The 60,948-nt window shown below is 42.0% G+C and overlaps 1 long non-coding RNA gene across 5 annotated transcripts; it reads left to right on the forward strand.

The window, feature by feature from the left end:
* Positions 1–30,278: 30,278 nt before the first annotated feature.
* LOC126204444 (uncharacterized) lies at positions 30,279–59,935 on the forward strand. Of its 5 annotated transcripts, XR_007540510.1 has the most exons (5): positions 31,119–31,354; positions 31,469–31,812; positions 40,683–40,853; positions 46,466–46,697; positions 58,175–59,935. It is a non-coding gene; the product is annotated as an uncharacterized LOC126204444 (long non-coding RNA). The 5 variants fall into 5 exon arrangements; XR_007540508.1 differs by lacking the exons at positions 31,119–31,354; positions 58,175–59,935 and adding an exon at positions 30,279–30,381 and having other exon boundaries at positions 46,466–46,834; XR_007540509.1 differs by lacking the exons at positions 31,119–31,354; positions 58,175–59,935 and adding an exon at positions 30,286–30,374 and having other exon boundaries at positions 46,466–46,836.
* Positions 59,936–60,948: the final 1,013 nt, after the last annotated feature.

Consider the following 60,948-nt stretch of genomic DNA (forward strand, 5'->3'; position numbering starts at 1 on the left):
GTACTGGAGAGCAAGGAATTCTATTTCAGAGATGTGATGTGTGGAGTAGGGACTGTTCACTAGTAGTACCCTGCATAGAGAACAGAGGTGGTTCTGGGATGCCTGTTCCATGGAAATGTGTTTTTGTGTAAAAATATGTAAAGACATGCAGAAACACTCACAGATAAGCGAAAATATGCACAAAAGTATAGAAATACACACAAATACATAAAAGTGCACGAAAGTGCATGAAACCATGTAAAAACACAAAAAAAGTATAGAAATATGGGTGGAAAGGAACAATGAGGTGTGTGTGTGTGTGTGTGTGTGTGTGTGTGTGTGTGGGCGCGCGCGCGCGCCCGCACGGGCCCTGGCATGCGTGTGAACCTGTACTGGTAAGGGAAAAGGAGGGGAGGGGTTAGGTCAAGGGCGAAGTTCTTGTGGCACAGGTAGATGTGGAAACTAAAATGCTAAAGTACATCAGGTTAAGGGATGAAATGGAATCCATAGGTATAAATATGATTACAGCTATTGGAGGGAAGTGTCAGATGCTGCACCAACAATCAGTATGGTCATGAAGCCTGCGTGGTGCATGGAAGATTATTGACATAGTGTGGCTTGGAGGAGATGCAAAAGTGGTAAATACATACAGGAACGAGGAGAAAGAATGTACACTGAGAAGGGTAATGCTATAGAGAGGAGAAAGAAAGGAAAACATCACCGAGTCATGGGATGGAAGAAATGCCATTCAACAATATCTAACAATGGTAACTAAAGTCAGAAATATCAACAATGTAGGAAAAGTTAGATTGCTACTTGCCATAAAGAAGACACATTACATTGCAGATAGACAAAACTAAAAGACACTTACATAAAGCTTTCAGCCAAGCCTTCTTTGGCAAAAGAGAAACACACACCATACATACACAAAAGCAAGCACAACATTTTGGTGCTTCAGACAAGTATTAGTTTACATATTTATCACTTATAAAATAATAATAACATAGGGTTATAATACATAAGGTGTTACTTTTTTAGATATGTACTATATTAAGTATTCATCATTAAAAAAAAACACAATGATAGCATTTACTTTCCCAGGTCTCTTGTAGATTTTATATAAGGGACACACTTCCCCCTCCAGATTTTATTTACAAATTTCATGCTCATAAAATGCATAGTTTTTTCATACAGTTTTAGTCTGTGGAAAGGCAACATGTAACTTGCCCTACATCTAGTCTTGTATCGATGTAAGAAGCAGTTGCCCTCAAAAAGGTCTGAGTTGCTCTTTTTGAAAATGAGAATCTTGTACACATACATGCTTGGAACAGACATTATATCTAGCTGTTCAAATAAGGTTTTTGGCTCGGATGATTTTTATTTTCTCTAGTCTTCTCTAGTCTACAGGCTTTGAGAAGATTATTTTTTCAGACTTTCAGAAAATTACGCTATACCTAACCCCTGAAAGAAAATATGCTAACATACAGTATTTACAGCTAAATCTGTGATATTACATAAGATACCCATGACATATGCAAGACTTTTCAGTCAACTAAGTACGCTGTCTGTATGACAACTGCACAAAATATTTTTATTTACTAACACATCAAGGAATTTGAAACAGCTTGTAGTGTCCAAATTTTTTGTCCACATAGCTTATTTCACTTATACACTGTGCCAATTCTTTTGTTGAGAAATGAATGGTCTCTGTTTTTGCAAAGTTTGATTCAGCTTATTATTTTTGCCCCATGTGTCCACTTCCCCAAGTGTCTGCTCAATATGGTGGATTAAGTCTTCATCAGTTTTACAGCTGACTATCACTGTTGAGTCATGTGCATAAAGGAATGTTGTCTGAACCTGGCATGGCACAGCATTGATCAGTAAAACTTGCTCAAAACAGAATTACCTGGGACTAAAATAATTTTTCAAATTGGACATGTGTCTGGATTACACAGAACTCACTGGGCTACGCAGAATTTTTCAGGTATCATGCACAAAAGTACATTAAAAAATTTTAATTATGCATACAATCTATTTATGTATCTTCACACCAGCACAGTAGATGTTCATTTACTGTATATTGGACAATAGAACGCTGGAGTATTACACTAACTGATATTTTTATTCAAACTTTAAATTCTTTTATTATTGCATGTAGATACATATTATTCCAATATTTATTTGCTTTATATTTCACTTTTTTCACCACATATCAAGGAGGGAAACTTGTTTTAATTTCCTTTTCAAAATTGTTTTTTCTCAGCAATTTTTTGTACCATACATTAGTTCCAACAAGTTTGGAGAATTTGTGTGTGCTGCCAATTGCATAACATCGTTTAGGCATGCAATGGCTTCTTCGGGCGTATTAGTTTCTCTAGGGATGTCATTTTGCTCCTATTCTTCTTCTTTTGTTTCTTCTTCATCATCCTCTATGTTGCAGACTTCTATTAAATCTGTTGCTTAAGTGAAAGAGGAATGAGTTGACAGAAAGTCATCACTTAGAATGTAATCATCTGCACTACATGATATGTTTCGCATTTTCATTAATTCAGCAATTGCTACTGCATTTTCTTGAAATTCAATGGCCACAGAAGCTTCTTGTTTTTGACACCCAAACCCCACTTTGTTGAAGCACTTAGTGACAGTTTTGGGTTTTATTTGCTTTACTGCTAAGCCAATCCAATCTACAGCCTCAGGGACAGAAACTGATGGTTCAAGAGCAAATGCACTTTTGGCTTCTTCAACACTAAGAATAAGAAACTGTATCAGTAATCACCTATAATGACACTCAAATGTGTAAATAATGCCCTGGTTCATGGGTAGTGTGAGGCTGGTCAAAGCTGGAGGGAAACAAACCAATTTCACATTTGATAACATTCATTGTGGGTGGCAGGCTGCATTGTCCAAGAAAAGGAGAACTTGGCAATTTCCTTTTTTCATTTTGGCATTGAAGAAGCCCAGCCAGTCTTCCATAAGACCACTCACCATCCACGCCTTTTTATTGCTTCGCCATGTGACTGGACACTTACTGACATCTTTATTTTTGAAACAATGCAGTTTTGCAGCCTTTCCAATCACCAGTGGCTTCTCCATTTCACCTGTTTCCACACAGCAGTACAGTGAGAATTTCCTTGCACATTTTTTCGCCGGTACGCTTTTCACCTGGAATAGCTGGCAATTTTGAAAGCAGCGTGCAATAAAACAGTCCCATTTCATTGGCATTGAACACGTGTTTTGGGTCATAATTCACAATTAAATTGAACTGTATTGTCTTCCATTCTGTTGCTAAACTGTCCTGCACATCCTTAGCTTCCCCACATGCTTCATTCCACATGATGTTGCACCTAGCTTTGAAACTGTCCAGCCATCCTGTGGATACCTTAAATTCCATAATTCCAAGCTATTTAGAGGCTTTCAGAGTTTCACTCTGCAACATGGGTCCAGATAAAGGTAAGTTTTTTGCCCGCGCACTTATGAACCATCCCCACTATATTTCATTAATTTCTTCATTTCCGGTCTTCTTCGCCTTTCTTTTCATCTGCCCATTCTCTTTCATCCATTCATCCCAAATCTTATCCTTGTTTCTTAGTCTCATAAATTTGTGTTGTACCGCATTTGAAATGCGACATAATTTCGTGAACAGAGAGTTTGTCTTTCTTACTCACCTTGATTACATTAATCTTTTCATCAAGTGTTAACGACACATAGGCTACCATGAGTTTGACATCATGTATTTCTTAAAGTGCTATTAGTCAACTGAAACTGGGAGAATATAAAGAACTTGTTGGGTGAAACCATTGTTTAACGGAACAATACACAACTCTTTCATTGCAGCAGAGTGTTGGTAGATGTGCAACAATCTTCCTGTATGTGCCATCGTGCGTCAATAATGAGGAAAAAGAGAAAGCCAAAAAACAGAATGCTGATGAATGAACCGTTTCTGTTGATGTACTGTACCGACACTGAGCGTAACTTATTCGTTATTGCACAGAGTGGCGCCGTGCTGCGCTGGACCTCTTTTCTTGGTCTTGAAGCTTTGAAAGTAATGTCCTTGTAGAGTCATGAATAACTAATGAACTGTAATACAGTAGTACTGTGTAGGCTCTTTTCTACATCATACAATGAATTATTAAGTACATTTTAAAATTTGCTTTCCGTTTCCACATTAGGCACATTCCGCTTTATACAAATAATCAGTCTATAAAAGTGCGCTGAATGCATCGGGGCTGAAATACTTGTATGGTTTCAGCAGATTTCCAAATTATACACATGCCAATTTGAGCAAAATAAGTACACATTCTTTGCACTTTTTTTTATTTTTTTATTTTATTTTTATTTTTTTTTACAACCACAGCTAGCTAGATTTTGAACAAGCAGGACATTATTTACTGTATTTAAAGTAAAAAAAAGATGCCTGAGACAAACATTCTATTGTTGAGACAACTTTAGTGTGGGTTGTGCTGCAGTCTTTCCTGAAACCAACTGATTGCGTAAAATAATGCTGTGGGAAAAACAAATTTCTTTCTGATAACATGCAGCTCTTTCAAATATTTTTGAAAATATTGGTATCAATGAGAATGGCCTGTAGTTTCCCATTTCATCTTGTTTGCATTTTTTATGAATTGGCTGTACTTCAGCATATTTTAGGCAATCTGGAAAACATCTCTCTTCAAAAGGCTAACTGAATATGAGGAAGAGTGGATGTGCAATACTATGACAGACTATTTTTATTATTCTAGTGGGAACACCATTCCAGTCCAATGATTTCAGTTTTTAGAGACATTATAATTTTAATAACATCAGAGACTGAAATATGAGAAAACTTAAAATCTGAGCAATTTCCACCTAGCATACTAGAATTTGTACAGGGGGTGAGCAATCACCACTTTTATTACAACAGGATTCATGTATGGCACTGCGATCTGTAACAAATCTACTATTTGTCATTAGTTAGAGGGGTATTTTCTCCCCATTTCATTGCCAGCTTGCTTCATTATATCAGACCAAACAGCTTATATTGTCTGCTTGTATTGTCTGTGATACACTTTGCTGCTTTAACTACTTTGTCAATTTTTTGTATTTGCCTATCTATCTAAGAAATTCACAATTTCAATTAAATTTTTCCTCCATATGCAGTTTACTCTTCTTAATGCTAGACACTTTAATTTCTTTTGTTACCCATGAACCCAGCCTGTACTATTACAAAAGGCAAGCATTCATTGAATGTACTCATGAATTGAGTTGAGAAGTTACTGTAGCTGTCATTTGTTGAAGTGTGTTTGTTGGCTGACCAGACGGTGAGGCTTAGTTTTTCAATAAATCCCACCATATTTTCTTGACTAAAGTTTCTATATCTTTCGATTGTGTGACCTGAATTAATTTTTTTTAATGGTGCAGATAATGCTGCATGCTCTGATACCCCTAAATCTAGAATAAATTTATCTTTGACACTGTAATTTTAACTACTTACAATGTTATTAATACATGCTGAAGTAGTTGCTGTAACTCTTGTGCATCAGTCAAAATGTACATTTAGCCCATTTGTAGCTATCAGGATCTTTAAATGTGAAGGGAATGTGTCATCAGCTCTTAAGTCTATATTGAAGTCAGCACACATAACTAGTACCTTACACCATTTTTCAGTTTTTAATTTATGTAATAATATTTGAAATTTATCTAAGAATACAGTGCATATATGCTATCCAATGATTGTGCTACAAACTGATGGTTAACAGGATATACTCTTTAAGTTCTATGCCAGAACTTTCAAATGTAAGTTCTTCATCTAGATGACTAAAATTCTGTCTCATTTCATAGTTTACTGAGGAATGAAGTAGTATGGAAGAGCCTCCATAGTCATTATTTCTACAAAAGCTGATGGCCAGTTTGCAGCCTGTATTCAAATGCAAACAATACCAGGTAAAGAATCTTTAAAACTAGTTTGATTACATACTAAATGAACTTCCACCCAAGATACTTTGATGCCAGATGTCAGCCACCCATTGTCTTAGTTTCCACTGTAACTGTCCCTCTCCTATCGTAAAGTTCAACGGGAATCATATTGCTGTAAGAATATCTCTAAGGTAGAACTAAACTGATTATCTCTCGTGTCTATTTCGTGAATTCCATTCCATTGTTCATTTTGCAAGGATAGAAGACTATTCTCTCATCCTACCTGATATGTCTCTCCTGACCTGAGACTCTGGGCTACCCTTTTAAACTCCTTCCATTGCCTAAACCTCACCAGTTCATTTCCTTCACCCCTCTTCCTTCCCCTTTAACCCTTCTGCCAGGAGGAGGAGTCACAGGGTCCAAAAGCTTGCAAATTTAAATAACTTTATGTGTGTGTGTTCTCCTGCTGCCACTTGGTGAGTAGATTTTTTTATCTATCTCATTACATTACATTTTCAAAAACTGATAATTTCCGTTAATGTGTGTTCGTAATTTGGAATTTTCCCGGATGTTATCAAAATTGCTAAAGAGATACCTGTCTCTAAGAAGGGAGATAAGCATCTGCCCCAAAACTACCAACCAATTTCAGCTGTCCAATTTTCTCCAAATATTTTGAGAATCTAATGTACAAGCAGCTAAATAACTATTTTGGAAAGCATGATCTCCTCTCCAACAGGCACTTTGGATTCCAACATGGCAAAAATATCACTACAGTTTTCAGCGAATTTGCTAACCAGGTGTTAACTGCATTTGAATGTAAGAACCTATTATCAGTTGTACTTAGCGATCTCAGCAAAGCCTTCGACTTACACCGTTCAGCACCCTACTTCCAAAAATGGCACACTATGGGATACACAACCCATCTTTAGCTGTAATCAAGCCATATGTATGCTACAGGAGATAGTTTGAATCAGTTATAAATAGATACTTCTCTTTGCGGAAGTTTGGATTGGAGTGAAACAGGATGTGGTCTTACGTCCTTTTCTGTTCATCATTGTAATTAAAAATCCACCTTATCATGTCAGAGCAGGCTTCATAGATGACATAACACTGCTCAGAACCCACCATGAGATAACTGCACCAGCTAACACAGGAAAATTAAGAATATGCAATGAATTGATTCTCTTCCAATGAACTCCTAAGTAATCCTGATAAATCACAGGAAATCATTTTGGCTTTGGCTACAGCTGTGGAAAGTAAATCAATAAAATTGATAGGCTTTCACACTTATTTGAAATGCTACTTGGAGGAACAAATTAGCCATGTCTAAAAGAGAATAGCAAGAGTATGCTATCTCATGTGGAAACTGAAAGGTGGACTTTCTAGTGAGTATCTGAAGGTTGCATATTTTGGCCTATTTCAATGACATATTTGCTATGGAATATTGCTGTGGGAACATTTCTGCTATGTCAGTTAAATTCTGGAAATCCAAAAAAAGTATTCAAAAAAATGGTGTGGGTTCCTGTAGTCATGTCCTAGTTTATGAACAATGGGCAACGTATGAGTGGCCAAGTAAGTGATCCCGACAGTCGGGATACCAGTTACTTTGGAATAAGGCAGGGCATCTCGGACATATTCTGAGTCGTGGTCACCTTTGTGCTCATACGGCAAAGGCTACCAAATCCACCGGTTAGTCCCTCAACCGTTAGGGGTAATACCCAATGGGACTCAGGGCAAGTAAGGATAGCAACCTGCTTCCCTGGTACTTTAAATATGATGCTGGCAACAATCAGAGCAAAATGCCTCGGACCTTTGGAGGTGACAGAGTCCCACCTCTAACTGACAAACCAGGGACTCTTAAGATACGACTTGGCAAACAAATGGTAATGAGATGGGGAGCTATTAATATCAATGGGGGCTACTCTGGGAAGAAGGTAGAGCTGGCAGAGGCTGCAAGTAAGATGGGGCTGGACGTTTTAGCTGTTAGTGACATTCGGGTAAGGGGTGAGAAAGAAGAGGAAGTGGGAGAATACAAGGTCTACCTGTCAGGAGTCAAAGCAGGAATAGCACAATGGGGTGTAGGGCTTTACATCAGGAAAGAAATCGATCCCAGCGTAGTTGCAATAAGGTATAAAAACGAACGACTGATGTGGATAGATTTGACAGTGTCTAGCAAGAAAATTAGGATTGTGTCATTATATTCGCATTGTGAAGGGACAGATCAAGATAAGGTGGATAGTTTTTATGAGGCACTCAGTGATGTAGTTGTTAGAGTAAAGGACAAGGACAGTGTTCTGCTCATGGGTGATTTTAACGCCAGGATTGGAAATTGAACAGAAGGGTATGAAAAGGTTATGGGTAAATTTGGAGAGGATATGGAGGCCAACAGGAACAGGAAACAACTCTTGGATTTCTGTGCCAGTATGGGCTTAGTAATCACAAACACCTTTTTTAAACACAAGAACATTCAGCGGTATACTTGGGAAGGCAGGGGAACCAGATCTGTCATTGACTATATAATAACAGATCAGGAATTCAGGAAGGCTGTGAGGGACAGACGTGTATTCAGGGGATTCTTTGATGACTACTGATCATTATTTAATCTGCAATGAAATTGGGATTGTGAGGCCGAAAGTGCAGGAGGTCAGGTCCATATGTAGGAGGATAAGAGTGGAGAAACTTCAGGATAAGGAAATCAGGCACAAGTACATAACAGCGATCTCAGAAAGGTACCAGTTAGTTGAATGTAGTCAATTACAGTCATTGGAAAAGGAATGGACAAGGTACAGGGACACAGTACTAGAAATGGCTGAAGAATGTCTTGGAACAGTAGTGTGTAAAAGTAGGAAGAAGCAAACAGCTTGGTGGAATGACACAGTCAAGGCAGCCTGTAAAAGGAAAAAGAAAGCGTATCAAAAATGGCTACATACTAAAACTCAGGTAGACAGAGAAAGTTATGTTGAAGAAAGAAACAAAGTCAAACAGATAATTGCAGCAGCCAAGAAGAAATCTTGGGAAGACTTTGGAAACAGGTTGGAGACTATGGGTCAAGCTGCTGGAAAATCATTCTGGAGTGTAATTAGCAGTCTTCGAAAGGGAGGTAAGAAGGAAATGACAAGTATTTTGGACAGGTCAGGAAAACTGCTGGTGAATCCTGTGGATGCCTTGGGCAGATGGAGGGAATATTTTGACGAGTTGCTCAATGTAGGTGAAAATACGATCAGTAAGTGTAGTAGCCACCAGAAAGATCGCGGGAGGCGCACATTGGCACGGCGCGTCACGGGCGGTAGTTGCCGCAAGTAGAGTCCCGTCCACCAGAGGGCACGCGAGAATTCGGACGCGACCTCTGCCGGCGTAACAACAAGAACAAGAACTCCAGCAGCACGGGCCGGGCCCAGTCAGTCAACATCAGGCATGCCTAGGACACAGTCCCGGTCTACGCTAAGTGAAGTGCGACGTAAACGTGAACAGTGTTACTACAGTAATGTTTCACATTTCGAGGTAGAATGGGATAGGAATGATGATGGAAATAGGATCACATTTGAGGAAGTGGAGAAAATGGTCAATAGATTGCAGTGCAATAAAGCAGCTGGGATGGATGAAATTAAGTCGGAACTCATCAAATACGGTGGAATGTCAGGTCTTAAATGGCTACACAGGATAATTGAAATGGCCTGGGAGTCGGGATAGGTTCCATCAGACTGGACAAAAGCAGTAATCACACCAATCTTTAAACATCGAAACAGAAAAGATTGTAACAACTACAGAGGTATCTCTTTAATCAGCGTTGTGGGTAAAATCTTCTCAGGTATTGTTGAAAGGAAAGTGCGAGTATTAGTTGAGAACCAATTGGATGAAAATCAGTGTGGGTTTAGGCCTCTTAGAGGTTGTCAGGACCAGATCTTTAGCTTATGGCAAATAATGGAGAAGTGTTATGAGTGGAACAGGGAATTGTATCTATGTTTTATATATCTAGAAAAGGCATATGACCGGGTTCCTAGGAGGAAGTTATTATCTATTCTACGTGATTATGGAATAGGAGGCAAACTTTTACAAGCAATTAAAGGTCTTTACATGGATAGTCAGGCAGCAGTTAGAGTTGATGGTAAATTGAGTTCATGGTTCAGAGTAGTTTCAGGGGTAAGACAAGGCTGCAACCTGTCTCCACTGTTGCTCATAGTATTTATGGATCATATGTTGAAAACAATAGACTGGCTGGGTGAGATTAAGATATGTGAACACAAAATAAGCAGTCTTGCATATGCGGATGACTTGGTTGTGATGGCAGATTCGATTGAAAGTTTGCAAAGTAATATTTCAGAGCTAGATCAGAAATGTAAGGACTATGGTATGAAGATTAGCACCTCCAAAACGAAAGTAATGTCAGTGGGAAAGAAATATAAACGGATTGAGTGCCAAATAGGAGGAACTAAGTTAGAACAGGTGGATGGTTTCAAGTACTTAGGATGCATATTCTCACAGGATGGCAACATAGTGAAAGAACTGGAAGCGAGGTGTAGCAAAGCTAATGCAGTGAGTGCTCAGCTACGATCTACTCTCTTCTGCAAGAAGGAAGTCAGTACCAAGACTAAGTTATCTGTGCACCGTTCAATCTTTCGACCAGCTTTGCGAAAGCTGGGTGGATTCAGAATACCTTATCAACAAGGTTGAGGTTACGGATATGAAAGTAGCTAGGATGATTGCAGGTACTAGTAGATGGGAACAATGGCAGGAGGGTGTCCACAATGAGAAAATCAAAGAAAAACTGGGAATGAACTCCATAGATGTAGCAGTCAGGGCGAACAGGCTTAGATGGTGGGGTCATGTTACACGCATGGGAGAAGCAAGGTTACCCAAGAGACTCATGGGTTCAGCAGTAGAGGGTAGGAGGAGTCGGGGCAGACCAAGGAGAAGGTACCTGGATTCGGTTAAGAACGATTTTGAAGTAATAGGTTTAACATCAGAAGAGGCACCAATGTTAGCACTGAATAGGAGATCGTGGAGGAATTTTATAGGGGGGCTATGCTCCAGACTGAACGCTGAAAGGCATAATCAGTCTTAAATGATGATGATGATGATGATGATGATGATGATGATGATGATGAGTTAAACCTAAGGAACACTGCCATCCCCTCTTTATCAAGTTCCAGATACTAACTGTTGTTAATTTATACATCTACAAAGCATTGCTTTATGTCAAAGTCAACTGAAATGAGTCCAATGCCAGAGAGACTGAACACCTACACACCACCAGAGGCAAACTAAACCTAGCTTCCAATATCTGCTCACATTTTGAGCTATATTATTTTCAAAACTATTTTATTGTTCCCAACATATATCTAGGATTCTCTGCCACATATGTAGCAGCTCACTGCAACAGGGCATTTTTCCAAATAGGCTGAAATAAGCTGTTGTAATTGTAATTGGGATTTTACTTATCCTGTAGATCATACATTGTGTGAAGAGAATTGAATGATCATATAGGACAAGTCAAAAATGAAGATTAGATGATACATGCTTAAAATGATTATGACAGTGCTATTATAAAGATACAAATGTTCATAGAATATGTATGTAATGCCACGAACAGAAAAGCATATACATAGATATCTTGTGAAAAGTTCAGAAATGCACAATATTTCTAAATAAGTTCACATTATTAAGGGAAAGAAATATACACGCAAAGGACATGAAAATTCTAAAGTATACATTAAAAATAAATTACAAATGGGGAAATCTACTTCTGTATTACAAAGTTTAGGTTTGCATACAAATGCATAGACAGAAAAAGTCATAATTTAAACAGAGTTACACTGTATATAAGAAGGTGACCTTTAAGGAGAAATTAGAATGTTGTGTCAAGAAATGCAGTAACAGAGTAAAAGCAGTGATTTAATCAAATTTGTTTTAGTCCTATTCTCATTTCCTTCAAATTATTAATTAATTGTCTTGATATCTGGTGGGAGATGTTTGTAAGTTTTTATGCCCATATATTTAACCCCATCAGCATATAATTTGGGCTGTGTGCTATAATTTTTAACTGAGATTTGTTTATAGTGTTGAGTATGTGTGGCAATCTACATTTATGTGTAGGTTTCCTAAATGCCAAGCTACAAAACAAACCAGTCCCGTTATATAAAGGCATGACATTGGCACAATTTTTAATTCTTTAAACAGTGGTCTGTAGTGTTCACTTCTGTGTTTTGATGCCATTACTGTGACCACTTGTTTCTGAAATTTGAAAATTGTATTGTTAAACCATTGCATAAAAAAGGGAATAGGTCTGATGCTAACTATTATCATCCAATCTCATTTCTGGTAGCTGTATAGAAATTCTTGAAAAAATCTCGTATTCAAGAGTAGCTTCACATATTTGTAAAAATGAGGTACTGATTAAATATCAATTTGTTTTTCAGAAAGGCTTTTCAACAGAAAATGATTTCAATGAACAAATACGAAATGCTCTGAGTAACCAAACATCACACGTTACAATATTTTGTGATCTCTCAAAGGTTTTTGAGGCTGTGAATCATGAAATTCTTCTAGAATTACTTAAGTTAAGTATTGTGGCATGAGTAAGACATTGCACAAATGGTTTAATTCATATTTAACAGGACGAATGCAGAAGGTTGAAATTAACAGAACAGATAGTCTACAAAAATCAGCAGAGTCCTTTGACTGGGGAGGTATCAAGTATTGGGTCCCATAGTGTTCAGTCTTTGATCCCTTATTGTTATTAATATATATGGTATTGTGGCACTGATGAAATCGACACCAAAATCGATGCATCCATCTCTGAACTAAGCTAATATTATCTTTGGCCTCTTCCGCCATGTCTAGTTCTTTGTGAGCCTTGCTTGTGTTTGGTTGAACAAATGAACACTAAATGGGGGTTGTTGTATAACTAACCCAAACATTTCCCTCACTGGTGACCCCGAGATGTAACATCTTCCATTTTCGCTGTTTTACTGTGTCCGCGACCTCCGCATCAGGTGTTTTCGCGTGTATTACATTGACACAGCATTCAAACAATGACTTTGGCCCAATGCCTAATGCCACATTTTGTGATCAACATGCATCGTGTTGCGGGCAATGCACACCCACCAGAACTGTAACACGATGCCTCTCACTCAATGATTACACTGATTTCGTTGGACGTTTTCAAGCCCGCAACAATAAGTGAGATTAGGAGTGCGCATTACTCCAGCTTCAAACACCCTTGTTCCCACCACATGTGCCCTCCCTCATTGACTGTGTAGTTACCTCTTACGGATCTCCATGCAGTGTGGGATCAATGCCGATTTCCGAAAATGCTTCATTGGACAACCTACCACCATCAGGACAATGATTTGCCACACCGCAATCCGTGCAGTACCACGCAGATACCTACCACGTGGCCGGAACTGCTTCGTTCACAGGTCAACCTACTCAGCATCCGGCCACGACTGCACCCGCCTCGGTTCAGCATCAGCACATGCCTTCCTACTTCGATACCTCAGCCTGCAACAGAAACAATAACTTGTTATCTGTGCCTGACCTACACCTCCATCCCACTGGTATGCCTCAGTGTTTTGTGTCAAGACATTCACCTTATCTGCACACCGTTTTGAGTGGAGTGACTATGAGCAGTGAACATTCACACATTCCGTCCCACATTCAACATCATTTCTCACACTGTGCTTCTGGAGAGCCTGCACCTCCACAGCCTCCCAGCAACACAGGTGGCCCCGGCTCTGATCATATGTCGAGTTTTCCCACCGACTAATACGTGTTCTCAAACTTTGAACTTTATCTCACCTGTCGCCCCCGCGCCGATCCAGTTGAGATTCCGCTACCACTCTTGGCACATCTCAGTGCCTCATCCGCGTCGGTCTTCTGCGACGCATCAATCTGAACACACCCGCAATGTGTTGAGCTTCCGCAACTGCAATCGACACATTATGGTGTCTCACCCGTGTTGGCCTTCCATGTCGTGATGGATCGCGCCCAATCACAACGTGTCTTCTTCGCACTGCCATCCGAACAGCTGTTGTTACCACATCCCCAGGAGGCACAGTCTCCTGGAATACTACAGCAACAACAGCTCATTTCAGGTAGTGCCGCGACGAACTCAACTCAACCTGTTCTTCCGAACATTCTACAACACTTACTGACGCTGCCACCATTTAATCCCGACAGAGCAACAACCTGGTTCAATATTGTGGAAAGTGTTCGACCATTACAAACTTGACGGACCAACTATGTTTCTGTGCCTCATCACCCACCTGCATGACCAGGAGGACTTGATTGCTGACCTGGTCGATGCCCCGGCATCATCTATCCGTTACACTCTAGCCAAAAAGACAGTTACATTTCGACTTGCACGCTCAACTGAGGCAGCAATACGGCAAGTGCTCCATGTCAAGAAACTAGGCATTGACAAACCTTCCCAGCTCTGGAGATGGCTACGTGCACTGGTCAGCACCGATCTACTCTCTGACACAGATCTCCTCGCCATCTGGTCAGATAAACTATATCCTCACATCCACTTTGCTCTGCCTCAGAGGTCTCCCGAACCTGTCAAGCAAAGAATGACAATTGCTGACAAACTACACGATGCATCACTTCTCTATTTCCCCAGCCACTGCCTACCTGACAAGTCTCAGGTTCAGGCTCTTCGTCGTGCGACCGGATGCGGCCGGGGCTGCACTGTGCCGACCTTTCCGCTCACTCCGGGAAGCAGTAAACAAGCAACTGGGACATCACTGGCTCCACCCACGGTCGCGCCTCCTTCTGCAACTGAGCCTGCTGTGGCCACTGAACCTCAGCCACCGCCACTGGCAACAAACGTTCTGCAGGAAATGCAACCGCACTACGCATACTGTTACTTCCACACATGGTTTGGTGAGGCGGCACGGAACTGCAGACCACCCTGCTACTTCCCAAACGCCAATCACAGGTAGGTCCAGGTGCCGCCTCCTGCGTACAATATGACAGGCACCCCCCCCCCCCCCCCCCCGCCAGTGCTCCATTCTGTCTGGGATCGGCAGGATAACTGCGGATGACTTTACATTAAAGACATTATGTCGGGATACCTTTTCCTTGTGGACACAGGCACCAATGTTTCGCTGCTGCCTACGTCCTTAGCATCGTCTAACATCTGCCCGCATAATACTTCACTGCAGGACGTGAATTCAACTAAACTACAATGCTCAGGTTCAACTTCCCACATTGTCTCACTCTCCGCAAACTGCAAACTCGAGTGGTCTTTTTTAGTGTGCGAAATTGACGAACCTATACTAGGCATTGACTTCTTGCGACACCACAAACTTTCACTGGACCTAGTGCAAAACACCATGTTTCATCACCCATCCAAGACTCACATCCCCTGTGCTTTGTCGAGCAACCATCCCATGACGCATCGGTCTGGGCTCATCTCATCCATACATGCTCGTCTCTGTCGACGACGTTACAAGAAACAATGCACAAGTGCCTTGTCGAGCTTGAACACGTCGCTCGCCTACGCAAGGAAAACTTCGAGCTCTCCCTCCAGCTCCACGAAACACAGCTCCAGCTCTCCGATGCAGCAAAGGAATTACAGACACTACAGCAAGGACAAAGCAAGGTCTGTAAGTGCGCCGAATCTGCTTGCAGTCCCAGCAATCGAGCCTCCGTGTGCTTACCTCCTACTACCCTTCGCAACTGTGCTATCAAGATGCCATAACATGTACTGACAGCTCCACAGGGCCACATCCTCCTAACATGGCAGCGTTTGACACTCAGCCGGACACAAGTGCGCATGTGCGACGAGCGTCACGTGTTGCCGAACTGACGGCTCCTACCCTGCCCCTCGCTGACAGCACCTCAAACTATGCAACTTCAGCTCCTTCTCGCCGCCGTGCGACTGCCACTGACAACACAAACATTGCACTCGCACCAAGCATTTCACCTATGACCATGCTGAAACAGGCCACGCCCTCGGACAATGGACTCAGTAACGGTTCACGAGCTCTACCGAGCTCACCCAACCACAGTGCCACTGCTTCGGGCCGGCGGCCATCTTGTCGCGTTGACTCCTGGGACTCTTTGCCGCCTCGGCACCCGTCGGATCCACCGAGTGGCTCCGAACACCACGACCTCACCTCGCCTGCCTCACATTGTAAACAAACCGCAGCCCACGCCACCTGCAACATATCCGTCATCACCAGTGGTACGGTTCACAAGCTTTGTCTCACGCCAGTAAATCACGTCGACTTCGTCCTGAGCGCCTCTCCGACCTTAAAAATTATATTTCTGAACTACTAAGCTCCAGCGTCATTGAACCCTCTGCCAGTAGCTGATCTATGCCGATACATGTGATGCCCAAGAAAGACGGGTCCTGGCACATGTGCGGAGATTACCGTCGACTAAATGCACGAACAATTATGGACACCTACCCCATACCCAACATTGCCGACATTACCAGTTCCCTCGCAGGTGCGACCACGTTCTCTGTCATTGATTGCAAATGGGCCTACCACCAGATCCCCATGGCACCTGAAGACATCGAGAAGACAGCAATCACCACCCCGATTGGGTGATTTCAGTTTTGATTCATGCCCTTCGGTCTGAAAAACGCAACCCAGACCTGGCAGCACTTCATCAATGAAGTGCTATTCGACCTAAAATTCTGCTTTGCATATGTTGATGACATTCTTGTGTTCACCTCATCCGTCGAGGATAACATTCGACATGTGCAAACTGTTACGAACACTCTCGCGACAGCAGGCATCGAGACCAACCAGGAAAAATATCAGCTACATCAACCCATTGTCACTTTTCTTGGATTTCGGGTCTCTGCCGACGGCATTTCACTGCCCCCTGAGAAAGTACAAACAATACTAAACCTACCCAGATCCTCGTCATTCAAAGAAATCCGGTGCCTTCTGGGGATGGTTAATTATTATCGTCGACATCTACCTCGGGCTGCGGAGATTCAGGCTCCACTGATGGATGCCTTGGCAGGCACCAACACTTCTGGATCTTGGCCCGTTCCATGGACCCCTGCTATGACCGACTCTTTCACTGCCCTCAAAAAATCTTCTTGCCAAGGCCTGCACCATCGCCCACCCTCATCCTAATGCGCAGCTTTTCATCACCACAGACCCGACCGATACTGCCATCGGCGCTGTCCTTAGCCAGACAATCGACGGCCAAACTTCGCTTCTGCAGTTCTTCTCGTGCAAGCTCACCATTGCACAACGGAAATATTCCGCGTTTGACAGGGAGTTGCTCGGGGTCTATGAAACGATAAAGCATTTTAAGACTAACATTGAGTGACGCCCTTTCTATGTTTTAATGGACCACAAACCCCTGGCTGTGGCCATTGCAAACCCACCAGCTGACACCCCTCCTCGCCGCTTCAGATACATGGACTTCATATCAGTTCACCACCGATGTCAGACACTTAAAGAGTGCTGACAATATAGTTGCTGATTTCCTTTCACAAGTCGACGCCGTCCATTTGCTGTTAGACCTCCAACCTGTCGACGAGGAAACACAAAACCTGATTTCAGACTCTACTTCTTCACTAAACTTCGTCCACACCACCTTCCCTGTATTACTGGTGAGATCTGGTGCGACGACATTATGAGCACATTATGGCCCCTCATCCAAACCACGCTCTGTCAAGCTGTCTCAACGCACTGCATAATTTAGCCCACCCTGGTGTTCGTGCGTCTGCCCGCCTCGTAGCGGAGCACTTTGTGTGGAGAAATGTCAACAAGGACTGCCAGCAATGGTCATGCTCCTGCGTCACGTGCCAAAGCTTCAAAGTACACAATCACACTTCACACCCCCCCCCCCCCCCTCGGTGCCTTTTCGATCCCTCCTGGGTGTTTCCAGCATATTCATATTGACATTGTCGGCCCTCTCCCCCCTCTAATGGCTTTTGTTATGTTCTCTCATCTATCGACTGAACAACTCGCTGGGTCGAGGCCGTCCCCCTCCCCAATATTATTGCAGAAACTGTTGCTCGAGCTTTCGTCGAGCCATGGGTATCGCGTTTTGGATGTCCAGCTATCATCATGACTGACAAGGGCAGACAATTTGAGTCAGCGCTGTTCAACGAGATTTGTAACATTTGCAGCATCCAGCGCATCTATACCACAGCATATCACCCACAAAGTAACGGGCTAGTTGAGCACTGGCACTGCAGTTTCAAGGTGGGTCTTCAATGTCACGACTCTCTATGGATGGAGGCCCTCCCCCTTGTGCTACTCGGCATTCGTGCGATCTATAAGGAAGACCACAAAGGCACAATAGCCGGGTTCGTATACAGCCAGAACATTGTTCTCCCTGGTGAACTTGTGAGCCCTTCCGCTTCTCTCCCTCAGTCTGACTTACCTTTCTTCGTGGACTGGGTCAGACGCCACTTCATCAACCTCCATATCCCTCCGCCCGCCAGCCACTCCCGCCCTAAGGTTCACGTCCCGAAATCTCTGGACAATTGCGAGCACGTCATGCTCTGAGATGACACTATCTGTGCTCCCCTCCAACCTCCATATACCGGTCCGTACCGAGTTCCCCGGCGCTCAGCCAACACCTATGACATCCAGATGAAAGATTCAGCTGTTACAGTCTCTCTCAACAGACTTAAGCCTGCTCATGTCGAGCCTTCTTCAACCCTCCTTCAGGCCACGACCACGCCACTCACTGTTGTGGCTCACGACCCTTCGACCAGTCCCTTCACATCGGACTTACACACTCGGTCGAGTGACTTCCAGCTCCAATCGTCGAGCTCTCCTCCGACCTCACCCTCTACTCCGGTCTCACGCACTCCGTCGAGTGACCACATGCTCCCCACATCGAGCTTACCTATGATCACGCCCTGGCCACTGGGCCCTTCGCCGGTCCCTTTGACCTCTCCACCGTCACCTGCCTTGCCTTGCCCTGTTGAGGTTTCTCACCCCCCCCCCCCCCATCATGAACGTGCCCTCGCTCAAGGGCACGACATCTCAATAATACTGCGTGATTATACACTGTTCATCGAGTGTTTCTCTTCATCCAGTGCTCATGACACAACCTCGACCATTCCCTGCCACCTGGTGAAATGTGTTTCCCTCCCGCCCGACGTCAAACTGGACATGCTTCGTGTGTTCGCCATGCCCACCGGAGACATCATCGTCGTCACTCCGTTCCACTCACAAACCACTGGCCTACCTGTCGCCGCACGACAAGCACGCCCAGTATGACGCCCGGCTCGCTTCAACAACTTCCAGATTCAGTGGCCGAACCTTCCTTTATGACATCTACCCACACAGCTCCCCAATGATGCTGTCGAGCTGACCGTGGTCCAGTTCCCTCGGACCACTCCTGCCGACGCCATAGTCACCCCCCCACCCCGGCCTCTCGGGGGGGGGGGGGGCCTATGTGGTGCCGATGAAATCGACACCAACATCGATGAATGCATCTTTGAACTAAGCTAAGATTATCTTTGGCCATTTCCGCCATGTTCAGTTCTTTGTGAGCCTTGCTTGTGTTTGGTTGAATAAATGAACTACTGCTAAATGGTGGTTGTTTGGTGTAACTAACCCAAACATTTCCCTCAGTATCAATGACTTGCCACTCTATATTCATAAAGATGTAAAGGTAGTTCTTTTTGCTGATGATACAAGTATACTAATCACATCTAACAAACAAGAATTAACTGAGAAAACTGTCGAAGTCTTTCAGAAAATTATTAAGAGACTTTTAACTTAAGTCTGTTACTAAGGCAGATTATTCAAAATTTCTGGGTGAATGCACTGATGAGAAATTGAATTGGAAGAAATACATTGACGATCTGCTGAAGCAGTTAGGTGCCGCTACTTACATTTTTAGGCTTACTGCAAATGTTGTTGATGAATGTATCAGTAAGTTAGCGTACTACGGCTATTTTCATTCAATGCTCTCATTTTGGGGTAATAAACCTGTGAGACAAGTATTCATTGCTCAAAAGCTTTTAATTGGAATCATAGCTGCAGCCTTGCAGACATTTGTTTAAGGAGCTCAGGATATAGGCCTACATATACTCACTTGCAAAATGTGTTATTAATAACCCAATTAAAAATAATAGCTAGCAAAAAGGATAATCTTCACTATTCTGAGTTGAATCTGACTTTGGTACAGAAAGGGTTGACACAAAAATCTTTGGTCATTTGGCACATAGCATTAAAAGTCTGACAGACAGCCAACCAACATTCAAAAACAAAAGAATTTCTTTATGGCAATTCCTGCTCAATAGATGAATTTTTGGATATGAAGTTGTAAAAAAGAAAGCTTGTAAAAAGAAAACTCATATTAAACTGACACGTCCCACATCATTGCGAAATGTGTTCACGATCTATGGAACAAGTATCATTGTAATGTAATTGAATACCTGATCACCCGTTTTACACGATGTTCGAATTATTTGAAATAAACATGGCTGACGTTAGTACTTAATGATGTTTCTAAGAAATATGGAATTAAATTGTAAAAAGTTCATTGTAAAAATTTTTAATTGTACATTTGATGTTCAAACCATTTGCGCTGCAAGTGGTGAATGATGTGTGAACTGAATACTGAACCTTCCATTCCCCACGGTCGTAGGTTTGAATCCCGTCTCAGGCATGGATGTGTGTGATGTCCTTTTTTTTTTCCTTTATTGTTGTTTTTAAACCTGCTACAGGTATGCCAACAGCAGCATAGTATGCCACTCTTTGGCCACAGAGAATACAAAAGAGACAAATGAAGACAATTATAGAATAAATATGGTGGATATATAAACGGAGACATACACTTTTAAAATACATGGAGCCGTTCACGGGCGTAGAGTCCAAGATAAAATTTGTTCAGACACGTGGACACACACAGAGACGAAAGGTGTCACACGCGAATGGAGGAGCACAAAACGAATAACTCTGGAACACTGGAGCACGAACGACGTCATACACAGAAACACGAGGTGATGATCTCCGGCGTGCAAATGTTCACTTAGTGTGTACGAGTCCGGGGACCTGCCAAGAGAGGAGGAGGGGGGTGGGAAAGGGAGAGGGGAGAGCAGAGATGCCAAGGGCAGGAGAGATAGGGGGGAGGAAGGAAGGGAGGAGGGGGGTAGGGGAAGCCCGGGGGAAGAGGGATGGAGGAAGGGGGATGGAGGGAAAAGGAGAGAGAAAGGGAGGGAGAGTGCCCAAAGGGAAAAACACAGGAAGGGGGAGGGGAGGATCAAAGTTGGTAGGAGGGGTAGATGGAGGGCAAGAGGACATCATCAGGGAGGGGGAGCTGGCGGAAGCCACCTCAGGAGAGGTTAAGGAGGGTGGAGAGAAGGAGAGCAGGTGGGATGTGGAAATACAGGCGTGGCAGCGGACGGGGGTGGGAGAGGATGTGAGAGACAAGCGGGTGAGGGGGATCTAGTTTACGGGAGGTATAGAAGATCCATATTCATTCGAGGAAAAGGTGGGGGAAGGGAATAAGGTCGTACAGGATCCGCATGGGGGAGGGGAGATGGATACGATAGGCGAGGCGGAGAGCATGGCGTTCAAGGAACTGAAGGGATTTGTAAAAGGTGGGGGGGGGGGGGCGAGCGGAGATCCAGGCAGGATGGGCGTAACAGAGGATAGGGCAGATGAGGGATTTATAGGTGTGGAGTATGGTGGACCTACGTACAGCCGGAAAGGAGCTTGAGGAGACGGAGTCGGAAGCGTGCCTTGGCTTGGATTGTCCGGAGATCGGGAGTCCAGGAGAGGCGACAGTCGAGGGTGATGCCAAGGTATTTAAGGGTGGGGGTGAGGGCAATAGGACGGCCATAGATGGTTAGAGAGAAATCAAGGAGGTGGAAGGAAGGGGTGGTTTTGCCTACAATGATCGCCTGGGTTTTGGAGGGATTGACCTTAAGCAACCACTGGTTGCACCAAGCGGTGAACCGGTCAAGATAGGATTGGAGAAGGTGTTGGGAACGCTGCAGGTTGGGGCAAGGGCAAGGAAGGCGGTGTCATCGGCAAACTGGAGAAGGTGGACGGAGAGGGGGGGGGGGGTGACAGCGGCGGCATGTCCGCCATATACAGAAGGTACAGAAGGGGGGAGAGGATGGAGCCTTGGGGCACACCGGCGGACGGAAAAAAGGTGTAGGAATCCACGTTATGGATGAACGTAGGAAGGATGTTGGGAGAGAAAGGAGCCGACCAGATGGACGTAGTTAATGGGAAGGGCGAAGGTTTGGAGCTTGAAGAGGAGACCGGAATGCCATACGCGGTCATAGGCACGTTCGAGGTCCAGGGAGAGGCGGAGCGACGGGAATTAAGCTGTTCGGAAACAAGATGAGTGAGGTGAAGGAGAAGATCATCAGAAGAGAAGGATGGCCGAAAGCCACACTGGGTAACGGGAAGGAGGTGGTGCTGGCGGAGATGCTGGTGGATGCGGTGGGTGAGGATAGATTCCAGGAGCTTGCTGAAGACCGAGGTAAGGCTGATGGGACAGTAGGAGGAGACAGCGGACGGCGGTTTGCCAGGTTGAAGGAACATTAAGATACGGGAGGTTTTCCACAGGTCAGGGTAGTAACCGGTGGACAGGACTACATTGTAGAGCCTGGCCAGGACGGAGAGGAAAGAGACAGGAGCTTCACGAAGGTGGCGGTAGGTGACATGATCGTGACCAGGAGCGGTGTTGCGTTTCATGCGGAATGTAGCAATAAGATCCTGTGTAGTGATAGGGGCATTGAGTCCTGTGTGTGCAATGTTGTCCAAGTACTGGAAACCAGGTGCCAGGGGAGGGACAGAGGTGTCAGTTCGATCGCGGACGTCTGGGAAGAGGGAGTAATCGAACTGGCGATCATCAGGAATGGTAAAGACATCGGAGAGGTAGGAGGCAAAGTGATTGGCCTTACTAAGGGTGTCAGGGAAGGGGTGATCATCATGGATAAGAGGATAGTAGGGGGAGGGTTTAGTTCCGGTAAGGCGTCTGGGAAGAGGGAGTAATCGAACTGGCGATCATCAGGAATGGTAAAGACATCGGAGAGGTAGGAGGCAAAGTGATTGGCCTTACTAAGGGTGTCAGGGAAGGGGTGATCATCATGGATAAGAGGATAGTAGGGGGAGGGTTTAGTTCCGGTAAGGCGACAGAAGGCTGACCAGAACTTGGACGAGTTTATAGGTAGGGTAGCATTTAAACGCGTGCATGTCTGTCGCCAGTCCCAGCGTTTCTTAGCCGCGAGCAAGTTTCAGATGTGTTGCTGGAGTTGCCGGTGGCGTCGTAGTGTGTCCGGGTCACGCATGTGGAGGAAAGCATGGTAGAGACGGCGGGATTCCTGGCGGAGGAGGACGGCCTGTGGGGGTAAGGTAGGACGGGGGGGGGGGGGGGGTGGATGGCGACAGTAGGGACGTGGGCCTCCACAGCCTCAGACAAGGTCTGCTGGAGAAAGGAGGCGGCATGGGTAACATTGTCAGGGTGGTGGTAGGTGAAGGGGTGGCTATCGACCTGGGTGGAGAGGGTATCCCGGTAGGCATTCCAGTCGGCACGGGAATAATCATGGACGTACTTCGGGGGAGGGTCATTATGAGGGTCGGGGCGGGGGCGGGGGCGACGACGGTTTTAAATGGTGAGGAGGACAGGGAGATAGTCGCTACCAATGGGGTCCAGGACATCCACCGCTATGCGGCCAAGGAGGTTAGGGGAGGAAAGGATGACATCAGGAGTGGAGTTGGATTCGGGCCGGTGTGCTGGGGAATGGGGACGAGGTCGCCTTGGAGAGAGGAAAGGAACTGATGCCACCAGACTATGGATGTTGAGGTCAGCGGTGATCACGTAGGAGGAGAAGGTACGGTCAATGTGGGAGAGGAAGTCGAGAGGAATAGGGGCATTAGGGCGGACATAGATGGTGGCGCAGGTGACGGTAAGGCCGGGGAAGAAGAGACTAAGGATCAGGTGTTCGGTGGGGTCGGGAAGGAGAGGTTGGAGCCGAACCGGGATCTGGCAGTGGTGACCAATGGCAACTACGGCACGCGCTATTGGGAGGGGATTATCGGAGTGGTGAAGGAGGAAGGGCGAAGTGTGGATGGTGTGGTGGGGTTGGAGGAAGGTTTCACTTAGGAGAAAGGGATCCACGCAGTGGGTGGCAAGGGTATGCAGAAAGAGGGTCTTGTTGGCGGGAAGAGAGCAGATGTTGTTGAACAGGATACAGTGCTGTCGCGCCATGACAAGGAGTTAAAAGAGGGTGTCGAGATGGGAAAAGGTGAAATGGGCTTGGTTGTGGGAGTAGGTGGCATACATTTTTAGGTGGAAGACGGAACGGGTGGCTAGGGGTATCTGTTGGAGGGTGTGGGGGCGCTGGAATAGGTGAACATTTTGGAGAACGATGGTAAGGAATTTGATGATGTCCTCAGCGGTAGTGGGGGGGGGGGGCGGCGAAGGGAATTGCCAGGAGGGGTGGGGGCATCCAGAGGGCAGACAGGGACGGTGAGTTCAGGAGTGGTAGGAGGGGGTCGGGCCTTACATTTCTGAGAGTACGTAGGATGAGGGAGGTTACAGGTGTTACAGGAGGGAGGGGACTGGAGGTTGGAGCACTGCCGTAGGAAGTGTACTTGCTTGCAGTGCAGGCAGGTGGGGGCCTCGGGGCACTCAGATGTTGGGTGTGCATTATACTGCAAGCAGTGGAGGGATTGAGGAGGGGAATGGGAGGGGTCAACTTGGTAGAGTTGGTGAAAGAGAAGGGCACCCTCCTTCAGGAGACGGTCTATGGAGGAAGCGTGTTCGGGAAAAACCCGCATAAGGCGGGTGGGGCCAGCGGAGTTGTGAATGCGACGAACTGCACGCACCTCCAGATGGGGATGCGCCTTGAGCTCCGCCAACACCTCCTCCTCCGTGATCGTCGGACTAAGCCGAGTGATCACGGCGGTGAGGGTCGGCGGGCAACGCGGGGGTTGGGGTTGGTGGGAGGGAGGCGAGGAAGGGGCAGGAGTGAGGGAGGCATTAGGGCAAAAGCGGGTGATGGGGATGCGGGAAAGGATATCGGTATGAAGGGTAGGGCTGGAGGAGGAGATAAGGACTGAGTCACGGCGAGGAGTGAGGAGGGAGATGGGAGCACAAGGAAAATGTTGGCGAATGAAGAGAGTGAGGTTCCGGGCCTCAAGAAGGGAGGGATCAGGACGGGAGAGGAGGTAGCGGTAGGAGGAGGGGGAGGAGGAGGAGGAGGAGAAGGAGGGGGCAGGGACAGGAGGGGGCAGGGACAGGCGGGGAGACATCCATGGCATCCTGGGCAGGGGAAGGGGGACGAGGCGGAGACTTTTTAGGTGCAGAGGAGGCAGGGGTGCCACTGGGGCGTTTGACGGCGGCAGAGGAGGTGTGGGGGACGGGAACAACTGGAAGGTGGCGTGGAGTGGCAGTTCCCGGTGCTGGAGTCGGCGCCGGAGATGGTGAGGGCGAAGGCGATGGCGATGAGGGAGACGACGAAGAGGGCGAAGGTGAGAGTGGAGCGTGGGCTGTGGTCCTCCGTGCCACCACCCTAGCGGGGGCTGCGGAAACGGAAGGAGCAGAGGGAGGGAGTGGAGGGAAGGGATCAGCAGAGGCACGGGAAGGAGGAGCCGGGGATGGGGTGACAAAAAGTGAGGGAGATTGGAGAGTGAAGAGTGGGGGGATGGACTGAGGGGGAGTGATTGGGCACACCACATGATAGTGGTGGCAGCGGCAGAGGGAGATGGGTAGATGATGGCAGTGGCGGTTGCTGTAGTAGTGGTGGTGGTGGGGGTTGACATTGTGACAAGGAGAAAGACACAGGACAGGACAAAAGGACAGAAGCAAATGAGGGACGGGCAAGGCGACGGAAAACAGTGGAAAAGGGATGTAGAGCGACGATGAAGACTGGCGCCGAAGCCCCACTCTGCTGCTACTGGCGGGGGTGGGGGGGGGGGGGCGACCCTGCTGGCTGGCCAGCGGGGATGCCGCTTGCCACTGCAGCTGCTGCTGCTACGCTGGCTGGCTGGACCGCTGCTGGCTGTGACCGCCCCTGGCTGCTGGCTGGACCGCTGCAGGGTGGCTGGCTGGCACCTGCAAAACCTATCGCTTCGATTAGTGCTGGAATTGCACAATCGAAGGGCGGTATTGTAGCGAATTACCACCGGAGATGTGTGATGTCCTTAGGTTATTTAGGTTTAAGTAGTTCTAAGTCTAGGGGACTATGACCTCAGATGTGACGTTTCATAGTGCTTAGAGCCATTTGTTTCTATTTCTTTTGTGTCTCATTTGAATTTGGAATTACTTTATTAACTATAATTCAATGATGATGAGATGTAGTTCGAGAAGGAAGGTTGTTGGTCATTGATAACAGATTGAATGGACATTCTTAAAGAGATAAACATTACTTATTGCCACTGTACGTAATTTACTTGCGTTTTCTTCCTTCAAGGTTTGAACATGCAAAAGTATGACTAAATTGTTAAGTTATCCAGAAAAGCGAAATATTTCTTGTATTTTTGCTGTGCAATCTTGAAATTCTATTTCTTTGGTGTGTAAATGGTAAAGTTCTTTTATTATTGTGGATTGGGTCGAGAATTTTTAAACTCTTAAAACCATATGTTTTCCCCTTCAATTGTAGCCAAATTTGCCAAATGCCATGAATAACTCGAAGTGCGGAAATCTACAGTTACAATTTCACCTTTACGTAGAAATAATAATACTTAATAAAGATATGTAAACAAAGATGATAGCTAAAATTGAATGAGGAAGGAATCTTTGTTTTTTTTTTTTTTTTTTTTTTTTTTTTTTTTTACATAATGATTTTGGTAATATTATATTAGAACTGCTAATAACTTGTACTCAAGGTTGCTACATAGAAGGTTGGGCCAATGTGTTCGGCAGCGATCGGGCGCTTCCGTGTGACGTCACTGTCGAGAAGCGTCAGCAGCGCGAGACGTTCGCATACGGCACTATTGCGCTTAAACTAACATTAATTTACGAAAAGTGAAGGGCGATATAATGAATTATGGATTCGATCGAAGCTTACCAATACAGGGACTGAATGTTAATACCTGCTACGACTGTGAAACTCTTATATTGTCTCTCTGGTAATGACAAAAGTAAAACTACAGATTTGTGGCTCCCCCTCAATTTATATTCTATTACTCAATATTTTTTGTTAGATAACAACGATCTAGTATGCTTCAGTTCCTTTTTATATATTTTACAATTTTTAATAGTACTGGAAACGCAACAATTACAACAAGAGCTTTCAATTTACTAAACACATTTTGTGCATCACAGTCGGCAATAGTTTGTACCATCTTTTTCATGCAGGTATTAAGCAGCAACCGTACGTCTAGTTAGATGAGACATTACTACACATAATGATACAGAAGCCTGGTTTAATGAATTCACATTCAAAAATTTTAAGAAGAATTTAAATACCTTAATCAGATCTGGAGGGGACTGCAGAAGCTCTCCACCTGTGTGCTGCTTTCTGCTGCTGCTGTTTGGCCCTCTGTGCCTTTGCCGATGTGTTCAAGTGCCTTAACCGGATGAAGGTTCTGGTTTTAGCGTACACTGTGATGACCTCTTGAGGAATAGTTGGAAACTTCCCAATTAAAAGTCTCGTCAGGTTTCTGGTCACATTGCCGTCTTTACACAGACTGCTGCCATGAAAATTTTAAAAAAAGCACCTCTAACTGCTTAACAACATCAAACCACTCATCTGAAGGGATGATTAAGCCACCGCGAGACAGTTTCTCAATCCACCCAGAACTTGCATGGTCTTTCGACACTTCGAGTGTCTTACCACTAGGATGACCAAGTGATTTGTCAATGGAGACACACCTGCAGGCAATATATCCAGCGATGTAGCGGAGACCTTCTAGAGAACACTCTGAATCTTCTGTCAAAGGTGGAACAATTAAGTCATGTAGTGTAATGTCCCTCATTTGTTGATCACCTTCTATCATTGACAACACTTCCTCAATGCCCGGCACAAGTCCAGCAAACAGGTTAGAAGTCAAATAATTTGTATGAGTTTCCGCTGAGACTGGACAAGAACTGCGTTAACTGAATGTCAGCGATACTTTTGTTCATAACTAAAATACGCAAACGGCTTTTAAATTCCACTGGTAAGGGATGATCATAGGCTCTGCCAATTGCTCTTATCTGGGAAAATAAGTTTTCAAGGCAGTCTTGGTTGAACCTTGAGGTCAATACATACTTCAAACAGTAGCCATGTTTTAAATCCAAAAAACAACCCAGCAGTGACCGAATCGAGGTGAGTAATCCATTTTGGAAAGGAAGTAAAGTTTTACTCTCATTTTTTCACAGACGGAGTAGAATCTGCGAAGAACTTCCTCCTGCGTCTCCTTACACAATCCAAAAGCACTTGAAATTGGTCGTTTGCCGACAGGTACCCTCGAATTCATAACATCAAAAGTGTCGTTCACCAATTTGAAGAATTCTGCCGTGTCTTTTTCTTCAGGCAATACAAAAGAAATTGCTTCTGATACAGTGTTAGAAAAGAGTTGGCAAGCAAGATGAACGCGCTGTCGATCTCTTCCACAAACAGTCAGATGATGAGCAGTAAGCTTAGGGCACAGTTTCAGTTCTCCATTATCTTTCGACAATAGCTGCTCGATTACGCCCTTTGTTATCGTTTTTCCGTCACTTAATGAGAAACCATCATCTAAAAAGTGGTTTCTGAGAAGTTTCACCATATGTGGTACATCAGCAAATACCCAAACACGTTTCGTTTCATCATCTGGGTTGGTGAAGCACGTGTTTGTGTAGTCGATGTGGAATTCCTTCCACACATTCCCATTTTTACCCCCCAAATCAGACACTATACCAACTACGACAAATCCCACTTTCTGCGTCTCTCTGACGATACTGATCAGTAAATCCCGATTCATCGTAGTGTCAAAGTTATAATAAACGGGCTGCTTCCAGGTTCCACACAAACCACGTGCCATAACAACCTGTACCTGGCTATGTGGTCCGTATATGGCGTCAGTTTCTTGATCGTAGCATATGCGACAGTCCACATTCATTTCGTCAAAGCTTAACACACAAGGCTTCTCTGCTTGACTTAAGTTTGTTGCTTGCTTATTCATTAAGTACAATACATCAGTCAAAATTCCAGGAACACAACGAAAAGAATTGGATATCCATCGTTTTCGTAGGAAGTCCAGGTAATGGTATTCCCATTATATTTCTTAAATAAATATAAGTTTTTCTGGACAGAGAGCGCAGAAGCAAGGCTTTGCTTATATCTTCCTGGGCCCAATGGGTGCTCTTCTTTGATTTAAGAAGACATTCAATTTGTGCGTTCGTAAACACTTTTTTTAAAACTTGGTGTACTTTAGTTGTCACTTTAGTACTTCGTTGATACTGAAGGCTTTGGCATAGCTTTCTCTGTCTGCTTAATGCATGAGCCAGTAATTTGTTTCTCGTTCTCAGCGTGTTGCTTTCAGCTATCAAACGCTTATTTTCTTCTGTCTGTAGCGATAATTCCTTATGAAGCCTCTTCATTTCATCCTCGATGCGGCCTTTTTCAGTTTCTGTGCTTTGATCCACTTTTTTTTTCTTCGGTGACACTGAAGCTAGTCTGTTAAGTGCACGTTTACGTGTTTCACGGTCTTTCCTTCTGTCATTTCTTTCTTGGACAGAAGACGAAGCAGCAGCAGCAGCTGCAGATGTGGCTTTAATGAGGTGCAAAGAAGGAACTGCAGTCGGCTTTAAGATCTTCTTTGGCGGAAGTTTCATTAATTCAGCTTGGAGATCCCGTAAATAATCGTCTTCTTTAAAATGTACGCTACAGATAGTAGCATTTTTAATGTTAATACTATCACTTCTTCTACAGAGCTGAACCCACCGAGCACAGGTTTCGGGATCTTTCGGAAACTTATGATAGGAAATACTACTCCCTTTAGTCTTCTGATTATAGTTTTCACACATAGCCACGGCACAATTCGGCATTGTTAAAGTGTCGCAGAAAGAATAAACACGATTCAACACGATAACAAACAGCAACAACACAAAACTTACTTGCTACAACACGTAAGAAAGCGCGCGAACTGAGCGGAGTTTCTCGACGCTGACGTCATGCGCAGTACGACGAAAAATCTCTGTTCTGCGCACGCATTATGGCCCCCCCCCCCCTGCACTTGTACTGATTTTGCTAGTGGGGCCGTGGGGGACTACTTTCCGTTACGACAGCTGCGGATTAATACTAACGGCAAATTGTAGAACAGAAATACAATTTTGTTTAGATTAACTTCATTTTACATTTTCTGTGCACAATACTGCACTGCTCGATTGCATTATCCAAAAATGCATGTGGTATTTCCATTACTTGGGCACATCTCTAAGTTTTCCCGTTACTTTTGCCGAGCTATTTTGCTGCATGGAGGCCGCGGAAGTACTTCTGTATTGCAACCTCATGTAACTCTCCGCACACCGCACTGCAGCTCTGCAGTAGTGACGAAGAGCTGAGGATATGAGGATGTTGCGCATATGTGCTGTATCTCTGATGCAGTTTGCAGTCATGGATGTTTGTAGTAGAGGTATGTGGTAAGTACTTAAATGTATTAGCCATTCAGTTTTAATCTTTAGCGTTATTATTTTTATACAGAAGGCAGTTTTTGTTGCTCTTTCACGATGCGTCACCACGTCCATTTCGAGTGTTTAGAAAATAAAGCGGAAAAATTCATTGCCAATCGGCCTGCGTGCTCCTAATTTTGAGGTCATGGACGATAAATTTAACTCTGGCGTCACGTTGATGAAACGGTACGTTGCATTGCTTTGTAATTTGAACTTTGGCATTACCGTGAATGGTTTAGAACGTTGGTTCTTTCGTTGAAGCAATTTTTCTTTGGTAGCTGTCATGGTATGAGACCGCAGCGTCATCCCCTCTCTTCCAACTATTTTAGTCTTAATCGTTTTTAATGAATCATCAGAATTGTCGAGCGACTGGTAGTAAATGCAGGATATTGCGTGCCTTTGGCACTGAAAAAAAAAACCCTTGTTCAAACCTCAATCCTAATAGAATATCAGACTCCTCAGTAAAAATGTATATATTATGTATTATTCAGTCTGCTTCGAAACATTTTACGACAGACAGTGATGCTGTGTTAATTAACTTTTTTGCGAACCGGTAGATTCCAGAGTTTTTATTTTATGTAAGAATTAATGATCAGCTATCGTTGCATTGGGGTACTTTCACGTAAATTTACTGAGCAGCAACTTAGATTCTGATTTAAGTATTTCAGACTATTCCATTAGATTCTCTCTCTCTCACTTGCGGTAATATTGCATAGCTGCAAATGTTGGGCTATAGTATTGACCTAATGAGGGCCGCTTGCCCTTTGGTCGTTTAGTGATGCTGTAGGGCTGCTTTACATACTGAATAAAATTTGATAGTCTCTTGGAACACTTACTGAAACCAAACCAATTGACTCGGCGAATTATTTCAGAAGTTTTGGGTTTTGATCTAATGGAAGTAAATATTGTGTAGGCTGCGATAAGTAATCAAGCAGTGAAAGTGGTACGTTTATGTTAACTATCGATGTTAAGATTTTCATGCTTAGCTGTTTCTTTGCGGAGGTGTCAGTAACCTCGATTGTTTCTGGACATTTTGGAACTGTTTGCATTTCCACAGGGCGAAGAACTGCGTGCGACTCGGCATGTGCTGCTCACTGGACCTCCATCGACAGGAAGGCTTTGTACGACACAATTCCAGGTCGCTAGATTGACAGAGGGCCCATTTACTGGCCCAGAAGGTCGCCGGAGATGACGCATTACTTTTTTCTTCGCGGTTTCGTGAAGGATGCTGTCTAAAAGACCACGGTGCGGGACCTGCGGGCTTTCACATCGGAGCAGCAAATGCAAAAGTTAATTACATGTAGGTTCGATGTGGGAGAAACTGAAGTATTTCATAGACACCATGCGTGCTTCAGATAGTGCACACATTGAACTGTCAAACGGCTACGACTACAGGTGTGTGTAAGTATTATACCGTAAGATACACGTTTCTACCAACCCCCATTTCTGAAATACATAGAGGGTCAACTGAAGAAAAGGATATGTCACAGACTTTGACTAATGATGTTGTCAAAGATAATTTCTAAGCCATAGATGATAATTCGGTTGCCCCACACAGCTTCAAATCGTAAATTGAAATAAATGAATGTAGCATTAAAAGAAAAATTGTGTACGCATTTCGTTGCTGGTCATTGTTTTGAGGAATATTTGTACGTGTTTTAATTGTTCGTTATTTGATATGATAGTGTGTGTAGTACACAAGGTAATCCTTTATCAAATTTAAATTTCATTCTGAACAAGTTTCAGATATTTGGGTATCTCATTCTGGACAATTTTGAGATGCCTGTGTCAATAAGTATGACCTGACTTACGTTGTTGGTGCAGACACATAACTAAAGTTAATTTTTCTATAAATATCTGGACTAATTGGTGAATTTGTATGTTACGGTGGGTGCGGCCAAGATATGTGATTTACAGGTTTTTGTCATGTGCCCTTTGTGGATTACTTATGTCATAGGTCAAAGCCAAACAGTTGTTCCACACTTTAAGTATTCCCATATGGCATAGTCCGTTTAACTTCAGGGAGGAAGGTTACCTTCATAGTCTCAGGTGTTATTGAATTTAGCAAATGTTAAAATTCAGGAGTATATAAGAAACACCTTTTTTTTCCCCTCCAAAGAAATTCCTGCCCCTAGATACAGGCCTCAAAAGGTGACACGGAACATCATTTTGAAGATGTGACTTTTGGAAAAAATTTTAAAATGCTGTATCTCTAACAGAACTAGACATTTTGCAAGAGTTTTTGAAATATTATTGCTATATGATTACAATGGTATCCTCCCTTTTGATATATCTGTCAAAGTTCTTTTACTGTTGCCTTTTGAATTTTTTTATAGTTAACAGAATTTATTTATTTATTTTTTTAATGCCAATCCAGAAAATTTAGGTTTTTCTGTTGATTACAGTGAAACCTCTTTATAACGTTCCTCCATATAATGTTTTCCTCTGTTACATCTGTTTTTTCGGTCCCGACTAAAAGTCCATATAAACAGTGTTAAATTTTCCTCTTTACTGCGTTTCCTCTATATTACAATTTCCTCCATATATCACTCACATTTTTGGAACCCTGGTCAATTATTTACCTCTTTATAATGTTTAAGTGACTGGATGTGGACGCATCATTTTCTGTTCTGTGGATTCACAGTTTGCACCGGCTCGGAAAGCCCGTGCTCAGCGTGTTTCCCATGTCAGCGGCAGAACCTGGTCACGTGACATGTGACGCACATTCTGCTTGCGATCTTTTTGGTGCCATTTACTTTCACCCATCCACCTACCAGGCCCCACGTTTTATTACAGAAAACTAATCATTTCATACATTGATCATTTGCAATGAATATCATATTACAGTGTTGTGAAAATTTAAAATGTCATCGATGGCACCATTTGTCAAAGCTGATTAGTGGTATCCCGATCTTCAGTAATGCCCTATAATTATTATTTGGAAGCCTTCCTCTTTATAGTGTTTTCCTCTGTACAGTGTTCAGAATTTGTGGTCCCTTGGAAAATGTTATATAGAGGTTTCACTGTAGTACCATGCAGTACTATATTCTCTCTACAGGAAAGCTCCCCCTTTTAAGTAGAAAGTTTTTTTTTTTTTAATAAATCATATTTTTTTAGCTTTTGAGTGTAATGTATGTCTCCACAGCAGTTGTTTCTTGCTAATTTCTTTGTTACAATGTTTATTTGTAGGCTATTGTCTTTGTTGCAATTATTTCTTAAACTTTGTTGCAGTTTCTTTGTTGTGGTTGTTCAGTGCTAATTTGTTTACTGACGAAGCTTCTAAGAAATCTTAGACCATCCAGTGACGTCTGTGTTTTTGTGAGGAATTTACCAGTTGACACAGTTGCGCTGATTTTTGTGGAAAGGACTGTTTGAAATGTCTTCTGATTGGGGCCACAGGAGAGTGAAGTGTGGTGACTATTTGCATATCCATTAAACAGTGACATATAAGACAAACATAAAACAGACTTTGTTCAGTTTGGGAATAAGTGTTCTCATTTGAAGACTGTGTCAAAGTGAAGATGTTTCCGGTGACAAGTATTCTAAGTGTTATGACGGAATACAAAAATGCTAGTATCTGAACAAGGTAAAGCCTCCCATGATGCAGATGTTGCAATAGATGAAGAATAAAATACTCCGAATCAGTAAATTACAGAGGTAGTTGTTAGTCCTGTTAAGAAACCATGGTCAGTGAAGTAGTCATAAGCTTCGTGTTAAGAAAGTGCTGAGAAATCGTTAAAGCTATGGATGAATACACTAAAGCAATGCTGACCATATTCTTCAAAGTAGAAATTCCAGCTTCAGAAGAAAATGAGCCATGGCACTCTTGTGCCTGTTTGTCAGGAATTTTTCACAAAGGGTCATTCCATGTCAAGTGTCCCAGTTTAGATGATGATCCCAGCTCGACCATCTTCAATTTTGATGAAATTTGTACAGGATGTACCTGAGTGCCATACATGAGCTTATGCAAAGCTTCAGGCTCACCTGTAACTTGGTTGAGGTGCTAGAGCCATTTTTGTGGAGACCACTTTTACAGACACTGAAAAGTCGTGAAGAAATAGTTTGGCATTCCACTGTTCCTAATGTAAAAGAGCTACTCTCTTGCTTCTGGGTATAGTGGTACAACTGTGTGTGCTCTACACACAAATGTTGCAAGTAGAGTTCAGAAAGCAATGCATTTGGCATAATTTCAGTTCAAAGTGGGCAACAAATAATGTTGTGAGAAATTTGCCCCATAGTTTGAGGCATAAGTAGTGTAGAAAGTGCTCTATGGACATGGTCTTGTGCCAAACTACTGTCTTTCTGTATATCACAAATATGTTTAATTACTGTGCTACCATCCTGTAAATTTGCTAAAAAACGTGAATGTATAAAATATACGCGGGTTCACAGTCATGTATCTCAAAATACACCTACAACATTACATTCATTAACACCATTCAACAGAGCACATTTCATTCTATTAGAAAAACTTATTTACATTTTGGTCTCTCTTTGGGTGAGGTGCAAAAAATTCGCCTAAACTATTCACTTTTTTGGTAATTTGGAAAATCCTTGTTGGTGCATGGTGGCTAGGCCACTACCAATCTCAAGACTGGTAACCCCATTGCCAAGGGGCCATTCCCAATAGCCATGCAAGGTCAGCCATGGGTGGGTTTCTTTACTGCATGCTCCCAAGCCTGAAAGTGGGTGGGTGTCTAGCAGGTTCCCAAACCAGAATGTGAATATCTAGCAGGCCCCAAAGTCTAAATGTGGGTATTTAGCAGATTCCCAAGCCTTTTTTAGGTCTCTCTGTGGTTCCCAAACCATTATACAAATTCAATTTTTAAATGTTTTAAATTTTTTGCTGATGTCCAAAACTATTGCTTCCAGCAAACTGTATTGCTGCCCCATCACTGAAACAGCTAGAACTGGTATGACTGCAATTAGGCTATCTGTTGTTCTGGGATCCAGCATCTCTCTCTTCTAGTAGGCCAATGAAATAATTGAGCAGCTCCATGAGGATGCATGAAATTAATCAAGGCATCTATTTCTTCACATGAAACTTCAGATATTGCCACCATTTTCCATCATAAAAGCAAGCAACATACTAGCCAGGCTGTAGTTCATTAATGGCAACATGTTTAGTAGCAACTTTAGCATGTCGGTTAACATTTGCTGTAAAGGGTAATGTATCATTTCATACTCTGTAAATCTTAGCTGCTTTTCATCAACTGGCACAAAATGGTGATGGTCTCTTGTACCAGACACTGTACATCCACCCTCAAAACATTTCTGTTGATCAATTTTTCCATCTTCAGTAATTTCTTTTTTTAATATAAATAAATTCAATGCCATGAATATTTTTTTGCAATATTCAAACAGATAAGTTGGTGTCAAGACTTGGTTGTCAGTTGGGTGTTGAAGGCTAGCTCTTGCTGTTAAACGCTTAACTGTGCCCCCAGTTCCATCACATGGTGATTTCTCATGGTTTGTTCTGAAAAAATTCCATTCTGCAGTAATGCCAAAATCTTTGATGATGGCAAAGATTTAGGAAGCTCTTAAAATTTTTGTACTTTACTGCAGAACCATTGCTAAAATAATGAATATGCTTAATTTCTTTAAAAATGCATTTAAGGGATTTGATAAAGTATGTTAAAAACACATGAACTGCAACTGTGTCATATCGGAGGGAGTTACTGATTATGCAGTAGCTTACACACTTTAGGTCTTAATTACCTTTGTAGTAAATGACAAATGGATGTATTGTATCTTGATTGTTTTCCCAATGGAATCCCTGCGCTGCGTCTTGGACAACAAAGGAGTAATTTTCTGCGAAATCCATTAATATAATCAATTCTCCTGGTTTGAGACCTTCAGTGAACTGCAAATGCTTGCTCTGATGCTTTGCAATGTAGTAAGTGAGTAGAAAGGGCAAACAGATTTGTAACTAATAGTTCAATGAATTCTTCAACTGTCATTTCTCTGGTCTGTGTCTCAGTGTGAGTCCATTGTTTGAACTGAATTGTATCCTCAGGATCAATATCTGCAAAAGTGCTTTCCAAATATTAGTTTAGAGCTTCTGTTCCTGGACATACTAAACTGCGATGAAGCCTGCAATCCTTTGTTTCCAAATTACAATTTTGCTCAGTAAAATTGTGCAATCTTTTATTGGGCCATGTGCCAAAATTAGCTTACAATTTCGATGTATTGTGCAGACACAAACTGCATTTCCAGTGCATTTTTATTGCGGTATTATGGTCAGTGAAAGCAGTAACACACCAGCATCTGAAGAAATTGCAACACCACCACATAGTAGAAGTGAAAGGGTGTGTACAGGCTGAAGAACTATGTTTAGTGCTTCACTGCGATTTTGCTGAGAACTGGTCTATAATTCTTCCACAAGCAGTACAAGGGTACCATCGGAGTAACGACCAGGTTTCAGTTTTTACAGGCATGACATCTTTTCAAAACAAGACCACTAGTGTTACAGTGATATGACGACTCAGCACATGCTTTGCTAGCGATGTGCAAATGGACAGAGAAGATCATTATTTCCGATGGTGCTCCTGGTCATTTTAAAAATCGTTGCCACCTGTTTGAATTAAGTCGCTTGTGCCAACTGACTGGGTATACAGTGCTGCTGGTCACGGGAAGGGGCCTGGTGATGGTGTAAGAGGGCCGCTGAAGCACCATGTTACAAAACATAATCTTTTTAGACAAAATACATCCACAATTCTGAGGATTTTATGAGCGTCGTGAAATCTTATACATCGACAGCCCTCTTTCTTTTGCCCAAAGAGGAAATTGAAGAATTCCATGAGCAGAAAAAGGATGGTCCAAGCAAACTGCTGCTCTTGCTGCTGCTGCTACTACTACTACTACTACTACTACTACTACTACTGTGAAAGAAATTCAGAAGACACATTTTTGGACTCAGTGATGACTCACATTGCTCACACTTTAAAGAGCAGGAAAGAAGTAATTTCATTCATTCGGCCCACACCTCAGAAACAGCAGGATGATGATCAGATTAACAACCTGAGGTGGTTTGTATGTGTTTCCAGCTGAAGGACAGCAGCAACGCCATCAGTATTAACTTCCTGTTGACAATGTTTTGAAGATTGTAAGTGCTCCAGTTAGTATTGGTTCAACAGGAAGGCATCACTCTATATCAAAGGAAGATACTGAAGCAGAGCAACAAATTTTTAGTTCATTGACTGACTAATTTCAGTACAAAACAGTGCACAGAAGTTGTATAAATTGAAACTTTTAAGTCTTTAGATCTTTCACATATATTTTGGAACCATTTAAAATGCTTCAAAAAATGAGTCCCTTACGCATCTTCCAAAACTAAAATTATGTTAAATAAGGCTAGGTTATGCTTTTTATGAACCTGCTATGTGATAACATGGTAATAAAACAGTTTTTATGTCTGGCAAAAGTTTAAATTGTTTTTAAAACCTGTTCAGCCTAAAAGTGGAAGCTTTCCCTTTTCAGGAAACATAGAACTACATGGTACTAATCAAATCAGTTTTATTTATTGCCATTTTTTAAAAAAATTCATAAATTATAAAAAGTTCAGAACGCTATAGTAAAAGAACTTTGACAGAGAAGTCCAAATGGAGGATTTCTGTGTAATCATAAAGCAATTACCTTGCAAATAAAAAACCCAACAAAATATCTAGAACTGTTCAGAGATTCAGCATTTAAGTTTTTCCAAAATTCCAGTCTTAAAAATGGTATGCACAGGGTCATCTTTGGAGGGCTGCATCTCGGAGTAGAAATTTTTTTTTTTGGAGGAAACAAGACAGACATGTTCCTTACTTAGTCCTTCATTTTAATGTAGGCCTATGTTAAATTTAGTAACATCAGAGAGTATGAAGGTAAGATTTTTTCCTAGCCTGCCTGAATCGATATGGACTATGCCACATAAAGCTGTAAAGATCGTTTCGGAACACCATGTTTGGTTATGTATATTAAGTGTCTTGAGTGAAGGTGGTCCACTTAGTATACATAAAGTCACCATGGTGATGATTTATGTGTATTAAAGTGGACCATCTTCTCTCAGGATGGCCTGTAACATTATTTGCCTGGTTTGTTATTTGTGTGTGCAACTGGATTATGTACATATTAATGTATCGTTGGATTTCGATATAAGTAGTATATTCTGCGTAAGGAATTATGACAGTAAAAATTCGTCTTTGCATTTGTATTATGGTTCCAGGATATTACAGCAGATTGTGCAAAATGAGTATCATGTTTGTCATTCTATATTAATATGAATCAGTTTAAAATTGTTTTCTTTCCCAATACATGTCATTGTAAAGTGAATTTAAATAATTAAAAATAGTCACTACCAGCAGTGAATGTTTTGATAGGGAAACTAGTAGTGATGTTGGAAAATGTGGTGTATATTGTTGCACCATGGTTTGAAATTCGTGGCAAACTGTGGGTCTTCTTTAGAGCTGGCTGCAAGGTTTAGTTGTAAAGAGAAAGTAAAGTGTTTTAAGATTATTTTTCCATTTCCTTTGTGTGTACCTGGTTCAGGAGTGGAGGAACAAGTTTTTGTAATGCACCACATACTGCTATGCAGTGAAACTTGGTGCTGGAGCTCTGTGATCCTCATGCTTGGAAGCTAAAAGATATTTAGGCTGTCTAGAATTTTCCTACCATCCTTTGCCAGCCGTCTTTTGTGATGAGTTGTAAGCACCATCTGCGACAGACAATGTATGTCAGGACGTATTATAGTCCAAATGGAAACAGAAACTGGTAGCCTGAAATCTTAAGACATCCTTTGACCGAAGATTCTGGAGCAGATGGATAAAATATAGTGGTGCGTGTGTGTGTGTGCGTGCGCGCGCGCCACTGCCACCACACCCCCTCTCCAATATTGGTGCGCGCATGCGCACACACACACACACACACACACACACACACACACACACACACACACACACACACGCACACGAAATCTTCCGGTAGCTACTGTTCATGAAGAACATAAGCCAAATAGGGTGAGTGTAAAGTCTTTCTCTGATTGCAAAAATTTATTTCTAAGGACCTGCACAAGATACAGCTATGCAGATCATTGCAAATGGTATCTTAACTTGTGAAGTTTTTTATGGATACACTTCTGCATGTACTGCTGTAACAGCACAAGGTAGTTTTTCAATACAATGTAAATTAGTAATGCTGCTCTCACAGTAGAATCTTTGCAGGAGAAGGTGCAATGTGTTTTGTCGTTTCATGAAATGCTTTTGCCTATTACAGTTCATCAATAGCTCTGAAGTGCCTAGGGTAGAGATGTGCCAGATGTGAAGACCATAAATGGATGATAGAAAAAGTTTAGAGGCTGGTGACAAGGCAAAAAACAATAGACCCAATGTGATGACCCTGTTGACACTGCTTGCAGCATTGCAACACAGTCTGCAGAAAATTACATCTTTCCAGAGAAACAACTTGAGTCCTGTGGTGAAGGTTTATGCAGATAGCAGACTTTTCGTGAATCCGTATTTCAACTCGAGGCTTTGCAGCTGGATGCGTGCTGAAATTGCTGTGAATATCCTGGAATGACTGTACTAATAATGGCCACATTAATAAAGTTTTTCTTGCGGTTTTCACATCTCTGGGAAAGCATACATAATGTCCAGATCAGAGTCTGAGATCCCATGGACATTATGCTACAGACAATGCCGCAAGAAAATGACTTGTGTGGCTTTATGAACAAAACAATCATTGGACAGTTCTTTTTTTTCACTGGTAGGCATCGAAGACCTTTCCCACAATGTTCACTGCACATAGCCCACCTTGACATTTCTTGAAATGGTTACACTAAGGATGAAGTGTTTGGTTCACCTGATCCTAATGTGCTAATTCATAGCATGTATATGAGGTGCCGTAGAAGTGGTTACGGAGATGATGATGGCAAGAGACAGAGATATTATTGGTGAGATGTTCTAAATGTAACACGTGTATATATGTCTTTGAGAGAACCTGGCATTTGCAACAAACTTCATAGCTATATCCAGCATAATTCCTTTTCTGTAATCAGGGATAGACTTCGTGGAGAACCTGTACTTCCTCAGAGCTTTTTCAGTGTTTTAAATTTCCAGCTTAAGTTCTTAACTGTGAAAGGGGTATTATGGAGCAGAAGAAAAAACTTTGTGCCTAAACATCTGTGGACAGACTTGAAATACCAAATACTTTTTCAGATTGTTTAAAGTACAGCTTGTCTGATATATTTAATCTGAAGTTGGTGCCAGTTTATGTATTACATTTTGTTGTTACAGGTTTCATTAATGTGGCTGTTGCGTAGCGGTTGGTTTGTCCAGGAAAATGGTCGCAGTGCGAGAGAAACCTCAATGTGTGGTCTAGTGGTGCATGAACTCCAGGTCGACCCTAAACAGCACAAAAGAAATTTCAGATAACATACAGAAAGACATCAGTGAAGTCAGGATCTGGTGTGTGATATTGCTACTTAATAAATTGCAGGGTAACCCAAAAGTCTGTTAACATTTGAAAATGCACCAATTTGTGGAATAATGTAGATAGACATAAAAGTTGGCACATGCCAGAAATGACATAAGCCTTTATTGTAACCAAAAACTGGCTGACAGATGGTGGTGGACAGCAACACATCATTGATATCTCATGTGAAGAATGTATAAAATGAGTTACAGTGAGAGGGACTCTAGTAATCACAGCATGTTGACTTCACCAGGAAAGCCAGTGTTTCTGAAGCTTTCCTGTCAGAATGGAGAATCCACTACTGCAGTTCTGTGATCCTATTGGGGTATTTTGTACAGGCCGTGTGAAAAGTGTTAATGTAAAGAACATGATCAAGAAGTTTGAAGCCACGAGTTGTTTAGACAATCAGCTCCTCAGTGGCGTGAACATGCAAGTTCTACTGCAGCTTGGGAAACGCTTTAGCCATTTCATCTCTGCACTGTGAAGTCAGCGCTTGTGAAATTGCAAGTCACACTGGCGTTCTACACAGTGTTTGGAGAGGACTAAGGCATGTCCTTCAATGCTATCCACACAAAATCCAGCTCTGTCATGAAATGTTAGCCACCAATTTTGTGATGGGGAGAGCATGTGGTGTGGACACTTCAAAAAATGGGGAAGATGATGAATGGTTTTCTGACATGATTTGGACTAAAAAGCCCATTTCACACTAGGAGGATCTGTCAATACCCATGACCCTTAGAATTTGACTTCCAAGACTATCACATGAGGTATAATTGGGCCCTTTTCCCTTGAGGAAATGTGGGATGCTGCTTTTTAAACTTTCAGTGTGATATGTGTAAGGTACACCAATGTTACGGAATATCATCTCTAGCCTGGCCAAGAAACACCTGCTGGAAGATATGACTTGTGCAGGGTGGTGCTGCATGCTGTATTGCTACAGGTGTGAAAGATCTCTTACACGTATTGTTTGGAAAAGATGACAGAGTTGCCACTTCTTTCATGCTTGGTCTACCAGGTCCCTAGACATCTCATTCTGTGATTATTGTTACTGATTTTACCTGGTATCAAGTCTGCTGCAATTTTCATGCCCCATTAGGGGTGCTAAAAGACATAGCTGATGCCAATTACTCACCTTAGGATCAGTTCCAAAGTCAGGTGACTTTGACCTGGTGCTCCACACTGGTTTGCCCTTGTTTTTACAGGGTGTACAAATTGGTGCCGCATTGTTGTTCTTGCAGTTGTTTGTAATATGTCCTCTCTCACCAGTGTCCACACACCACAATATTCTCCGGTAGCTAACATCCTCTAGCTGTGCAACTGCAATCTTGGCACTGATTGCACTTTGGTAGTGAAAGATTATCCTTAATTACCGCTGATTGATAGCCTATAGAGGTATGCTTTTGGTGGAGCAGTTCACACCAATCGGTTGCCTCTATTATGACATGTGACATGGGTCTATCTCCTCGCCCAGTCCTAGACTTCAAAGAGGAAACCTTGAACTCCTCTGTGAATTCACTTGTGACCCTGTTTTGTGTTCTAACTTGGTGTATTAATCCGATGTCTGATTTATCTTTGGGCATGTTACAGACTAAGCAGGGGATTCTACTTTCATGGCTGTTCACAAATTGTGTAACAGCTTATCCCTGTCTTATGCAGTTGCAGTTTAGACTACCAGTGTGTTGCCAAGATTTCGCACATCATCAATGCGAACATTTATCACTGTAGGTTTAACAAGGCTGGTGAACTACTTAGTGAAGGTGTTTCCCGTTTCTGATCCTTTGGACTTTACGAAGAGCATTGCTCTGTTGGTCTTTGCGGCCTGGTCAGTCTCATTATTATTGGGCACTGGAGGTTTGGGCTTCACTGCTGTGTGGGCAAATGTCTTCTGTACAGTTTGTACCTTGTGGAACTGCCAGTTGGTGCTCTGGTGCTTTCACTTCTCCTTTAGTAACACCGTGGGCAGTTGCCCATTCACTTAGTTGTAGTAGTAATTTTACTTGCAGTCCATAAGACCTTGCAGTGTAATATGTTGTGCACTGGGAGGTGTTCTTAAACAAAGAACAAATCTCCTCCAGGTGCCTGTTTTTAGGCCTGAGGGTCTCATCTCTTTCCTGTTGTCACACTCAGTTTTGTTGCGACCGATGTTATTGTCCCTCTCTTGCAGGGAGTCGTTCTCTCTCTCTCTCTCTCTCTCTCTCTCTCTCTCTCTCTCTCTCTCTCTCTCCCCCCCCTCCTCCTCCTCCTCCTCCTCCTCCTCCTCCTGACTTCTTTGCCCATGAGGACACTGCCCAGCCACAGCTTCATGCTGCTTCCCATCAACCACCCTTCCTTCACTGTTCTTGAACTCCTTAAGCTTCTTTTGAGCTCCATTGCAGCTGAGCCTCTGCCTCAATGTCACTTACTGCTGCCTGCTCTCCTGCAGCTTTGCCAGCTTTATTTGGAGCTGTGCTGTGTTCACGTTTAGCTCCTGACTGCTCCACCCTCATATGGGCTTGATCCTTCTTACCAGTCTCAACTCTTTTTGTGAGAGATCTTCCTGGACTTCTCAACTATTAGCATCATGTGATATTTCCTATTTTTGTTACGGACAACTTTGGGAGTTGCCTTCCATCTCACTGCCAATAAGTCTGCAAAGCAGCCTTGGTCTTACCTGTCGATTGATCTTTCGCATATCTTTCCACTCAGTTTCTGCCTTGTGATTCTCCATATCTTTGGTCCCTGTTGTTGTGGCCCTCAGGCCACTCCATTAGCACTCTCCCAGGGGGCTCACCACCCTTGGTGATACCATGCATCCCCAACCTTTGCAGCACCTCTTCCCTTTCTGTGCTGCATGTCTATGCTTCTGCTATTTTTTTCCCCTCCCTTGGGGTACATATCTGGGATATTTTTGGGAATGTGTTGTGACATCAGAACAGTTAGTTTGTTTTTCTTTGTGTTCTCCATCTCCTGTCCTTCCTCGGCTTCTGCGTGTTATGTTCCTCTGTTTCTTCTTCCTCCCTGTGCATTCCTAAAGGCCAGCCCATGCATTTAATGCGTAACAGGTGAGTGGGTAACTCATAATTCCCAGCCCCGGGTTAACAAGTAGTGTTTGCACGTATCCCCTGGAACAGGCCAGGCCCAGGGAGGGGTGATTGCCTGAGCTGTTGCCTTCCCAGATTTACAATTGGTCCCGCAGTCAGGTGTTAGGGAAATCTGACGTGGTGTAAACTAAAGAGTGTGCAATCAGAGATGCTGGCAATTGCGTTTTTTTTTTTTTTTCCGCACTGAGCAAATCACCTTCCCAATCTAAGTCTACTAAACACAAGCAGAATTATGCTAGAGATTCAAAGAATCTTCCAGCTGCACCTCTGCTCCTCATGGTATCGTGTACTGAAGGTCAGTTCTTTACTACAATTTATTGATTTATTATTCAGAAAGGTGGTGATGCAATTGCAGGCCCTGTGAAACTCTGCTCTCATTACGTAATGGAACTTCCGGAGATCAGTTATAATTTTCAAGCCCAACAACTGCTTATAGCTTCAGTCCTCCAGGTCTATCCTGGTCATGCTGAGGGCTATTGAATGCTGACTTCTTCACCTGGTGTTACTTACATCTGAGTGCTTGGTCTGACCAAGGGAGAAATCCAAACTTACCTTACTGATCAGGGCATCACTGCAGTCTATTGGCTAAATAAAAATGTTGATATCAACGTTAGTGCCTACATGCACTCTTTTTCTCACATTTGATTGAGTAGTGCTTCCTCAAAGATCAAAGCAGGCTGTGAAGTCATCAGTCAGATAGTACATTCCGAACCAGACGTGTTGCTACCAGTGCCAACGTTGCAACCATACTCACATGCCCTGTCAGAATGTGGCGAAATGTGTTTCTTGTGGTAAGGATGCTCATAAGGGTGATTGTGCACTACCTCCTCCCTGCTGTATCAACTGCAACCGTGCAGCCTCATCCTGAGAATGTCCCTTGTATCTTGATGAGTGGGTCGGCCAGGAACTTCAGGATGTTCACATTCAGATGTTGCAGCACCTTTATCTTACAGACAAGCATTTTCTCCTTCATACATACAATAGCATTTGGGTTGATATTAAGTTTCCTAGGCATTGTTGTGAAGTCACTGCCATATCCCAGTAAGGACAAACACCTTCCTCTTAGCTACCATCCCATTTATCCAACCAGTTGTTAGCAAGGTGATGGAACATATGGTTCATGGCCAGTTGGTATGGTGGCTCAGATCTTCTAATCTACTAGCCACTGAATAATGTGGATTTTCAGCATACCATGCTGCAGTTGACCACATCGTCATTTTGTCAACTTGTGTCACAGTTTTCTGTGGAAATACCAGACTATAGCCATGATTTTTGGTTTGGAGAAAGCCTATGGCACCTGCTGGAGGACTGTTATCCTCCTTACTCTTTAGGCTACCTGCCCTATTTCCTTCAGGAATTTGTAAAAGGCAGGGTTTCAAAGGCATGTATGGCCTTAGCCTTGTCAGAAACCTTTATCCAGAAGAACAGGGCACCCGTAGGCTGCGACGTGAACGTCATCCTCTTTCGTGCTATAGCCATTAACCTGTCTCCCACCAGGTACCTCCAACTCTCTTTTCATCCATGACTTTGTGATGTACTGCAGGTCTCCATAGATTTGCTCCCTTGAGCAGCATTTTCAGCGATGTTTAGATTGTCATGACTCGGAGCATTGACAGTGGCTTTTGCTTTTTCACTGACAAAACTGTTTATATGAATTTCTGGTTGGGGGATGGGTTTCTTTCGCCATCTGTACATCTAGGACCTATTGTTCATCCATTTGCTGAAACTAAGAAATTTCTGGGGCTCATGCTTAGTAGGGAAGTTTCTTGGCCTTCCACGTGACTGTGTGCTGCAGCCAGTTTGTCTGTGTCCTAAGTGTCGTAAGCAGTACTTCCTGGGCAGCAGGTTGGGCCACCCTGCTATGTTTGTGTGATACTTGGCTGTTTGAAACTAGACTGTGGTTATTTTGTATATTCATCTGTACATCTGTTCATATTGGTTTTCTAAGGTTGTGACATGGGTGCTTATGACCCCTGTTGTTTGTTCACCCTAAAAGAAAACAAAACTTATGTTAGTAGCTTTGAGTGGTGAACACATTGTCTGTTTAGTCGATGGAATCGTGCATTTTCCACCCAAAATCATGCACGTTGGGGTGGGACGGTTTTCATGTTGCATCCGCCGCATATGGTGCACTTTGAAGCAACCACCAGTCATCGCCCACAGACTCCAGCAAGGTTACCGTACCAACTGATATGCTGTACAGTGCTGTTCCCAGTATTGTGCCTTGACTACAGTTGTTGATGGATGATGGTAAAAAAGTTGTGTGTTATAAAAAACATTATCTTCACTATAAAATAGGTATTCTAATTATCGCTTTTGTATTACAAAAGTGCCTTCGGTTGGTCATTTTATGCAAGTTTTTGGTATCAATAGTACCCCTTTTATTTTAAAGCATTAACTACCCACTTCTGTGAAGTACAGTGTTTCCAAATGTTAACAGACTTGTCAGTCATTCTGTATTTTACTGACATTCCAAGACTTACCTTTATATGATTTAATGAGTGGAAAATGTTTTTTCTGTGCAGAGTCCAAAGAAGAAATGTTTGCAGGATGATTCCAGACACCTATAAACCATTATGAATATATCAATAAATAATAATTTGTGATGTCATGAAAGAAAACTGCAATATCTGATGGGGAAAGCTATTCAGCATGGACTACTATGTAAATTTGGATGTGTTAAGTAATATAAATCAAATTTTGCAGAAGTTTGAAAATTTTTCTGTTATGGATATTTCCTATTTTATTTTCTAACAGGTGAGCAAAGCAGTATTCAATACAGTAGTTCCAGCTTTTGCAGCAAGTTTGTGTTCTTTTGCTAATGTTAAATTTTGTTCAATACTATAAATGAAGAAAATGTGACAGGCTGTATTTTTTTGTTCAAATAAAGAAATAAATTAGATTTTTAAAGTACCCTTAACCTCTGAAAACTTTCTGCAATGATACCACCACACAGTTACAGATAACCAACAAAAGTACCAGTCTGAGAATGTGGTGAAATCCCAGTCCATCTTAAGTCATTGGTCAAATTTAACTATGAAATATATTTTATATTAGCATGCAATATAAAATGCAAGTGATTACAGCTGTAATTTCTTTACAGGATGTAGACAGTGTAGCTCATTATGATCGAGGAACTAATGTGCACATTGAATTCGGGTACTTCACATATCTTAACAAGACTAATTTTAGTTATAATGCAGTCTTTAACATTCAGAGTGGAGTGAGGCGTAGTTACAGTCTAAGTTTTTGGTTTAAATGGTAAGTGTTGGTTTTACTTTTCAGATCTTAGCAGTTGCTGGTATAAAAGTAAAATGCCTGGTATTTTTGACATGTTTTTAAGTCTTATTACAGAGGGTGGGTACTTCAGGCAACAACTGTTTGTTACTGTGTAGAAATCTTCACCTGAAGTGAAAGTTGCTTAGCAATCATATTCTTCTCGGGTTTGCAGCTGGATCAGAATGTCATCTTGACACAATATTTCAACGGTCCAGCTGACTGCCATCTTCAGGTGAGAGTGCTGGTACACGATCTCGCCAGAACTGACTTCTCAGCACGAGCAGTGGCCCCTATATAGGCCACGTGTGCGCGAAAAGATGCCATAACTGCCCACTATCGCAAGTAAACATGCAGTGCCCCTGTGGTGGAAACAGGCGAAATTGTGATATCACTATCAAAAATTAATTAAAAATTATTCAGATGATTGAAACAGACCATTGTTTTTAAATGTCTGATAACACCGGTTTCCAAGTCTTACTTAAAAAGGTAACCCTTGTCTCTATTAATAAGATTATCAGATAATTGAATCTCTATGGAGTCTTTTAAAACAGTCTCAATAGCGAGATGCAGGGCAACCATTTGTGTCTCGTCATACAGCATTCTATGTTCCTTGGTGAGACAGTCTCCGCCACTGCAGATTTCTCAGGCCGAACCAACCGTGTGTGGCACTGGTGCTCAACACATCGGTCCTGAATGGTCCAGATTGTCTGACCAATATAAGCTTTCCCACAGTGGCAAGGGATCTTGCACACCACGGGCTTCCTCAAACCCAAGTCATCCTTAACTGAGCCAAGAAGTGCTCTAATCTTGGCTGGCAGATGGAAAAAATACTTTTGATATGATATCTTTTTAGAATTCTTCCTATTTTTGAGCAAATGCTCCCAGCAAAGGGTAGAAAAGCCACCGATTTGCAGGTATATTCTGGTGGTTCAGGTGAAGGTCCAAACTGGAAAGCATGATGGATCTGTTTATCTGTTTAGCCATTCTGCTTGAACACAACCTTGAGATGGTCCACTTCTTGTGTCAAGCTTTCTTCGTCTGAAATGGCATAAGCTCTTCTCGCCAACATTGTAACGATGGATGACAGCTAGAAGTGTGCAGGTAACGGTCCATGTACATAGGCTTTCGATATACACTGTGTCCCAGTGTCTCGTCATACTTTCTGTACACCAGAACATCCAGAAACCTTTCCATCACTTTCCACCTCCATGGTAAACTTGATGCTAGGATGCAGGGAATTAAAATGATCTGAGGCGGTCAAGAGCTTATCTCCCACGAGGCCACAACATAAATGTATTGTAGACGTACCTCCACAAACAGGTTGGTTTTAAAGATGCCGTCTTCAGTGCCATGTCCTCAAAATCCTCTCCTACCTACAATCTAGCAAAGTATTTAGCATCTGTTCTTGGCCCTCACATTGGTAATTGTGAACATCATATTACCAATTCTATGGTGTTTATTCAGATATTGAAGTCTTTGTCTCCTAGTCCCGGTGATTTGTTTGTGAGTTTTGAAGTTGTCTCTTTTTACCTGGGTTCCTGTGGAAGAATCCTTGCAGTTAATTGGTACGAAACTGGATGAGGAAACAATCAAGCTTTGTCGCCATGTGCTGACGTCGACGTACTGTTTATTCAATGACGAATATTTTGAACAGACTGACGGAGTGGCTATGGGGAGCCCATTGTCCCCAATAGTTGCCAGTCTTTTTATGGAGGATACTAAAATGTAGTTAAGAGAGTTAACTGCCCACTTCCTTTCAGAAGTTGACATTTCAAGAGTGTAGGTTACTTCCTGGAAGTAACCATTTGTTGCTTATCCATACAACTGTTTGAAAGAATATAGCTTTGCAGTTTTATTGCATACAAAAGTACTACATTGAAAACTTGATGAAATTAGTGCTTTAAAACTTGCACAAGATTTATACAATTTCTTAAAACGGCGAAGACTTGAAAATAAAGAATAGGGAAACCATTCTCACTACTGTACTTCCAGTTTGGACATGCAATTTTTTTTTTCTCCTGGTAAGTATCCATTTTATTTCCTCAAAAAATGCTGTATCTTAGGTCTGCCTAAATTTGTATGTTTGAGTAAGTCAAGACAAAATATCCAACCTAGAGGCTTAATATAAATGTTAATATATACAGTGAATTTCAGAATGCAAGTAAGAATAGTGATGTGTTCCAGATGATGTGCGTAACTTTCACAGAAAACTTGGAAGTACTAGTTTGTTCCAGGCACCCCAACTATTAATTTCATTTTTAAATTACTAGGTACCAATTAACAATGCTAGTCAAAGAATTCAGCATTTAATGTTTTATATATTTTTATGTGTAGATGACAGTGGGAAGACTGCAGCTGTAACGACACATTATACATCTATTTGGGTGGAAACGTAGGCATTTTTCATGTGTTAACTATCTGGTCCATTTGTGGAGGGAGTGGCTTCGGTGGAAACATGTTTCTGCCACTTGTTTGCAGTAAAGGGAAGTACTCTGTACTCTGTGCTCTGTAGGATTTCATCCACATTGACCAGTGTCATAAACAATCTTCCATATTAGATGTACCACTTATCTTAGACCAAATATATATCTTTTCATCACAATTAACCTTACGCCTAGTCCTACAATTAAGAGACAATGGACCATAAGGTACTAGATAAGAACCTTCACTCAATACAAGAATTTCAGCCAAATGTACAGTACGAAATGCCAAAACTTCACGTGACGTAAAACCTTCCAAGCCAGTCCTCGAAGCATCATGACACACAACAGCAGCAAAGGTAATCCAACCATTACCTATAGTACTTGATTCAGATGCTTTTGAAATGGAAAAATTCAATTTAAGTCCTAAAAAGTATATAGGACCTGACAATATAGGTAAAGACGCTATCTTCTTGAGATTTGTTATCTTCTTACTCGTACCAGGTGCAGGAACAGTACCATAAGTGCCAGATATATTCACCAATTGTTTGTAGACCAGCATTTGTCCTATAAACAATACAATGCATATTATGGTTGCTGTTATATTATTATTTTCTCAGAGCTTTGCCAAGTAACAATAAAACTGAATATTTGCACCACATGGAGACAAGAGTGTTCACTAACATTACAGCACTGGGCAAGCCAGAGACTCTTACCAAACATTCTCGTGACCCTGTAGGTTCTACAAATTTTGTTAAGGCTGGTAAGTGGCCGTAATTAATCAAACCAGATTGTAGATATTTGTTAATGGTGTCTCAGCTGATCCATTGTTATTTTTAATGAAGCAGGTTGTTTATTGGGCAATGGAATTCCTACATTATTTCACAGATTCAGTACCTACTTTGTTTTCAAAGCTTTAAATTTGCCAACACTGGACAGTTTGACCAAAGGCACAATGTGGGAGAAATTTGTGTTTTAAAGATTTTCCTTTGATCTTGATGTGAAATTTTGCTCTGAAGCAGTCCTTTGCCCAGATTTAGCTAACGTGCTTACAGATTGGCCAAGAAGCAAATACAGTGGATTTGTTGTCTGTGCTTTAATTAAAGGCAAAGAAGCACATGCACACTGTGTACGTCACTGTTCATATTAATTTGGATTTCTACTTGAGACCCTCACTGCAGGTAACATCCAGATCCAGCGTAATTACTTCAAATAAGTTTATCATCAGGGCAAGGCTTCATATAACATTAGTTTTGACAGGAACCATGCTGTGATGGCGAACTGAGTGTCGTGGTAATTAGTTTCGGACCAGAAGATGATCTGTGGCAAGTATAAAGTGATGACCAATACAAAAATGACATGTGAGGCAGTCTGAGAGGTATTAAAATTGGTAACTATGCCCTCAGGCATGTCTTCAATCATTAAAGGTGTTACAAATTGTGTTAAATTTTTAGTGCTTCTAGCATTTTCTGTAAACATTAATTATGAATAGTAACCTTCAAAATTAACTATGCCTGGTTCAACATAATTTAGGTGATTAGCATACTACTGTGGATTTACTTTGCTAAAATGCAATTTTTTTTACCTATGTTGTTAATGTAAGCCACTTTTGTGGCTGAATATTTGAAGTTTGTTAAATGGTTGGTTAGCGTAACAAATCTCACTCAACTGGAACCGCATACCAGTTGCAGAGCATATAATTGCTTCCAAGGGCTACAAAAAATTTTTAGTATTCCATGTAATTATTGATCAGATTTAAAATTTCATAATCTGTTCATTAAGAGGTATCATCTAATGTTAAAAAGTTTAACACAATAAGTATTACAGTTAGAAACTGTTTTCGTTGTGAAGCAGCATGACTGATAGCATACAAATACCTAGGCTATGTTCATCCACATAGAAAGTGCTTCATGACTTCCAACTAACATGTTGACTGCTGCCAGCAGGCACAGAGGAGCCTGACACTGTGTGCCTACTGGTGGTCACATGCTCCATTTTTAGGACTGTATATTGTATGGTGCGGCACTGTGTGTTAATTTGTATTTGTTGATTGAGATGACATCAGGTTAAAATGTCTTGTTATATGTTTTGTACTTCAGAGACTTCACACTGCATCAAATGGTAAACTGTACTAAAGAGTGGAGTGTGAGGCCACTGGTGGGTACACTGTCAGGTGTGTACCTGTGCTGCTCCACTAGTGGGCTTTTGGCAGTCAGTGTCAGATACTTAACAAATTGATTTGTAATCAGAGGCTTAAAGCAGTTTCTCATGGGAGTCAGATTCTTTGAAGAATTTGGGAGTTCACTGTTACTGATAAAAGGGTCTATGTATGGATCCAGAATATAGTTGTCAGTATGTTTTTATTGTAAAAATTATTAACGAAGACGTGAATGAAATGAAGTTCCAACTGTGCTGAAGACTAGTAACAAAAATTGACATTGTTAATGAAGCTGATGGTTCTAATTGTTTCTTTTTTCTTAAAGCAAACCCACTGATACAAGCAACTTTGACTAAAGGGTAGATTATGGCCTACCACTTGGGAATGAGTATTTCTGAAACAAACACAGCAGCTTGGTGACTTCTTGTACTGTTCATAGTACCTATGTACAGCTGTCATGAGCATCTATGAAAGTGGTTCAGTGGTGAAATGACGAGACAAGGTCTAGGATGTTCATGCCTCATCACAGTACATGCAGTATGTGGTCCCTATGTGTTCCCTTGTTGACCAAGTGACATTCAGTTTACAGTGGGCATGGATCGAGATTCCACTGTGGATCAGTTGAAACATGTTGCTTAGATAGAGGAATCATGTTTCTTGTGACACAATATTAATAGTAGTGTCTGGATATGTCATCATCCAGGTGAGTGGCTGCCATAAACATGCACCATCTCGCAATTGCAGACATTTGGGGGTGTTGGACTTCCAGGGGGCTTATAGTAGTGATCAAAGGTAACGTGACAGCTGTGTACTGTAGGAACATTGCTACTGATCATCTGCATTCTTGATGTCTTGCTTGATGGCAGTGACATCTTCCAACAAGATAACGGTCCTTGCCATAAGACCATAATTGGGCATCACTGGTTTGAGGCGCACAATAGTGAACAAACTAGCAGATTTGCTAATATGAGCCAGAAGGAACACATGTGAGATGTTATTGGGTACCAGTTCCTCTCCTACTAGCTGCGAGCACATAATTTATGGGAGATGTGTGACCTGTGCATAAGTATGTGGTGCATCACATCTCTGAAAACCTAGTAAGGACTTATGACATGCATAATTGTTCCTGTTTTGTGTTCCAAATTTGGACTAACATCCTATTATTTTATTGACTGCACTGAGGTTGGCAGTGGTCAGAGTAATGCCTTATCAGTGATGCCATGCACCTTCCAGTGGCCACAGCACAGCCTCATTGCTGATACCTTGGCCTGAATTGACCCGACGGTAAAACATCTGCCACTATGCCTGTGGCAGTCAACTGCACCATGCATTATGTAACTCTTCGTGAGAGTCACTGATCACGAGAAAAGCATTGAGAGGCTGCCTGGACATGACTGTAATTTTCTTTCACATTCATTCACAAACTATTGATACAAACTGTAACCAGTTCGTGAACAGATTATATACATGTGGGGTAACATGTTTTATTCTTATCGAGAATATACGTTTGTTGGTGGTAGTCCAAAGAATCTGTAGGTATAGTATGTATCTCATAATAATCACACAATTGAAGATAATTATGTATTGCCCCTGCTTAACACCTCCCCATAAATGATCCTTGTACTTAGTTGTTTTATTTGAACTACCTAAAACTGGTGAATGGGACACACTGTGCATGTTAATTGTATACATATTTAAGAAACACAATGCACATTAATGTGACCACTGCCTATTTTTGATGGCGAGTAACTCTCAGCTGGCAGCAATTGCAGTGGGGAGTATATAAAACATGTTTATCTGATATCCAATAATCATTGACTTTTGGGTGAAAGTTGGAAGCATTTCTGAAATGCTTATGTTCATAAACTGATCATGTATTGCCATGGATGAAGTATATCTTGCATGGCAAAATTGTGCTATCAGAAAATGGTGCAGAGGCAATGTGGTACACAAAGAGTCATAGATGACAGGGGAGAATGATGATGGTTGAGGTGTATATGAGTGAATAGACATGCACCTGTTGAGCAACTGGCTGAACTAGATGAACCAGGGGCTGTCAACGGTATTTCCTCAATGATTGTTCAGTGATTGTTGCTGCTTATGGGTCTCCGCAGCAGGCGCCTGGTTTGTGTGTCCATGCTGACAGCAATTCATCGGTGATGAACGGTGGAATTCGCATGCCAACATAACTACACAGCCACTGAGTGGTGACAGGTGGCCTTTTCATATTAACATTTTATGTTCAATCAGACAGATAACTGTTGGTGTGTATGGTGTGAAACATCTGAAAGCAAACTGCCAGACTGGAGGAGGAAACGTTACAGACTGGGGAATGTTTTCTTGGAATTATCTGGGTGTTCGCCTTTCTGGAAGGCACAGTGAATCAAATAGAGTAAGCATCTACTCTTGGGGACCATGTCTTGTTTTTAGCTGTCTTTCCTTCCATCAATTAGGTGTAACATGTAGCTCCTTTTAACTCCTCCTAATTAGTGTTCTAAGATTATGACATGGGCTCATATGACCTCAGTTGTTTTTGTGCCTTAAAACAAAACAAACCTACCTACATTGAATTTGCTTTTACTCAGCATCTATCAGAAGGACAGTGCAAAGAGTCACACAGCTTGCAGAAAATGTGCATGCTTTGAAAAGCACAAGGATGTGTTTACTGTACTCTGTGGCAACCAAACTTCCCAGGTTTAAACCCAGTTGAGAATCCATGGTACAGTCTTAATTCAGCATTTCCCACCATGATCCTCAACCAAGAAACCTAGTGCAGCTGACCATGGCACTGGAGTTGGGCATGGATTCACATCCATGTTGGCACCTTCTAGAACCTCACTGCCTCTTCCTGCACGTCTGTCTTTAAGCTAGTGATCATAGTATTATGATATGTCTTGTGTATAAGTTGCACAGGTTGTGTTAAGACTTAAACAATTAACCTTAGGAAAGGTGCAGTGGTTTTGCTCATATTCTTGAATGTGACAAACCAATTCTTTCCAATAGAACAGTTATTATTACAAGTGGCTGGGAATACCACTTGAGAGTTGCAGCAAGTTACTAAGAAGCTGGCACATCATGTCTATACTTCTGCGAAGACAAGGAGTAGCTATTGCCGACTGCAAATGAAGCCGTTTAGTTAGTACTGGGTAAACGATATGTTTGTGAAAAGTTAACTGTAAGCCCAGGAAATGTTTTGGGGGATACTGATACTTCTCAGATACTAACAAAGCAATGTCTGATGGGTATTGTAGGGAGACAGAGGTATCCTGAACAGTATATTATTCGCATTCCATAGACATAGGACATGAATAAACTATGATGGAAAAGCAAGCAAGTCGTACCATTTGAGTGGCCCACATTTTGGAGGTGTACACATAAAGTAAAGGCTATTAAATGAGTCCAAGGTTATTGCCTTGTAACAAACTTGAACACAGGATTTGCTGAATGAGTTTGACAGGATCCTACAGGTAGCATCCTACACTAATGTACGTCACTGACAGAGTGAGAGGTATAACAAGTTTGCATTAGGGAAGGGTTAATTTTTCTTGGTTACAGGAGAATAGTTGGAATGGCAGCTAAGAATTGATACTGTGTGTTTTAAATGACTATAAATCTATTGAACAGGATGCAGTGAATGAGGATGAGAAGGTATCGAAGTGTACCATTAGTTTGCTGCTGTCTCTTCCATGGCTAGGAGAATGTTTTCCCAGCTTGTATGTATAATTTATTGCACGACACAAAATTTCTGCTTCATACTAATGAGATATTGCATATGAAGCAGAAAAGTTGTCATGTTACGACACACTGTCAGTGCAATTTTTTTTATTTGTTTCAGTGAAACGGCATGAAGAAATTGATTGTTGATTATAGTAAAATGACACTCTACTAAAATATTGTGAAGGCTTTTCTTTAGGCAGTATCGAACTTGATGCCATTGAAACAAGGTTACCATTGCATGTTTCAGGACAGTTGTGTGTGCAGGGGAAAGAGGACTCTGAGTTGCAGCCATGATGTTTTATGCAATGCATTTATTGCAGCATGTGATTGATTGTCATGAGTGTAGGAGAACAGATGCAAGTAGGTTAACACTAAACATTGCTTGTGGTCCAGTGAATGCAAATCACAGAAAGCGGAGGCTGCAGTGTTTGCAGAATGCTGTTAAGCATATAGAGTAATTTTCTTTAAAAAGCAGACATTTATTGTACTTTGCTGTGTCTAAAGCAAAGTAAAGGAAAGCAAGGCATTTCATTGAATGAAACTGTTTCCAGTGGTGATGCGAAACAGAATGGTATGATATAATCAGTTTGTAACTGCAGCGTGAGGGTCTCTGTGATTGGTTTATCTTGGGATTGTGTTTTGAGTGGCCCTTCTGTATGTGCATAACTTGCAAGCGTGTAGTCATTTCTGTATGTGGCAGGTACTGATAATGAAACAGCAGCTGAGGGAATGTTCAAAAAATTTTTTAATAAGTATTTGCGTACCAGATGTAAGTAATATGGATTTACATAGATGGAGGGCAAGTGTGGCATACTAAAGTTGATTTTGCAGATTTCCTTCTTAAAGTGGTTCTTAATATGAGGTCTGTTCCAAAAATTTCAGAACATTCGTAATTTCACGCCAGTGGCATGTTGGAGTGAAATGTGGTTGGCATCAATGCACATGCTTGTGTTTAATGTGTAACAGCTGGAAATTTCATTGTTGTATGCCTGTTAGCTGTTGTTCAGTACTGTCTTGAGCAGAACGTTGTTGCACAGTTCGTGAATTTTGAGATGGCAGAGTTTGAGCAGCAACAAGTCTGCATTAAATTTTGGGTAAAACTCGAGAAAACATTTACAAAGACACACCAAGTAACGCAGGGAGCATACGGTGATTAGTGCTTAAGCCATATTCGGTGTAATGAATGGTTCACATGGTATGAAAGTGGCTGGACAGAAGTTAAGGATGACCCTCGTTCAGGACGTTCTTAGACTTCTACCGACTACACTCGTGTAAGGAATGTTGACGACATTGTGTGTGCCAAGATTGACTGTCCAAGAGATTACAGATGAATGGAACATATCAGTTGGATCATTTCATGAAATTCTGATACAGCATTTTGGAATGCATCATGCTGACACCAAGTTCGGCCTACGACTCGTGTGTCAAGACCCGAAAGATCTGTGAAGAGCTTTTGTATCGCACAGATGAGAACAATATGTCCCTTTAGAGACTCACAACTGGTGATGAGGCTTGGGCCTGTGGTTATGATCTTGAAACCAAGCTTCAATCTTCACAACAGGTTGGGATAGGTTCTCCAAGACCAAAGAAAGCTTGTCAGGTCATGTCAGTCTTGCAGATAATTTTCTTTGACTTTGACAGATTAGTTCATCATGAAATTATGCCACAGGGACAAGTTTAAATCAATGATTGTATCGTGATGTGTTGTGACACCTGTTAGAAAATGAGAAGGAAACTATCTGGAATGTGGTGAGACAATTCATAGCTCTTGCATCATGATAATGCATTTGCACGATCATCCGTGTTGGTGTGTGACTGTTGCACAAGAAAAGAAATCACTGTGGTGCTGCATTGTCTGTGTTCTTCAGACCTTGCCCTACAGACATTTTTTATTTCCAAAATATGAAAACTCACTGAATGGACAAAAATTTGCAACAATAGATGAGATAAATGAAAATTTGCAGACTGGACTTCGCACGATCCAGCAAGAGATGTACTAAGACTGCTTCTGGAAGTGGAAACAGTGTTGGGAAGTTGTGTCAATTGTGGAGTAGAGTATATAGAAGGTGACCATGCACAATAACTAAAAGGTAAGTCTAATAAAACTTTGTGGACAAAGTTCTGAAATTTTCTGAACAGACCTCACATAATCTGAGGGGATTATTGTATGTGGCACCATTTTGCATTAGTTTCACAAGTGCGCATTCAATTAGTGGACATAAAGTGATGCTGTACTTAATGAACACTTGTTTTCCAAAAGTTAGAAGTGAACTAAGCAAATATATTCACATCAGCAGTTACTGGTAGTAGCAGCAGCAGCTAGGATAATGCATTATCTGAAGCATTTGTGATAAGGGAAAAATGTAATCAAGCTTTTGTGAATGGATTAAAGTAGTAGAGTAAAGTAGTACATGCAATATCTTCAATGTATAAGTGCTGGTAGAAACGGTAAGTAATTATCATACTGTGAAGTAGGTGTATGATGCTAGGTTGGTGTGTTGGTGAAATTAGGGTGGTGGAATAACTTTATGATAAGCTAAAAGATATAATTCCATTTTTGCTGCTTGTATGACCAGATGCACAGGTACTTCCAGTTATTTCATGAATTGCTTTCTAGTGTGTCAGCTTTTATATGACCACTTCTCTCTTTCTTCCAGTAGGAAAGGGCATGTTCATTCAGCCATATACACATTCATCAGTAGGAGGCAGTCAGTTTACGTACTGAGTGATTATTGAGGGTACAAGAGGTGTTGGAAGAGACAGCCCACTGTCTGGAGGATGTTGATGGTTTGAGAAAAGCAGTTGTAGAAGTGGTAGGCTGCCTTTAAGGATGTATGCCTACTGATGAGTGACATACTGTGTAACTGAGGTAGGAAATGTTGTAGTAGGGCTGCAGGTGAGTGCCATCTTACTGCTGTAGCAATGAGATGTTAAACTGTGCCTTCTGTGTGGCTACATAAATTTGATTTGAGCATGCATGTTTGGTTATGTGGTTTGCTGTATGAGGTTGTCAGACATTCTTTGCTAATGTCCACCACCGCTATGAGAGGTATGATACCTAGCATTGTGGATTGGTTGATTTTTCTTGTGTTACTGCTGTAATGACAGTGTTCCCTTATGGTTTTGTGTATGACCCTTTTGAATAGATCACTTACTATTCATTTATTTTCAGAGGAAATGATTGTGGCTATAGCGGAAATTTATGTTACGAAGTATGTATTGGAAGGAACAGGAAAAACTGCAAATATTTGAGAACTTATAGAACACTTAAGATTATAAAAGAATAGTTGGAACAGTTGTGGCAAAATGATAGTACGTATATCTTTGAAATGACTGGAAGGGGATTGAGCAAGATGATATTGAATGAGGATGAGAAGCTGTCAAAGAGTGTGATTAATTTGCAGGCATGTCATCCATGACTTGGGAGAATGTTTACACAGGTCATGTGTATCATTTGTTTCATTGCATGTAATTTCTGCATTATAATGATACGAGATGTTGCAGATGAAGCAGAAAATATAAAATCATGTTATGACATTCTATCAGGTGAAGCTGTGTTGTGATTTTTTTAAAGTGAAGTGGCATGAGGAAATTGACTGTGATTGCTTTTGATTATAGGAAAATGGTTCTTTCTCTACTAAGGTATTGTGATGCTTTTTCATAAGACTGTATCCATCTTTTTATGGCTGGAAGTGTCATAGTTTGTTGCAGGACAAATTTTTGTGCAGAGGAAAGGGGACTATTGCCGTTGCAGCCGTGATGTTTTATGTAATGTATTGGTTGCAACAGGTGTCACGAAGAATTAATATATTTGCCTGTTGTTGAAATGTATATAACGTTCAGTTCTAAACATTTGTATTGATTTATCTTTTAATTACAGTGAGTGTAACATGTAGATACATAACTTGATATGTCTAGTATTAGTGGATATGTAACGTATATTACTTACATTCATAGTGTCAAGCTGTGAAATACAGGTAGTTGTAGGCTGCAGAGTGATGGACTGGAGTGTTGGAGGGAGAAGAGATGAGATGTAGGATGGTTAACACAGAATATTTCTTGTGATCCATTGAATACAGATCATGGAATGGGGAGGTAGCAGTGTCTGCAGTAATGTTAGTAAGCACATGGAATTGATATGTACTGGGGCAGAAAATAATATTATTTAAAAAGAACTTTATTATATTTGGCTGAGTGTGTTGATGAATACATATTAACCCAAGCAGTTTGGTATTTCTTCCTCTGATGATGATCTATGCAGTTAAGCTGTTTCAGCTTGTCTTACTTTAATTATGTTGTGCAACCAGAGTTCAGCATTTTTGTGCTTATGAGAATGTAATCAACACAGGAACAGTCCAGTGCGCAATTCTGTTGGGAGCTGTGCCTGCACCTTTTTGCGTGACACAGAGAAAATATGAAGTACCGCCAGTAAGTGCTCATTGCATGAGTATTGTATATTGTATGCGTGATTTGCTCAATAATTTGTTGACATCCATGCTAACGGGCAACATTGCACAAATATATGAATAATCTGCTGGACATATGTATCACTAAGGTGTAAACATGACCTAACCTTGTTGAATGCTACTAACCAAAATATATCATCTCATTGCATGAAAGTGATTTCAGTGTCGAGGAAGTGGTTTGTGAAATGGAATAATATGATTAATCAGTTTATAGCTATAGCATGAGAGTCTTGGTCATTGGTTCATCTTGGGACTGTTTTGAGTGACCTTTCTGTGTAACTCCCTAGTGTGTAGTCATTTTGGTATATTTCAGGTACTAATAACATAGCAGCACATGTGAGGGAATGCTCAGAAGTGTTTTACTGTGTATAGTATTTCCTTTACAGATATCATTGATGTGGATTTACCTGTATGAAGGGCAAGTGTGCCATACTTCATAAAATCATTTTTGTGCATTGTGTGCTTTGATCAAAGCTAGTGGTTTTTAATGTGATCTTAAACGAATGTTGTATGTGGCACCATTTGGTAACTGTTTCACAAGTTTGTACCCACCTATGGACATGAAGTGATGTAATTTCTGAAGACTTTTCCCAAGTGTTAGAGGTGACTAAAGCAAATGTGAATCTATCAACAGGTGCTAGTTGTAGCTGTTCAGGCAAAGCATCAACAAAGGCATTAATGATTTATGGAAAAATGTCATTAGGTTGTCATTGATAGAATTTGGTAGTAACTGTTACATCTGTATTGTGTAAGTACTGGTAGAAATGGTAAATAATTTTTATAGTATGGTAATTGATGTAGTGTGAAGCAGGTGTGTTATGCTAGGTTGGTGTGTTGCTGACTCTGTGGTTGAGGAATAAGTGGATGAAGGGCTAAAAGAAAGAATTCCATTTCGTTATTTCTGTGAACAGATGCACTAGTACATGCATTTGTGACTGTGTGCTGTTGTTTAATGGATTGTGTTACAG

This window comes from Schistocerca nitens, chromosome 9, assembly GCF_023898315.1.
Source record: "Schistocerca nitens isolate TAMUIC-IGC-003100 chromosome 9, iqSchNite1.1, whole genome shotgun sequence".
In the NCBI taxonomy this organism is placed as follows: Eukaryota; Metazoa; Arthropoda; class Insecta; order Orthoptera; family Acrididae; genus Schistocerca; species Schistocerca nitens.